At 37.3% G+C, this 72,089-nt stretch overlaps 3 protein-coding genes across 14 annotated transcripts in view; 2 read left to right on the top strand and 1 right to left on the bottom strand.

Moving 5' to 3' along the window:
- The first annotated feature begins 33,173 nt into the window (after positions 1-33,173).
- On the top strand, positions 33,174-40,545 carry LOC104228043 (DNA polymerase zeta processivity subunit). 12 transcript variants are annotated; one of them, XM_070162029.1, is made up of 7 exons: positions 33,174-33,290; positions 33,637-33,699; positions 38,020-38,084; positions 38,188-38,268; positions 38,356-38,468; positions 38,781-38,970; positions 39,684-40,545. In XM_070162029.1, the coding sequence occupies exons 3-7, from the start codon at positions 38,060-38,062 to the stop codon at positions 39,881-39,883; spliced, it is 609 nt and encodes a 202-aa protein (XP_070018130.1). In that variant the 5' UTR covers positions 33,174-33,290; positions 33,637-33,699; positions 38,020-38,059; the 3' UTR covers positions 39,884-40,545. The 12 variants fall into 12 exon arrangements, with proteins under 12 accessions (XP_070018130.1, XP_070018141.1, XP_070018127.1 ...); XM_070162040.1 differs by having other exon boundaries at positions 39,674-39,866; XM_070162032.1 differs by lacking the exons at positions 33,174-33,290; positions 33,637-33,699 and adding exons at positions 36,788-36,905; positions 37,009-37,173.
- A 2,481-nt stretch (positions 40,546-43,026) lies between these two features.
- Positions 43,027-59,886, bottom strand: LOC104228040 (ATP-dependent DNA helicase 2 subunit KU70). The gene is made up of 19 exons (XM_009780427.2): positions 59,686-59,886; positions 59,481-59,558; positions 57,283-57,399; positions 55,080-55,194; positions 53,550-53,655; positions 53,320-53,437; positions 53,043-53,126; positions 52,907-52,965; positions 50,799-50,932; positions 50,664-50,707; positions 49,115-49,191; positions 47,861-48,008; positions 47,282-47,343; positions 45,968-46,028; positions 45,060-45,152; positions 44,842-44,959; positions 43,946-44,048; positions 43,644-43,815; positions 43,027-43,330 (listed from the first exon to the last, which is right to left on the bottom strand). The coding sequence occupies exons 1-19, from the start codon at positions 59,755-59,757 to the stop codon at positions 43,217-43,219; spliced, it is 1,875 nt and encodes a 624-aa protein (XP_009778729.1). The 5' UTR covers positions 59,758-59,886; the 3' UTR covers positions 43,027-43,216.
- Positions 59,887-64,611: 4,725 nt separating this feature from the next.
- Positions 64,612-72,089, top strand: part of LOC138885608 (uncharacterized) — a 7,789-nt gene continuing 311 nt past the window's right edge. The window contains exons 1-5 of the mRNA XM_070166575.1: positions 64,612-64,796; positions 68,877-68,919; positions 70,204-70,588; positions 71,236-71,408; positions 71,942-72,089. The exon at positions 71,942-72,089 is cut by the window's right edge and continues 311 nt beyond it. Of these exons, the coding sequence (XP_070022676.1) occupies positions 64,612-64,796; positions 68,877-68,919; positions 70,204-70,588; positions 71,236-71,408; positions 71,942-72,089 (934 nt within the window). The remainder of the gene's footprint in view (positions 64,797-68,876; positions 68,920-70,203; positions 70,589-71,235; positions 71,409-71,941) is intronic.

The raw sequence follows: 72,089 nt of genomic DNA, 5'->3' as shown, positions 1-72,089 counted from the left end.
ATCATTAATCAGGAATGCAGTAAATCAGTAAACAATTTAAATGGGTAATTTGGATCTTATAGGCAGGCTTTCTAGTAATATTATTTAACGCAGTGTAAAGAAACGAGTAGGTTAGTTAATCTGATTCAAAACTTATAGGCGTGAGTCAAAGTTAAACTGATATTAAATCTAACTAAAACTGATTTTTTTAGATCCTATAGGCATGATTTCTGTAAACTGATTTTAGATCCTATAGGCATAATTTCTACTATTAAGTTGATTTCAGGCCCTATATGCATGGCTTCTAATTATGTAAAAAAAGTAAAGCAATCAGAACTTATTTAAACCAAAGCAGATCCTAGGCATATTATCTAACGAACACATTTGAATCGAAATAGAACCGATAGGCATGTTATCTAACAAATACATTTGAATCGAAATAGACCCTATAGGCATGTTATCTACCCAACTTTATCCACAGTATACAACTACCCTCCATTTTTACTAGTCACACCAATATGTATTTACAATTAATTATTACAGACCAATGATTGAAAAAAGGTTACATAAATAGAACAAAATTTAAGCTATAGGGAGCCTGAAGTAGGCCCAAAGTGATTTCCAAGCCTCCATTAGTCTCAAATGCCCAAAGTTCCCGGGCAGTGCTCACACCTAGACCTTTCTCAAATAATAACTGATTTATGTGCAGTGTGGAAGTACCAGCTCTGATATGCCAGAGTTCAGAGAGATCTCAAGGGTATCTAAGCAGTACACATACCAGAGGGGCAGGACTTAATAATCTAGGAGTAAGTGAAAGTGCATAATGGTTTGAAAGAGTTTAATAGACAGTATAAAGAAAGGTCTTAGGAGTGAAAAGAATTCCTGAAAACCTGTACTGATTTAGTGATAAAATAATTTGAAGAAAGTATGAAAAACAATATGCAATCAGAACACAAGTCATAGAACAAACGAGCTTTAGGAAGTACTTTGGCAAAGCTTTCACACAAGGAAAGAGGGGTTGGGAATACAGGGAATACTCCTTAATGGAGCACATAAAAACAGGATGCATAGAGTTCTTAAGGGGTTCTACAGAACTAGTAGGGTAGATAGAATGCAGGTCATGCAGCAAAGATCACAGCAGAAACATGTTGAGGACATCTAAACAACACAGCTAGAGCCACTATAGGGATATTAACTAACTTAGCAGGAGTGAGGCAGAACAGGAAAGGACTTAAATGGGCATGCTAGGCAAGTATTAACAAGTGAAGGCATGCTAATTGCACAAAAGCAGAGTTTAGGCATGCTAGATAAAAAGTAGACAGTCAAACAGGCTAGTTACATATGTAGACATGTTAAACAAGATAGTAAACAAGCAAATAAAGTGGAAACATGCTAATCACATATTTGAATAGGCAGTATTTGGCATGCTGGGTAAGGAGTAAACAGAAGCAAGAATGGACTCAAGCTATATGAACTAAGGCAGTAAATAAACACATAGGTTAGATTATTAAAATTAATCAGAAGCATACCTAGTTAAAGAAAGAAAACACAAGATGTGAGAAAGGTATTGTGTAATTTCCAGCCCTGGCTTGCAGCCGGCTAGAATAACAGAGATCACAAGTAGCAGAGAGAGCAGAGAGAGACTTTTTTTATAGTGTAAAAGTGGTAGTTTCTGAACTATTGTTCCGGTTTTGAAGTGAGAATATGTAAGGGCATATCTAGTAATCAAGAGTTAAACAAAATAAGGTAAAGAATCAATTATATAGCAATTAGGGAAATTTACAGAGTAGGTAATTAGGGGTGAATGAACATGAGTTCAATTAAGGAAACAATTAGTAAGAATCAGCAAGTAACATCGTTGATTCAAAAAAGGCAAGAGAAAACTAATTAAGGCAAGAAGTTCAATCAAACTGAGTGAAGAAGCAAGAATCAAAGGTTTTGTTAAGGAAAAGAGTTCTAATCAAACCAAAAATAAGAACTTCAAAATAGTTAAGGGTTTAAATAAGGAGAAAATCACGTAATGAGTCAGCAAGTATCGCAAACAAAATAAGGCAAGAAAGGAATAGTCAGGATTTGACACATAATTTTAACGAAACAAATTGGTAAATCAAGGAAACAACACTGATTTAAGGAGAAAAATATAAGTTTACCATGAATAGCCAAAATGAATATAGACATATAGAATCAGTAGAAAAGTCGAACCAAGAACCTTAGTAGAGGCATATCAGGATAAAAATCACAAGACATCTAATTAGGCTAAAGAAAAACCATAGGAACCAAAGCATAAGACAAAGTCAGTACACAAGTAACTCAGAAGCCAAACAAAATATTGAAAAAGAATTAGGGTTTTTAGCATAAACTAGTTAAGGTTAAAGCAAACCTGTACGAAATCGGTTAAACTACATAAGAAATAGAAGATTAAACATTCAAATCATCAAACGTTTTGGAGAAAGGAATTTTTGGGAAACCCTAGTTTTGAAAAAATGGAAAATCATTTGAAAATCAAACAGTTCTTATAAAACTCATGTGAAATAGGTCTAAACCATCTCAGATATGTATAGATATAAGAAGTTCAAAAGGAAGAAATTAGGGTTTCGAGAAGAACAACACAAAGATTAAGAAGTAGGCTTAGAAATCCCTAGATCTAAGGCGACATAGGAAGATCTTACTCGAAATCGAACTGAAATAGCCTGAAACGGGCGAGAAAGGGTCATAGATGCGAGTGGACTGACCCTGGTCCCTCGAGGACCTTAGGGATGGCAATACCAACATAAGGGAGGTCATTAGAGGCCTGATGGTGGTGGGGTAACACCATGAACGGCAGCAGATGAACGGTGATGAGGGTGAGCTAGGGTTAGGACTTGAGAGCTTTTGAGAGAAGAGGGGATCAGATATCGGTGTGAGAGAAGGGGAAATTAAAGGCTTGGGGGGTCATTAGGTTTAATTTAGGTTCAGATATCTGAACCGTTGATCAAAATGATCAACGGCCTGGATTTGGCCGGGTATTGGGTCGGGCAGATGGGTATTGGGTCGGACAGAGGGGTATTGGGCCTGGAGTTTTTGGGCTGGTTTATAAGGGGTTAAAATTGGGTTGGGCAATTAGGCTAAATTTGAAAATAGGGTCCATTTGTTAAATACCTTATTTAATTGATAGAACAATTTTAAAAATAACTAATTGGTTGTAAAAAATTATTTTTGTGCCTGGAAATATTTTACGTTAATTACTTAATATTTTAAAAATATAAAAGGCTATTTTCCGGTCAAATATATAATAATGCATGCATAGGCTATAGTTGTAAAGTAATTATAGTTGGATTCTAAAAATACAAATATGGATATTTGTGAAATAATTAAAACTTGGTACAAATTCAAATAATAGAATTAAGCCACATAAATTATTATAAACTATTTGTGATGCAATTTAGTGATTATTTTATAAAATAAATGCTGGGAGAAATTAGTTAATATATTTAAAAATGTAGAAATTATATGAAAAATACTAATTGATACCCAGGCATAGTTTTGAAATATTGTGGAAAAAATTAGGTATCAACAGCTGCCCCTCTTTAGCCGGGAAGGATGAAAAGATTTTTCGGGTAAAGAAATGATGGCCAATTTTGATCGGATAGGATGTTTTGAAAGACAAAGGCTAGACTCTAGTCTTTGAGCTGCCTACATATCCCTGGTTTTACATGAATCAGGTCACGTGTAGTTCTGTATTCATTGGCGGAATATACCGATGAAGTCATAACAAGAACGGACACGAGATTTTGGAATGGATGCAATAGTGGTTACGATGAATGGTCTAGGTTTGAGATAGTTGAAGGAACTGGAGCGAGGTCACTCCCACTAGGATAGCGTTTACTTGTTGGTCACCTGCAGATAAAGAGATGCTACGAACATGTATTTGTGCGAAAATTTAAACATGATGCACAATCCCTTCAGACCATGAAAGTTGTCTTCGGAAGGTTAAGGATGATGTCCTCAGACCATGATGTCCTGGGCCATGAATTATTTAGTGAGGGATTCGCAGGTCATGAAATGGTATTCTCGGGCCATGTGGGTGGTGCCTCCGAACCATGACGCCTTTGAATAATGATGCGCAAATTTGAGAGATCCTCAGGCCACGGCATGGTATATTCTGGCTACGAGGATGATGCCTTTTAGACTATGACGACTTTGGATAGATTGGCAATATTTCAGCCCATGAGATGCAATAATATGATGTTAACAAGATGAGGCTTAGTCTTGTGAAATGAAGGGCAGAGCTTAGCCTGATTGAAAAAGCAAATAGATAGTACTAGAATAGAGCAATATTTATGCAAGGAGGGATAATGCTTAGTCCCATGCAAATGTGGAGGCAAGGATTAGCCTCATGCAAATGTGGAGAAAGGGATTAGCCTCAGCAAATGTAGAGGTAGGGATTAGCCTCATGCAAGTGTGGAGGCAGGGATTATGGAGGCAAGGATTACCCTTATGCAAGTATGGAGGCAGGGATTAGCCTCATGCAAATATGGAGGCAAGGATTAGCCTCATGCAGGTACGGAGGCAAGGATTAGCCTCATGCAGGTACGGAGGCAAGGATTAGCCTTATGCAAATATGGAGGCAAGGATTAGCCGCATGCAAATAGGGAGGCAAGGATTAGCCTCATGTAGGTATGGAGGCAAGAATTAGCCTCATGCAGATAGGGAGGCAAGGATTAGCCTCATGCAGAGATGGAGGCAGGGATTAGCCTCATGTAGATATGGAGGCAGGGATTAGCCTCATGCAGACATGGAGGCAAGGATTAGCCTCATGCAGACAGAGAGGCAGGGATTAGTCTCATGCAGATATGGAGGCAGGGATTAGCCTCGTGTAGATATGGAGGTAGGGATTAGCCTGATGCAAGTATGGAGGTAAGGATTAGCCTCATGCAAGTATGGCGGCAAGGATTAGCCTCATGCAGATATAGAGGCAGGGATTAGCCTCATGCAGATATGGAGGCAGGGATTAGCCTCATGCAAGTATGGAGGCACGGATTAGTCTCATGCAAGTATGGAGGCAAGGATTAGCCTCATACAGATATGGAGACAGGGATTATCCTCATGCAAATATGGAGGCAAGGATTAGTCTCATGCAAGTATGGAGTCAAGGATTAGCCTCATACAGATATGGAGACAGGGATTAGCCTCATGCAAATATGGAGGCAAGAATTAGTCTCATGCAAGTATGGAGGCAAGGATTAGCCTCATGCAGACATGGAGGCAAGGATTAGCCTCATGCAAATATAAAGGTAAGGATTAGCCTCATGCAAGTATGCGAGACCGGGCTTAGTCCCATGCAAAGAGTGAGTAGCAAATAAGAGTAGTATATTTCTTAGCTGGAGATATATTCGGTGTCTGATGGTCGGATTGATAGTGAATTTGCTTTGTGTATATATGTTTGTGAATGTTATCGCTACGTCAAATGTGCCTGCGTTCAAAGAAAAATTGTAAGTTTGGTAAGGGGAGGTTGGTTCGTGATTCTGTTTGCTGGCCTTGCTTTGTTCTGTTCTGGAGGCCTTATTTGAGTTTACCTGGGTAACACTTGACTGTTATGAAAGTAGAGTTTTCAAAAATATGTAATTGTTGATAAAATAGAGTTGTTTTAGAAACGTATTGAAATATCGAGTAATTTTAGATGAACTAGTGAATGTAACGCATTTTAGAGACACTGCAGCTTCCTCTTGTTAGAATTTTGAGGGTCCTCCTCAAAATTCTAACCCATCTTGGTAGATGATCTTTCGGCCGTTTGCGAACTTTGTTGAACCTTCCTCAGAATTTTGAGAATCCTTCTCAAAATTCTGCCCTAGTTTCTAAATCGATTTCTGACCATCTAGTATATGTTGGCATTGGCTGGACTTGCTCCGGAATTTTGAGTGTCCTCCTCAAAATTCTGCCCCAGTTTCTAATCTTGGGGAAAATTGAAGTTTTATTATGGTATGACCGAACCCATAAGGCTGCCTATGTATCCCCTCTTAAATGGGAATCAGGTCAAGCGTAGTTCAATTATATCATATGAGTAAATGTAAATAGTCTAAGCATAGCATCTCTTGATTGCATCTGAATTGATATGTTTTGGCCAGATTTCTCCATCCATCTCTACAAGTATGAGTGCTCCTCCTGTTAGCACCCTATCAACCATGTAAGGACCCTGTCAGTTGGGAGAGAATTTCCCTTTGGCTTCATCTTGATGTGGGAAGATCTTTCTCAGTACCAGTTGTCCTGGTGCAAGTTGTCTTGGTTTGACCCTTTCGTTGAAAGCTCTAGACATTCTGTTCTGGTAAAGCTGACCGTGACATACTACGTTCATCCTTTTTCCGTCAATAAGGGCCAATTGCTCATAGCATCTCTTTATCCATTATGCATCGCTGAGTTCAGCTTCCTATATGATCCTTAAAGAAGGGATCTCTACCTCGACTGGGATGACAGCTTCGGTACCATAAACCAGCTAGAGAGTTGCCCCGGTTGATGTGCGAATCGTAGTGTGGTATCCTAACAAAGCGAAAGGTAGTTTCTCGTGCCATTGTTTGTGGTTTTCTACCATCTTCCTTAGTATCTTCTTGATATTTTTGTGGTCGGCTTCTACGGCTCCATTCATCTGAGGTCTATAGGTTGTAGAATACTTGTGCTTGATTTTGAAAGTCTCACACATGGCTCTCATCAGATCACTGTTGAAATTGGCGGCATTATCGGTAATAATGGACTTAGGTACTCCAAATAGGCAAACAATACGATCTTTGACAAAGTCTGCGACAACTTTCTTGGTTACGGCTTTGTATGACGCAGCCTCTACCCATTTTGTAAAGTAATTAATGCCTAATAGAATAAATGTGTGCCTATTTGAAGTTGTGGGCTCGATAGTACCGATAACATCCATTCCCTAGGCGGCAAATGGCCAAGTGAACGTGTGGCATTGAGCTCATTTGGCGGCACCTTTATCATATCGGCGTGCACTTGGCATTGGTAGCATTTGCGGACATACTGGACGCAATCTGTCTCTATGGTTATCCAAAAGTAACTGGCCCTAATTATCTTCTTTGCCAAGACAAAACCATTCATGTGCGGGCCACAGATCCCAGCATGTACGTCCTCAAGTAGTTTAGAAGCCTCTTTTACATCGACACATCTTAGCAATCCCAAATTGGGAGTTCTCCTATACAAGTTTCCTCCGTTATGGAAGAAGTGATTGGACAATCTCCGGAGCGTGCGTTTCTAAGTGTGGTTCGCATGCTCCGGATATTCCCCTTTCGCCAAATACTCCTTGATATCATGGAACCAAGGCTTTCCATCCGTCTCTTCCTCGACGTGAGTACAGTAAGCCGGTTACTTATGGATTCTCACTGGGATGGGATCAATGAAATTCTTATCTGGATGTTGTATCATGGATGACGAAGTGGACAAAGCATCGGCAAACTCATTATGAATTCTGGGCACATGTCGGAACTCTATCTTCGTGAACCTCTTTCTCAATTCCTACACATGGTGCAGATATGGCAATATCTTGGAATTTTTGGTGGCCCATTCTCCTTGTACCTGGTGCACGAGCAAATCTGAATCACCAATTACCAATAACTCTTGAATATTCATGTCGATTGCCATGTTGAGTACCAGTATGCAGGCTTCATATTCTGCCATGTTATTGGTGTAAGGAAATTTGATACCAAAACTATTCTAGTGCCCACTCCTTTGAAATTTGCAGCTCCGTCAAAGAACATCATCCAACCGTCGTATGCTTCGGTAATGTCCTCTCCTACGAATGATACCTCTTCATCAGGAAAATACGTTTTCAAAGGTTCATATTCTCCTCCCACCGGATTTTCAGCAAGATGATCTATCAATGCTTGCCCTTTGACTTCCTTTTGAGTTACGTAGGCGCTATCGAACTCACTCAACAGATTCTACAATTTGGCTAACTTTCCAGTTGGCATGGGTTTCTGAAATATGTACTTCAAAGGGTCCATCCTGGATATGAGGTATGTAGTATAGGCACAGAAGTAATGCCTCAACCTATGGGTCATCTAGGTCAAAGCACATCAAGTGCGTTCTAGCAGAGAGTACCGTGTTTTATAAGGTGTGAACTTCGTACTCAAGTAATATATGGCTTGCTCTTTTCTCCTTGTCTCATCATGTTGTCCCAGAACACATCCGAAGGTTCCATCTAATACAGATAGATAGAGTAGCAAAGGTCGTCCCGGTTTTGGCGGGACCAAGACTGGTGGTGTGGACAAATACTCCTTGATTTTGTCGAAATTTTTCTGACAATCTTCAGTCCAGCTTGTTTCGGCATCTTTCCTCAGCATCTTGAAGATGGGTTCATATATAACTATGGACTGTGCTATGAAGCGATTGATATAGTTAAGACGTCCTAGGAAGCTCATCACGTCCTTTTTGCCCCTAGGAGGCGGTAATTCCTAAATAGCCTTGACTTTAGATGGATCCAGCTCGATCCCTCGACGACTGACAATGAATCCCAGTAAATTTCCTGCAGGGAACCCGAATGCACACTTTGTGGGGTTCAGTTTCAAGTTGTACCTCCTTAACCTGTCAAAGAAATTTCTCAAGTTTGCTATGATCTGCGGCCCTCTTGGATTTGATAATGACATCATCCACATACACCTCCATTTCTTTGTGTATCATATCATGGAAGATGGTTTTCATGGCCCTCATGTAGGTAGCCCCAGCATTCTTTAGACCAAATGGCATCATCTTGTAGCAGTATACTCCCCATGGTGTAATAAAAGCGGTTTTCTACGTGTCTTCTTTATCCATCCAGATCTGGTGATAACCCGTGAAGCAATCTACAAAAAATTGTAGTTCATGCTTGGCGCAATTATCAATCAGGATATGTATGTTTGGCAGTGGGAAGTCATCCTTGGGACTTGCTTTGTTTAAATCCCGATAGTCAACACATACTCTGACTTTCCCATCTTTCTTCGGTACTAGCACAAGTTAGCTAACCAGGTTGGGTACTCAACAACCCTGAGAACTTTGGCTTTGATCTGCTTGGTAAATTCCTCCTTGATCTTCAGGCTCATATTTGGTTAAAATTTCTGGGTTTCTGCTTTACTGGCGGTCGCATGGGATTAGTAGGCAACTTATGAGCTACTATAGACGTGCTCAAACCGGTCATGTCATCATATGACCATGCGAAAATGTCCTCATATTCTTTTAGAAAATGGATGTATTCCTCTTTCTCTGTTGGAGATAAGTGAATGCTGATGCGATCTCCTTGACGGTCTCGGTGTCCCCCAAATTTACTGCTTCGGTTTCGTCCAGTTTGGACTTCGGCTTATTCTCAGAGTTTTCAACTTCCCTGACAACTTCCTCAGGTATCTCGTATTCTTCATCTGAATCACTATTCTTATGTTGTGTTGCCTCATTGTATGTCACGGTCACTGGTTCATGAGGAAAAGTAACAATAACGTTGTAGAAAGAAAAATATGAAAGATCATAATAAATAATAAAGAGCAATGCATTTGATTAATCCAAAAGAGTAGGCTCGATGAATTGAGCATTTATTTTGAAACAAGTGAATCTTAAAAACAAATTACTGAAAATCTTAAATGCCTAGAATGGCTATAGGAATAAAATCTGCAAAGCTACCCAGGGACTCAGCGGGCCCGGGATGGTGTGGCGGTCTAGTTCCTGAGAACATCTCCCTTCTCCACAATCTAAATAGTGAGGCCTTCTTTCTTCCTGCTCCTCAATTATTGCATTGTAGTCCATGTCTTCATCCTCCAAGAACAGATTCCTCAGCCCCGCTAATGCTTCTTCTTCTGCAGTTTCCCATATTGTGTCAGCTTGGTGAAAAGTCTGATCCAGATGTGGCACCAGTTGCTCGAGAGGATAATAAGATCCGCGCCATGGAGGCGACCAATCATCATACTTCTGCCATGTATACTGATATCCTAGCCTGAAGGTAGTACCGTGACGCTTCAGCTGTATCGGCTTAGTAATACCCTGGAGATTCTTTCCAAGCCCTTTGCCGGGTTCATACCTGGACCATGCTAGTATGTTTTTTATTTTGCTACTCCACCATTTGTCCATTTCAACGGCATTGACACATTCGATGTGATGATAGGTTTCTCCTCCTAACCTTCCTTTGTTTCCAATAACCAGGATGGTTTGACTGGTGTAAATAGGGTTACTCCCATCTTCGTGAATGATCACTTCCTGATGGTTCTATTCGAATTTCACAGCTTGATGTAGTGTGGAAACCATGGCCCTGGAATCATGTATCCATGGTCGGCCTACTTGAAGATTGTATGAGGCTGATATGTCGAGCACCTGAAATTCAATGTCGAACAAAGTTGGCCCCATCTGTAGACAAAGATTAATTTCCCCAATCGTGGCCCTTTGGGACCCATCAAAAGCTTTCATATTCATGCTCCCTACCCGTATTTCGTGGAATCCTTTGCCCAGTTTTTTCAGAGTATCCAACGGACAAATATTGAGGCTTGAACCTCCATCAATCAAGACCCTGGCAATGAACTTGTCTTCAATTTCACTGTGATATGTAATGCTCTGTTGTGATTCAACCCCTCAAGCAGCAACTCATATTCGTGGTTATCTTATGACTTTCCATTACCTACCCTACCATATTGGCCATCTCTCCGCAGGTGATATTGTTGGGCACGTAGGCTTCACTCAACACCTTCATCAAAGCATTCTTATGTGCCTCTGAATTTTGCAACAGTGACAATATGGATATCTGAGCTGGGGTTTTGTTCAAATGATCAATGACGGAATATTCCCTTGCTTGCACTTTCCTCCAAAGGTCATCTAGTCCTATTTCAATTACAGGCTGCTTGGTAGCAGCATCCTTACTTGGTCTTCCCAAGTGTTCAGGTGTATAGATTCTCCCGGTCCTGGTCATTCCTTGTGCAGCATCGGATTCCTCCATCTTTGTCTTCCCTTTTTGCCTAGCCTCGTCAACAAAATCCTAGGGTATTACTTTTAGTCGAAAGGAGGTGTGGTTGATATTGTCACCGTGAAAGGTGTGGCCACTTTCATTTCAAATGGAACAGGGGTGGCCGCAGGCGGAGCTACCTCTACCTCAAATGGAACTAATGCAGTTATCTCAACTTCGAGTGGCGACTGAGTCTGTACTACAATGGGAATAAGTGTGACTACAAGCTTAAAGTCATCGGCTTCTCGAATAAGCCCAATTGACCCCTCAGGATCCCATTCCTCATCCATTTTTATCACATGTATCCCGCCACCCTTATGATTGGGGAGGGGGTTGACATTAGATGCAGCTTCTTTGGCCTATATAACCTTGTTGTCAATCAGAGTCTAGATCTTATCCTTCAAGGTTCGACACTCATCAATGGTGTTCCCTTTCATACCAGAATGGTATGCACAGGTTTTGTTTGGGTTAACCCATTGGAACGGATTTTCTAATGCCACAATGGGAATACGGGTAATGTAACCAGCGGCTTTCAACTTTTCATACAGCTGGTTGATGGGTTTAGCAATAGCAGTGTACTGTCTAGGTGGCTTGCAGTCAAAGTTTGGTCATGGTCTTGGAAAGTTTTGGCGAGTTGGAGGTGATTGGAAATTAGATGGTTGGGAATTATAAGTATGATAGGCAGTAGTTGGTTGGGAATATCTGGAAGATGAGGGTTGATATGTGGGTGGTGGTGCATGGTATATGGGTGGAGGTGTCTGATATGTGGGTGGAGGTGTTTGATATGTAAGTGGAGATGCCTTGAGCCACCATTACCGCCCCAACGTCTCATTTCTTTGATATGCCGCATGATTGTAACGCCTTGTTTGTGACCTATAATGCCTCAAAGTTTGTCACCATCCCGCTCTTGATTCCTTCTTCGATTCTTTCTTCAATTTTGATGATATCAGAGAATTTATGATTTTCAATAACCATCAACCTTTCATGATATTGTGGATCATGTGCTCTGACGAAGAAGTTGTTCACATGTTCCTTGTCCAAAGATGGCCTGACTTTGGTCGCTTCCGACCTCCAACGAGTAGCATACTCGCGGAAAGTCTCGGTGGGCTTCTTATTAAGGTTCTGGATGTAGAAAATATCTGGTGCATTTTCTATATTAAACCTGAATCGATCCATGAAATCAGACGCCATACTCACCAAGTTGGGCCATTTCTTAGGATCATAGCTGATGTACCAGGACAAAGCATCTCCCATAAGACTTCTCATAAAGAGCTTCATCGGAATCCTTTCATCCTTTCTGACCCCAACAAGGTTGTCACAATAGGTCCTCAGATGAACCCTGGGATCACTCGTACTGTCAAACATTTCGAATTGAGGAGGTTTGTAATCCTCTGTATGTTCTACATCTTGCTGTATGCATAGGTCTTCATAATTCAAACCTTTTATTCCTTTGCCGCCTTCGACAACCTAAACTCGACTTGTCAACTTATTGAGTTCTTCAGCCATGTTTTTTTATGAGCAGGTCCTTCTGGAGGATTATGGTATATAGGAGATTGGTTGGATAGAGTGAGGGACAGTTTCGACGTATATGGGGTTGTTTTGGTGAGTGTCAGGTGCCTGGTGTAGTGGTGGTCATTGGTTGAGTTTTGAGGGTCAGGAATGGGTTTCGGTGTGTTTTGGGGAGTGTGATAAGTGTTGCTTGGTGGGTACTGAATTGGTTGATGGTGATGTTGTGGCAGAGTTGGTATTGGTAGGGGATTGAGATTTTAGGGTGGGGTTGCGTATTGATGCGGTGCATGGGGGTTTTGCGGATGTTGGTTTGGTGTGTTTTAGGGAGGTGCTGGGTTCTTTGCGTTTTGTTGGTTGATGTCGGGGACATTTAGGGTGAGTGATAAGTTTGCCAAGTTGCGGACCTGCTCAAGCTTTCCTTGTAGCTCCAATATCTTTTGTTCCAACCAAGACTAGATCATTTGGTGTCGGAGTACTCCGACCGTCTGAAGTTTCTGCGTTCTCAGCATTATCCTTTCGAATACCACTTAAGTCGTCCATTTTTATTTTTCCTTTGCCTTTTGTATTACTTGGAGGAGGAGGAGGTTGAGGGCCTCTAGATTTGGTGTGATATGCTGACAATGCCAGTATGAGCGAACCAACCTTAGAGGATGGGAATATGAAATAAAGAAAAACAAAAGGTAAACAAGTCAGTAAGGATTCTGAAATGTGAATTCGCGTCCTAATTTGGAAACCCCGTTGTGCCCAAGGTAGGCCTAGCAACAAATAAATTTGGAGAAATTTAGTGTCAATAATTGCCTCATTTCATTAATGTAAAAGTAAATGAACCAAAACGAAACTAAATAAGATAATGTCACTAATGGCTTTTGGCCTTATTAAATTTGAAAAGCAAGTAAATCTAATCTATTTGGTCTTAGAAGGACCCTCTCCAGACTGGATGCTCTTGTCGATCAACTCTCTCAACTCGTGCAGGTTCAACAGCAGGAATGCCCTTGTAAGATGCCCTCCTTCGTTTCCTTCAGCGTTTTCGCAGTCAGTGACCTTTTTTCTCGTCTTCCCTTCCAACTCCATTAAACTGTACTCCAGATATTCTAGCCTTTTGCTGGAGTTAACAGCTCTTTCTTTCCACTCGTTAATCATCTCCATATCAGCCTTATACAGTGCCATATGCTCGGCTTCAAACTCTCGGACTCTTTTTCGCAGCTTGTTGTACTTCACCCCAGCCTCAACAACCTCGTCTATGACTCTGTTTCTTGGCCCAACCCTTGGATCAACAACCTCAGTTATGTTGTCCTCCAACCACGAAGGGTAAGTGTATGAGTGGCCCGCATGATATCGGTCTGGCTCAATAGTATCCTTCTCTACAATAATCTTCAAGGTCCACATGTGTTGCGCTTCATTCTTATACGGGATGGCATCACCTTGGAAATTGGCTCTGAAGTGAAACATTTTAGCGACCCGTGGTATGATTTGTCTCCTGCCTGCTTGTCTCACAACCCTAAGAAGAGCGTAAGGGTATATGCCCCTCAACACAGTCAACACCAAGTGCAGAAAATCCCTGGATCTAATGATGAATTCATCGGTAGGGAACCACTCAAACATCCACTGGACTTGATCCTTGGTCAAATTTTCGAAAAGCTATACCTATCCCACAGCGTCCTCTGGCTGAGCAAACATGTATGGAATATAGTTCATTCTTTTGGGATGAAGGAAGTCTATGTGATCATTCCATGGCCTTCGCAGAAATTCATGACGATATTGTCCCTTTTGGAGATGTTCCAATAACCAGAACTGTAGCAGCAAGTTGCAACCCTCGAAGAACCTGAACCCCTTCTGACATCGCTCCAAAGCCCGGTACATGTCTGCAACGATCATAGGGATGATAGTGTATGTCTCACCCTCGATCCCGTCCATCAGAGTTTTGGTCACCATGGCTAGCCTAGTATAGATCATATCCCCTTGGATTGGGAATACCATCATGCCCAAGAACCACATAATAAACACGAAGACCCTACGATGAATCCAACCTAAAGAAGTGACTGAGAACTCATCATCAAAAATACGGTAGGAGCTGTTGTGACTGTATCTTTCATAAAGGAACTCAAAAGGTATGTAGGAGTCCTTTAGGGATTTCAAGTTGTCATTTTTCTTCAGCCCCATAATTTTCCATTGTTCCCAAAATGGAACACAGCCCTTTCCTTGTCCCAAAACATAGTTGCAACCTTGATCAGCATTTTGTTGGGCTGAAGGTCCAACAGAGAAGGCAAGTTTTCTAAGACTCGTTTCATATGATTTTGGTCACATAAAGGAAGATCCCTCTACCAATCTAGCAAAAGTGAGGGTATACTACTGACCATACCAAATATGGGGATTTCGTGCCTCATTTTCTACAAAATAAAGAGAGTTAAGCCCTTTCCCCCTCCAGGTTCGTATATTTATACAGTAATGATTAGCATATTGGCACTAATTTCTCCAAATTAATGCACATAATCGTGGTTACGTTCGTTGGGATTATGGAAAATCCGATGGATTTTTGGACAAGGCTTGTCTTAAAGGGTTATTATGTGGATAACAAATTAACCCGGCTAGGTTTGACCATGATGCATGTACAATTAACCAGAGTAAGGCTGCTATAGAGGACTAGACTAGAACCTCAAGTGGACAACTCGAAGGGGAAAGGCATGGAACCGTCGAACGTATCGCTGATCGACTAGTTTTACCGCAAATATGCCTTTCCGCAGTTAAAGGGTGATATATAGGAAGAGCGCAAATACTCATCAAGCGTTGCTATAGGATTAATTACGCACGAGTGCAGTATGATGTTGAGCATGATTTATGCAATAATAAATAGCATGTTGTCAAGTATTTGCACGTAAGAAATGATAAATACGGTATTTAAATAATTGAAAGATGGTTACAGAAAGGAAAACAAAGAGACAAGTCAATTTCAGGAATAAAAGAATCATAAATGCTTGAAAATAGACAGTTAAATTCAAATAAGGGGAAAGGGTACATGGGATAGAGCATGCTTGGACTAATTCACAAAAGATAAGTTCATTATGGTAAGAGCCTAAAAATATCCCCAGCAGAGTTGCCATGTTGTCGCGCCCGCTTTTTCCCTCGTGGGAGTCCGGGTTTCGACGTTCATGGGGTAATAACTCGTTTCCTTTTGGTAATTTGGGTATTTGGAGAGTCGCCACCTAACGGATTATGGTATGTTAGGGCACCTAGAGCGATTAACTCATGTAACTAGTTTGCATTACCAGAGATTAGGGTAAGGGCTCGAAATAACCTTGAGGGGAAGGTATTAGGCACTCTCCACGGTCCACAACGGTGGGTGCCGACCGAACTTAAACTACGTGAATTAGTCATTTTAACAAATAAACAGTTTTAACACATACTTGCAAATAAATGCATGTTTTGACATTCTAAGTACATGTATGATTCAAGTAATGAAAACAAGAGAAAAGGCTTGAACAATTTGCACATATGTAAAGAAAAGTAAATTCATTTAAACAACGGGAGTTCGGAAAGAGGGGTCCTAAGTTGGTTAGCCTACAGGACCATACCCATAGAATGCCCGGTAATCACTCTCAATGAGGGGCTACACGTGATATTAGCGCGTAGTCATCATATCCTTACTACCCAATTCCTTCCCCTTGGTCATTGCCAAAAGCGTTCTAGCAACCTTGAAAGATATCCTATGCGTGCATTACCTGTCCCTTCCTTATGGCCCTGGAGGTATTTAGGACCTCTAATTTAGGTAGTTCTAGACCATCCTAAGGTACTTAAAGGAGAAAATCTAGGCGTCAACCAAAACAATTAGGATTGCATAAAAGAAGGAACAATTAAAGGCTCACATTTTACCTCCACAAATAGAACAAGTAAGTGCACGTCTCATACAATAGTTTTCAGATATTTAAGAGGAACTATAGAATAGGATATCTAGGTGAGCAGAGAATATGCAATATTAAGTTTGGACCAAAGTGTCAAAGACCTATTCAGGTTGCCTACTAATTTTAGACTTGTTGAATATAAGCAGTCACAGATAACAGAACATAGCTTTACAGTTGCTGAATTTTTAATCGCCCTATAGGCTTTCCTAGGCGTATAATAGTGATATCCTATGAGCATAGTATCTAATCATTAATCAAGAATGCAGTAAATCAGTAAACAATTTTAAACGGGTATTTTGGATCCTATAGGCATGCTTTCTAGTAATATTATTTAACGTAGTGTAAAGAAATGAGTAGGTTAGTTAATCTGATTCAGAACATACAGGCTCGAGTCAAAGTTAAGCTGATTTTAGATCTAACTAAAACTGATTTTTTTTAGATCCTATAGGCATGATTTCTATAAACTGATTTTAGATCCTATAGGCATAATTTCTACGGTTAACCTGATTTCAGACCCTATAGGCATGGCTTCTAATTATGTAAAAAAAGTAAAGCAATCAGAACTTATTTAAACCAAAGCATATCCTATAGGAATATTATCTAACGAACACATTTGAATCGAAATGGACCCTATTGGCATGTTATCTAACAAATACATTTGAATCGAAATGGACCCTATAGGCATGTTATCTACCCAACTTTATCCACAGTATACAACTACCATCCCTTTTCACTAGTCACCCTAATATTTATTTATAATTAATTATTACAGACCGATAATTGAATAAAAATTACATAAATAGAACAGAAATTAAGCTATAGGGAGCCTCAAGTAGGCCCAACGTGATTTCCATGCCTCCAGTAGTCTCAAATGCCCAAAGTTCCATACTCAATTTCATGTCTAGGTTTGTCAGAGTTCCCTAAGGACCTCAAGGATCCCGGGCAGTGCTCACACCTAGACCTTTCTCAAATAATAACTGATTTATGTGCAGTGTTGAAGTGCCAGCCCTGATATGCCGGAGTTCATAGAGATCTCAAGGGTCTCTAAGTAGTACACATACCAGAGGGGCAGGACTTAATAATTTAGGAGTAAGTGAAAGTGCATAATGGTTTGAAAGAGTTTAATAGACAGTATAAAGAAAGGTCTTAGGAGTGAAAAGGATTTCTGAAAACCAGTACTAATTTAGTGATAAAACAGTTTGAGGAAAGTATGAAAAATAATTTGCAATCAGAACACAAGTCATAGAACAAACAGGCTTTAGGAAATACTTTCGCAAACAGCTTTCACACAAGGAAAGAAGGGTTGGGAATACATAGAATACTCCTTAATGGAGCACATAAACAACATGATGCATAGAGTTCTTAAGGGGTTCTACAGAACTAGTAGGTTAGATAGAATGCAGGTCATGCAGCAAAGATCACAGCAGAAACATGTTGAGGACATCTAAACAACACAGTTAGATCACTCTAGGGAGATTAACTAACTTAGCAGGAGTGAGGCAGAACATGCAAGGACTTAAATGGGCATGCTAGGCAAGTATTAACAAGTGAAGGGTTGCTAATTACACAAAAGCAGAGTTTAGGCATGCTAGATAAACAGTAGTCAGTCAAACAGACTAGCTACATATGTACACATGTTAAACAAGATAGCAAACAAGCAAGTAAAGTGGAAATATGCTAATCACATATTTGAATAGACAGTATTTGGCATGTTGGGTAAGCAGTAAATAGAAGCAAGAATGGACTCAGGCCATATGAACTAAGATAGTAAATAAACACATAGGTTTAGATTCTTAAAATTAATCAGAAGCATACCTAGTTAAAGAAAGAAAACACAAGATGTGAGAAAGTTATTGTGCAATTTCCAGCCTTGGCTTGCAGCCGGCTAGAATAACAGAGATCATAAGTAGCATAGAGAGCAGAGAGAGCCTTTTTTAGAGTGTAAAAGTGGTAGTTTCTGAACTATTATTCCTGTTTTGAAGTGAGAATAGGTAAGGGAATATATAGTAATCAAGAGTTAAACAAAATAAGGTAAATAATCAATTATGTAGCAATTAGGAAAATTTACAGAATCAATTACACACATGAAATCAGTAAAGTCTTCCCCTTAATCAAGGGATAATCAATCATCGGTAAAAGTAAGACATATATTTAAGGAAAGAAATCAAGTAGGGTTTAGGTACAGAGTAGGTAATTAGGGGTGAATGAACAAGAGTTTAATTAAGGAAACAATTAGTAAGAATCAGCAAGTAACATCGTTGATTCAAATAAGGCAAGAGAAAACTAATTAAGGCAAGAAGTTCAATCAAACTGAGTGAAGAAGTAAGAATCAAAGGTTTTGTTAAGGAAAAGAGTTCAAATCAAACCAAAAATAAGAACTTCAAAATAGTCAAGGGTTTAATTAAGGAGAAAATCATGTAAAGAGTCAGCAAGTATCACAGACAAAATAAGGCAAGAAAGGATTAGTCAAGATTCGACACATAAGTTTTAACGAAACAAATTGGTAAATCAAGAAAACAACACTAATTTAAGGAGAAAAATATAGGTTTACCATGAATAGCCAAAATGAATATAGACATATAGAATCAGTAGAAAAGTCGAACCAAGAACCTTAGTAGAGGCATATTAGGATAAAAATCACAAGACATCTAATTAGGCTAAAGAAAAATCATAGGAACCAAAGCATAAGACAAAGTCGGTACACAAGTAACTCAGAAGCCAAACAAAATGTTAAAAAAAATAGGGTTTTTAGCATAAACTAATTAGGGTTAAAGCAAACCTATACGAAATCGGTTAAAATACATAAGAAATAGAAGATTAAACATTCAAATCATCAAACATTTTGGAGAAAGAAATTTTTGGGAAACCCTTGTTTAGAAAAAATGGAAAATCATTCGAAAATCAGACGGTTATTATAAAACTCATGTGAAATAGGTCCAAACCATATCAGATCTGTACAAATCTAAGAAGTTCAGAAGGAAGAAATTAGGGTTTCGAGAAAAACAACACAGAGATGAAGAAGTAGGCTTAGAAATCCCTATATCTAAGGCAACATAGGAAGATCTTACTCGAAATCGAACCGGAACAGCCTGAAACTGACGAGAAAGGGCCATAGATGCGAGTGGACTAACCCCGGTCCCCCGAGGACCTTAGGGATGGCAATACCAACATAACGGAGGCCATTAGAGGCTTGATGGTGGTGGGGAAACAACATTAACGGTAGCAGATGAACGGCGATGAGGGTGAGCTAGGCTTAGGACTTGAGAGCTTTTAAGAGAAGAGAAGAGAAGATGTCGACGTGAGAGGAGGGGAAATGAGAGGCTTGGGGGGTCATTAGGTTTAATTTAGGTAAGGGTGAATCTGGACTGTTGATCAAAATGATCAACGGCCAGGATTTGGCCAGGTATTGGGTCGGGCAGGTGGGTATTGGCCTGGGGTTTCTGGGTTGGTTTATAAGGGGTTAAAATTGGGTTGGGAAATTAGGCTAAATTTGAAAATAGGGGTCATTTGTTAAATACCTTATTTAATTGATAGAACAATTTTAAAAATAACTAATAAGCTGTAAAAAATGATTTTTGTGCCTGGAAATATTTTACAATAATTATTTAATATTTTAAAAATATAAAAGGCTATTTTCCGGTCAAATAATGTAATAATGCATGCATAGGCTATAGTTGCAAAGTAATTACAGTTGCATTCTAAAAATACAAATGTGGATATTTGTGCAATAATTGAAACTTGGTACAAATGCAAATAATATAATTAAGCCAAAAAAATTATTATAAAATTATTTGTGATGCAATTTAGTGATTATTTTATAAAAAATGCTGAGAGAAATTAGTTAAAATATTTAAAAATGCAGAAATTGTATGAAAAATACTAATTGATGTCCATGCATAGTTTTGAAATATTATGGAAAAAATTGGGTATCAACACCATCTGCATGCATTCGGATGACCCGACCCGAATAGTCTAAAAAAATTTCGGCCCATCAAAAGCGACCTAAGGAACAATATTCATTGCTTTGCCATGACCGTTCTTCTTTTTTGGCATTTAACGGCCATAAAAATTGAATTCTACCCGATTTCTAGATTTTCATATTATAGCCCACACCATCTGCATGCATCCAAGGGACCAAACTCGAATCGCCTAAAATTTTGCCGGCCCATCAAAAATGACCTAAGGAACAATAGTCATCACTTTGCCATGATTGTTCCTTGTTTTTTTGGCGTTTTAGAGACATAAAACTTGAATTCTGCTTGTTTTCGTGTGTTATAGCCCACGTCATCTGCATGCACCGAGTGATTGGACCCGAAGCACCTAAAATTTTGTCGGCCCATAAAAATGACCTAAGGAACAATAGTCACCGCTTCACCATGCCCATTCATCATTTTTGGCGTTTTAGGGCCATAAAAGTTAAATTCCACCCGATTCCCACTTCGAGTCCTATAGCCCACACCTTCTGCATGCATCCGAAAGACTGGATCCGAATTGCCTAAAATTTTGTTGACCAATCAAAAACGACCTAAGGAAGAATAATCATTGTTTCGTCATGATCGTTCCTTGTTATTAGGCTTTTTGGGCCACAAAACTAGAATTCTGCCTGATTCTCATATTTTCGTGTCATATAGGTCTTCTGCATGCATCCGGAAGACCTCATCTTAAGCGCCTAAAATTTTGCATGTTCATCAAAAATGACCTAAGGAATAATAGTCATCACTTCGGCATGATCGTTCTTGATTTTTTGGCATTTTAGGACCATAAAACTGAAATTATGCCAGATTCCCAAATTTTCGTATGCATAGCCCACGCCATTTGCATGCATCCGAGCGACAGGACCCAAATCACCTAAAATTTTACCGCCCCATCAAAAATGACCTAAGAAACAATAGTCATCGCTTCTCCATGTCGGTCCTGATTTTTTGGTGATTCGGGTTCATTAAAAAGGAATTTACAATGATTCCATGATTTTCGTGTGTTATAGTCCATGCCATCTGCATAAATTCAGGCGGCCGGCCCCAAATATTCTAAAAACTTTCAGGACCATAAAAAATAACTTAATGAACAATAGTCATCGCTTCGCAATGATCGTTCCTCGATTTTTGGCATTTTAGGTCTATGAAACACGAATTCAAGACGATTCCTAGATTTTCGTGTGCTATAGTTCACACAATCTGAATGAATTCGGGCGGTGGGCCCCAAATCTTCTATAATTTTGTGGGCCCATAAAAATTAATCTAATAAACAATAGTTAATGCTTCAACATGATCATTCCTCATTTTTTGGTGATTTAGGGCCATAAAATCAAAATTCAAAATGATTCTAAGATTTTCGTGTGCTATAGTCCATGCTATCTGCATGAATTCGGGTGGCCGGTCCCAGATCTCCTAAAATTTGGCAGGCCCATAAAAATGACCTAATGAACAATAGTCATCGCTTAGCCATGATCGTTCCTCATTTTTTGGCATTTTAAGGTCATAGAATAGGAATTCAAGACGATTCTCATATTTTCGTGTGCTATAATCCACGCCATCTACATGAATACAGGCGACCGACCCCGAATCTCCTACAATTTTGCGGTACCAATCAAAAATGACCAAATGAACAATAGTCATCGTTTCGCCATGACCGTTCCTCTTTTTTAGCATTTTAGGGACATAAGACATGAATTTAGGACAATTCCCAAATTTTCATGTACTATAGTCCACGCCGTCTTCATGAATTTACGCAAGTGGCCGCGAAACTCCTAAAATTTTGTCGTCCCATCAAAAACGAATTAATGAAAAATAATCATCACTTGGCCATGATCATTCCTCATTTTTGGTGTTTTAGGGCCATAAAACAGGAATTCATGATGATTCCCAGATTGTCATGTGCTATAGTCCACGCCATCTGTATGAATTCGGGCGACCAGCCCTAAATTTCCTAAAAAATTTCGGGCCCATCAAAAATGACCTAATTAATAGTAGTCATCACTTTTCTATGATCGTTCCTTATTTTTTGGCATTTTAGGGCCATAAAATAGGAATCCAAGATGATTCCCATATTTTCATGTGTTATTCCACATCATCTTCATGAATTCGGGAAGTCGGCCTCGAATCTCCTAAAATTTTACCATAAAATCAAAAATGACTTAATGAGAAATAGCCATTGCTATGCCATGAAGCTTTCTCATTTTTTAGCATATTAGGGTCATAAAACAGGAATTCAGGACGATTCCCAAATTTCATGTGCTATAGTCCACGCCATCTGCATGAATTCGGGCAACCGGCCCCGAATCTTCTAAAAATTTCAGGCCAATCAAAAATGACCTAATTAATAATAGTCATCGCTTCTCCATAACTATTTCTTATTTTTGGTGTTTAAGGACCATAAAACAGGAATACAAGATGATTCCCAGATTTTGGTGTGCTATTATCTACATCATCTACATGAATTCAGGCGGCCGGTCCCGAATCTCCTAAAATTTACGGGCCTTTAAAAAATTACCTAATGGATAATAATCATCACTTTGCTATGACCGCTCTTTGTTTTTTAGTGTTTTAGGGCCATAAAGCAGGAATTCAAGATGATTCCCAGATTTTCGTGTGCTATAATCTACGACATATGCATAAATTCGGGTGGCCGGTCTCGAATCTCCTAAGATTTTGCTGGCCCATAAAAAGGACCTAATGAACAATAGTCATTGCTTTTCCATGAATAATCCTCATTTTTAATGTTTTAGAGCCATAAAATAGGATTCAGGACGATTCCCTAATTTTCATGTGATATAGTCCACGCCATCTGCATGAATTCGGTAGACCGGCTCCGAATCTCCTAAAATTTTGTGGGCCTATATAAAATGACCTAATTAACAATAGTAATTGCTTCGCCATGGCTGATCCACAATTTTTTTTTGTTTTAGGGCCGTAAAATAGGAATTCAGGACGATTCCAAGATTTTCATGTGCTATAGTTCACGCCATCTACATGAATACGAGTGGCCGACCCCGAATCTTGTAAAAAATTCAAGCCCATAAAAAATTACCAAATGAACAATATTCATCACTTCACCATGATCATTCCTCATTTTTTGGCGTTTTAGGGTCATAAAATAGGGGTTTAGGACGATTCCCAGAATTTCATGCGCTATAGTCCACGCCATCTGCATGAATTCGGGCGGGCGGCCCCGAATCTCCTAAAATTTTGCAGGCCTATAAAAAATTACCTAATTAACAATAATCATCACTTTTCCATGATCATTCCTATTTTCTTGGAATTTTAGGGCCATAAAATAGGAATTCAAGACGATTCTCAGATTTTCATGTGCTATAATCCATGTCATCTTCATGAATTCGGGCGGGCGACCCTAAAACTTCTTAAATTTTACCGGCCCATCAAAAATTACTTAATAACAAAATAGTCATGGCTTCTCCATGATCGTTCCTCATTTTTTGGAATTTTAGGATGATAAAACAGGAACTCAGGACGACTCCCAAATTTTCATATGCTATAGTCCACGCCATCTGCATGAATTCAGGCAACCGGCCCTTCTTAAATTTTGCGGGCCCATCAAAAATGATCTAATTAACTATATGCATCGCTTCTCCATGATTGTTCCTCATGTTTTGGAATTTTAGGGCCATAACACAGGAATACAAGACTATTCTCATATTTTGGTGTGCTATAATCCACGCCATATGCATCAATATGGGCAGGCGGCCCTGAATCTCCTAAAACTTTGCATGCCCATAAAAAATTACCTAATGAACAATAATCATCGCTTCTCCATGACCGCTCTTCATTTTTAGTGCATAAAATAAGAATTCAGGATGATTCCCATATTTTCGTGTGCTACACTCCACGCCATCTGCATGAATTCGAGCGGCTAGCCCCGAATCTCCTAAGATTTTGATGTCCCTTCAAAAACTACCTAATAAACAATAGTCATCATTCTGCCATAATCATTCCTCATTTTTCGCATTTTAGGGCCATAAAACATGAATTCATAAAGATTCCCTTATTTTCATATGTTATATTCCACGCCATCTACATGAATTCGGGTGACCGACCCTGAATCTCCTAAATTTTGTGGGTCCATACAAAATGACCTAATTAACAATAGTCATTACTATGCCATGGTCGGTCCTTATTTTTCGGTTAGGGACGTAAAATAGGAATTCATGACGATTCCAAAAATTTTATGTGCTATAGTTCAAACCATCTTCATGAATTCGGGCGGGCGGTTCCGAATCTTGTAAAAGTTTGCGAGCCCATAAAAATGATCTAATGAACAATAATCATGGCTTCTCCATGACCGCTCCTCTTTTTTCCACCTTTTAAGGCCATATCAGGAATTCAGAACGATTCTCATATTTTTGTGTGTTATGTCCACGTCATTTTCATGAAGTCAGGTGACCGGACCCAAATCTTCTAAAATTTTGTGAGCCCATGATAATGACCTAATGAACAATTGTCATTGCTTGGCCATGACCGTTTCTCGTTTTTTGGCGTTTTAGGGCCATAAAACAGGAATTCAGGATGATTCCCAAATTTTCATCTGCTATAGCCCATGCTATCTATATAAATTCGAGTTGCCTGCTCCGAATATCCTAAAATTTTACAAGCCCATCAAAAATGACCTAATAACAATAGTCATTGTTTTGCCATGGCGGTTCCTCATTTTTTGGAATTTTAGAGCCTTAAAACAGGGACAATTCTCAAATTCTCGTGTGCTATAGTCTTTGCTATCTACAAGAATTCGGGCGGTCTATCCCGAATCCCCTAAAATTTTGCGGGCCCATAAAAAATAACCTAATGAATAATAGTTATCACTTCGCCATAACTGTTCCTCCTTTTTGGTGATTTAGGGGACATAAGATAAGAATTTATGACAATTCCCAGATCTTTGTGTGATGTAGTCCACGCCATCTGCATGAATTTGGACGGGCGGCCCTGAATCTCCTAAAATTTGGCGAGGCCATAAAAACGACCTAATGAATGATAGTCATTGCTTCGCCATGACCATTCCTCGTTTTTAGCGTTTTAGGGCCATAAAACATAAATGTAGGGCGATTCTCAGATTTTCGGGTACTATAGACTACAGTCCACGCCATCTAAATGAATTCGGGCGACGGCCTCGAATCTTCTAAAAAGTATCGTGCCCTTCAAAAATGACAACAATAGTCATCGTTTTGCCAAGATCGTTTTTTGTTTTTGGCGTTTTAGGGCCATAAAACAGGAATTCATGACGATTCCCAAATTTTCATGTGCTAGTTCATGTCGTCTGCATGAATTCAGGCGGCCCGCCCCGAATCTCCTAAAATTTTGAGGTTCATCAAAAATGACCTAATGAACAATAGTCATCTCTTCTCCATGTCTGTTTCCTATTTTTTGGCATTTTAAGGCCATAAATAAGAATTCACGACGATTCCTATATTTTCTTGTGCTATAGTCCATGCCATTTGCATGAATTCGGGCGACTAGTGTAGTTTTTCTATCTTTTGTGTTTTATTTTGTGTTTTCTTTGGTGTTTAGTATAGCTTTTGTGTTGTATTTTTTAGTATTTGATGGGAATTTTCTGGTGCTAACAATTTTTTTCTTAAAAATCACAATTTTAACGAACTTAAATTGTTAAAAATTTGATGAAAATTGGAGTGGTAGAACTTTTGCAAGCTTAAAATGCAAAATGGCCTTTTGGCCACTTAAACTTGCACCGAATTACCAACCCGACAAACGAACTTATAAGTTTTCCAATTTAGCATCTCTACTTCATAGAATGAGGAGTAATAAACACACATGTCTGGGCATGTTCCTCAATTGCTACAACACAAATGACATGTCATATGCTTAACCTTTTACAATTTGACAAGTGTAATTTGTAGGTCTCACTTTTTTAATTTTAATTTGTCAAATTTTAACCTTATTTTTTCTATTATCTTCTCCTTCACCACAAAAACTCATAAACCAGCAATAAACTCCAAAAAGAAATACTCCAAACACTTAAATGTGAAGAAGAGAGTCTTTTTTCGCCAGAACTTCATCACAAAATCATCCATCACCATCGGAGTAATGATCAAATCGGAGAAATCGATGCGATTTTCTTCTGCCAAAAATCAAGTTGTGGGTTACCTTCTTCTCTCTAAAACTTTATACTCAATTAAAGAAAAAAAAACCCTTATTCCTTTTCAACTAAAAAGTAATATCGGAAAGAATGAAGAGACCGAGGGGAAAGGCTGGGGTGAGGGATCACTAGAATTTTTTTTCCCACGTGGTTTTTCCTAGTGAGGTTTTAATGAGACACATTATCTTTTAATGAACATCCAAGGGGGAGTGTTATAAATATATTATATTATGGATGTTCATTTAGTACTCTGTTGTAAATAAGCTTCCTGAAGAAGCTTATCCATATGGGACTCCACCGTAAATATGTTTATCTATTTAAGTACTCTATTGGAAATAAGCTTCCTGAAGAAGCTTATCACTTCGATACCCGGTTATGGATAAACATTACCCCCGGTAGAAGATTATCCATACCGGGTATAATAAGCTTATCCTTTCAGTACCCAGTTATGGATAAATATTATCCCCGGTAGAAGATTATCCATACCGGGTATAATAAGCTTATCCTTTCAGTACCCAGTTATGGATAAACATTACCCCCGGTAGAAGATTATCCATATCGGGTATAATAAGCTTATCCTTTCAGTACTCCGTTATGGATAAACATTGCTCTCAGTAGAAGATTATCCATATCTGGTATAGTAGCAGCTTACACAGCAGCTTCCTTTCTTCTATAAATAGAAGAGATTTCAGTTCATTATGTACATCAGTTTGAATTCGAATAATATATCAGTTTCTCTCTATACTTGTCTTTACTTTATAGTCTTTATTTTATAACACGTTATCAGCACGAGACTCTGCCATCTCGAGCAAATATTTTGAAAGTATCTGAGGTAAGAACTTTCTTTTCCTAAATAATGTCAAATCTTTCTAAACTTGAATTTGTAGCCCTGGATATATCGGGCAAAAGCTACATGTCTTGGGTGCTTGATGCTGAAATTCATCTTGATGCGATGGGTCTGGCAGACACCATCAAAGACAAAAATCAGGCATCAAACCAAGACCGTGCCAAAGCAATGATATTCCTACGCCATCACCTTGATGAGGGCCTGAAAATGGAATATCTTACTGTTAAAGATCCAGTCATACTGTGGAATAATTTGAAAGATAGATATGACCACCTGAAGATGGTCGTTCTTCCACAGGCACGATATGATTGGACTCATCTAAGGCTACAAGATTTTAAATCTATCAGTGAGTATAATTCTGCTATGTTCAGAATTATTTCCCAATTGAAGTTATGTGGTGATAATATTACTGATCATGATATGTTGGAGAAAACTTTCACCACTTTTCATGCCTCGAATATGCTCCTGCAGCAGCAATATCGAGAGATGGGATTTAAAAAGTATTCTGAACTTATCTCACATCTTCTTATAGCCGAGCAACATAATGGGCTATTAATGAAAAATCATGAAAGCCGACCTACTGGTTCTTGTCCATTCCCTGAAGTGAATGAGACGAACTTCCACCAGGCTAAACGTGGAAAAGGTCGTGTCCCCAGTCGTGGTCATGGTCGTGGTCGGGAAAGAAACTCTAATCATGGTAATAATAATGTACCAAAGAACACTCCTCACCACCAGCAGTGAAAAAGGAAGGAACAAAAGCATGAAGCGGTGCAAGCACCAAATGCAAAAAATGCATGTTATAGATGTGGAGAAAAGGGGCACTGGTCACGTACCTGTCGTACGCCAAAGCACCTGATTGAGCTGTATCAAGCCTCCCTAAAGAAGACAGAGAAAAATGTTGAAGCAAATTTTATTTCTGAAGATAATTTAGACTTCATGCATTTGGATGTAACTGATTACCTTGCACTCCCAGAAGGAGAAACAAGTCATGTAATCGGTGGTGAATCTGTAGAAATGTAAATATTTTAATTTTTGTTATTTGTAATAGATAGTATGGTTATGTAATTGTTGTACATAAAGAAAAATTATGATTTGATAATGATGTTTACTATAATATATCTTGTTTATGTCATTTTGAAGAATATGGATAACATTATTAGATCAACTTAAACTCTAGCAGAGTTTGCAAGAAATATACAACCACAAGAAGTGGTTATATTTCGTATATCTCATTGTAATTATATTTTGTTAACTACCAGAAGTGGTATATGCCTATGATCACCAGAAGTGATAATTTAGGCTTTCTATGGTTACAATTGAAGATAAGCTACATAAATATTCTCTATATTAAATGCACGCCTCGATTTGCTCCTGAAGTAGTAAATATTTTAAAAGAAGTTGAGGCATCACAATTTGATGTGATTAATGCGCATTCAGATAATTATGTTCGATTTCCTGAAGGATGAGAACTTTTGATAATATTAATCCATTCCCTGAAGTGAATGTGACAATACTAATAAGTCGGGTAAATATGAACGCGCTCTTGATGTGAATACATTACAATTCACCTCCAGAAGAGTTAATATAATTGAGAGAATATATACTCAATATTTCGTATTTTAAATTTGCTCCTGAAGAAGTAACACAATTGAAATTGCCTCCTGAAGTGGAAAAATATTATGAAGAGGAGTTTTCGTGTGCTTAAACAATTGTTTTACATTGTTTATTTGATTGTGATTTTCTCTCATGACACCAGCAGTGTCTGAGCAATATTTGATAGTACAAAATGTATCAACAACTCCTGAAGAGCTAAATGTTTGCCTAAAGAATACATGACACCAGTAGTGCCAGATAAATATTAGATTGTGGATAATAAATGAAGGCTCTCGAAGAGCTTATATACAAATATGTCATTCATATTATATGATTATGGTCAAAACATATGTTGTAGTAAACCTGAAGTTTACTAATACAAATGGCTATCATATTGAGACTACAAATGATTGGAAGATTGATAATCTTCATGTTTCCACAATCATAGGGGGTAAAATAATATGTATGTGAGAAGTTACCCGCCTTATTCTTTAATTTGTACTATATCATGTATCACAGTAAACCAGAAGTTTACTAAAGCAAAAGTTTATGCCATAGTAAACCAGAAGTTTACTAAGAGATAGCACATGACATGATAAACTTGAAGTTTTCATTTGCCATTTTTAAATGAGCTATTTGAGAATTCAGATAAGCATATACTAAAGAACTAGAAGATTCTTCAGGAATTCTCATGTGTTGCTTGTTCTCATAATGAATTGATTATACCAGCTAAAGTTGGGACTAAGACCCCTGATTCTGAAATATATAAAAGGTGAATATGGGCCCGTTCACCTATCATGTGAACCATTTATAGGTGCATATATGAGATGGTTACATGTGTAATTATTGTCAACCTGCAGTTTGGCATTTGGAATTGCTTTTCTCGATTAAGAGCATAATTTTCAGATTATGAAATCAAGACAGTTCATCTTGATAATGCTGGTTTATATCCAAGCTGGTTTAGCATTGAATACCTCCTATTAATGGCTAAACCATTGCTTATGAGAACAAAGCTTCATGTGTTGGTCTAAGATTTTCTAAATTGCATATAGCAACACTTGTATGCATCAGATCAACAATATATGATAAGTCCTCCCTTCACAATTGGTTTAGGATCAGAAACCAAATATTTTTACTATCTTTTGTTGCGTGGTATATGATTAATTTCTCTACCATATTACACAAAGATATGTTTTCCAAAGATGATTGGGGATATATGTTAGTTTTTCTAACATTTGGGGGATGGAATAAACAGTTGAAAAATATGCTATATGAATCGATTATCATGATCCTCACTTAGAAGATAATTCAAGTCGAATGCCAGAAGCATTTGCTGATCCAAAATTAAATATCATATTTTAGCTACAAATGCTCCTATTAAAATTAAAGTCCCTGAAGGATAGAGTTTACTGTACGCATGAAGCGTGGTAGACCAATCGGTTCCAAAGGTAACAATCCTTGAAAAATAGTAGGAGCTAATGATCAAAATGATCATAATGAGGAGGAAATAAGCTCTAGAAGAGCCCACGACATAACATTTCATGAAACTCCCGAAAAAGTTCAGGTACCTGAAAATAAAGAAAGTGATGAGATCTCCACAAGTTATGTCGCTTCGGAACTGACACAAAATGATCGTCGACGATATATTTAATACAATATAGTGCACAATATTGTAAAAGATTGTGAGGATCGGACTAGCAGTCCAGACACTTGAAGATGTCATACCATTTAGATACAAGTCTTAACCTATATGACTTATTTGGCTAAATCTATATGAAGATCCTTGAAGGATTGAAAATGCCCGAAGCATATAATTCAAAGTCTTGAGAAATGTACTCGATCAAATTATAAAGATCTTTGTACGGTTTAAAGCAATCTGTGCGCGTGTGGTATAATCGCCTCAGTAAATATTTGCTGAAAGAAAGTTACATAAATTATGTTATTTGTCCATGTATTTTTATAAAGAAAATGTCATCAAAATTTGTTACACTTGCTGTTTATGTTGGTGACATAAATCTTATTGGAACTCCAGAAGAGCTCCAAGAGGGTCTTAAAAATACTTTTACATGGACAAAGTGTACCTATTAAGTACACCAATAAATATTCAATCACTTGAAGTGAATAAGGATCCGTTCCAACCTCTAGAAGAGGATGAGGAGCTCCTTGATCCTGAAATACTCTATCTCGGTGTAGACGGTGCACTTATTTATCTTGCTAATGCTAACAAAAGTGGTGCAGATCGTATTGGTAATGCAGATGCAGGTTATTTATCCGATACCCATAAAGCTCGATTTCAAACCGGCAAGCAGGAAGTGCATATGATTGAGATCAGTGATTCATTCGAGAAACATGTGGGTTGGAATGTGATAAAAGACCCACAATATTATACGGAGACAATGTTTCATGCATAGCACTATTAAAGGAAGGATTTATAAAAAGAGATAGAACGAAGAACATTTCACCAGAATTATCTACATACATGATCTTCAGGAAAATTGTGACATTGATGTGCATCAAATTAAGTTCAAGTGACAATCCAACAGATTGTCTTTACCAACATCAATTTTTGAGAATATGGTATACAAGATTGGAATGTGGAGACTCAAATATTTGAAATAAGGTTTTCTTCAGTGGGAGTAAAATGCGCGTTGTACTCCTTTTCCCTTACTAAGGTTTTTCCCACAGGGTTTTCCTTATAAGGTTTTTAATGAGGCAGCCAGCAATGCGTATTACTAAATATGTGTACTCTTTTTCCTTCACTAGGATTTTTTCCCACGTGATTTTTCCTAGTAAGGTTTTAATGAGGCACATTATCTTTTAATGAACATCCAAGGGGAGTGTTATAAATATATTATATTATGGATGTTCATTTAGTACTCCGTTGTAAATAAGCTTCCTGAAGAAGCTTATCCATATGGGACTTCACCGTAAATATGTTTATCTATTTAAGTACTCTATTGGAAATAAGCTTCCTGAAGAAGCTTATCACTTCGATACCCAGTTATGGATAAACATTACCCCCGGTAGAAGATTATCCATACCGGGTATAATAAGCTTATCCTTTCAGTACCCAGTTATGGATAAATATTATCTCTGGTAGAAGATTATCCATACCGGGTATAATAAGCTTATCCTTTAAGTACCTAGTTATGGATAAACATTACCCCCGGTAGAAGATTATCCATATCGGGTATAATAAGCTTATCCTTTTAGTACTCCGTTATGGATAAACATTGCTCTCAGTAGAAGATTATCCATATCTGGTATAGTAGCAGCTTACACAACAGCTTCCTTTCTCCTATAAATAGAAGAGATTTCAATTCATTATGTACATCAGTCTGAATTCGAATAATATATTAGTTTCTCTCTATACTTGTCTTTACTTTATAGTCTTTATTTTATAACACTTCTGTATTTATATATTTTTGTTCATTTTAATTTGTTTTATTAAAACTATTACATTCAGGCGTCATTTAGGTGTGATTTGCACGTAGTTTGGCCATGTCAGCAATATTTCTTTCACGTATGCAGTCACAGCTAAGGGTGTTCATGATTCGGTTTGGGTCGATTTTTTCCTAAAAAGAAACCAAATCAATTAAGTCAGTTTTTTAAATATTAGAACTAAACCAAACCAATTAAGTTGGTTCTTTCTCGATTCGATTTATGTCGGTTTTTCGGTTTTTTCGGTTATTTGTCGGTTTTTTCTTAAATATAAGACATACACTACCAAACACATATTTCGGCGACCACATTTTTAACGTAACACTATCAAATCAATTGCCCTTTGAGAAATCTATTATTTACCATGATATATTGATGATAATTGAATCAAATAGTGATGAATAATTTAAGGACTCAAATAAAAATATATTATTTTTAACATGAAATAGATTCTTACACTTAACAAAAGAAAACTACCAATTAAACTAGAATGTAAAGGTAAAGAACTGTAGTAAAAGTACAAACGATTAATATTTAGTATAAAAGTATACATATATATTGGTGTAATAATAAATTTAAAATAGCTACTCATATATTCGGTTTGGTTCGTTTTTTTTTAATTAAAAACTAAACCAAACCAAATTTGATCGGTTTTTAAATTTCAAAATCAAAACCAAACCAAACCAAAAAGTATGAATTTTTTTGATCGGTTTGGTTTGGTTTTCGGTTTGGTTCGATTTTCTGATTTTTATGAACACCCCTAATCACAGCCAGAGACGTTTATTACTCCTCCTTATGTAAAGAGAGGTGCTAAATTGAAAAACTTATAAGTTTGTTTATCGGATTGATAATCCGGTATAAGCTTAAGCGGTCAGTAGGCTATTTTGCGAACTTAAAAATATCCCATTTTTTATCATTTTCTCAACTAAGCGGTGTCCAACTTAGTTCCCCTCCTTCCTTTTTGCAGCGAACTCCACACTGACGGAATCAAATTGTATGTTCCTCTTTTTCACTTCATTTCTATCTTTAATTAGACCAAAACTGTTATATCCCTTTTATTAATGAATATATTATAGTAAACCGCGAATTCTACTGAATTTGATTTTGATTTGCTCTGTTTTCTCCTATTTTTCAATGAGCTTTGATTTACCACATTAATCTGCGATTAAAGTAGTACTAATAACTATCAAAAAGAATTTGTCCAGTGTTTATTTGGTCCTATAGCCCAAGCCCCGGAGACGTGATAAAATCAAATATATAGTTCGTTTTTATTTTTGTTGATTTTATATTAATTTATTTTTTATTCTTGTATTTACGGCCAATTCTCACTCCACGAACAGAGAAAAAACTTAGAAGCCATTTCCTCAAATTTCAAGCCCAACTTCATCTTCTAACAAGTACAGGTAAATTTCTATTTTTTTTTAGTCTTCTCCATCTGTAAGGTTTTTACTTAAATGGGAATTATGTAATTTCCACGGAGAAATTAAATAGAGAAGCAAATGATTGGAGACAAGCAATCGGGATTTGAGACAATGTACCAGCTTTTGTAGCTTATTAATCATGAATAAATAATGAAAATACAAGAAAATTCAGAAATTTATAGCTATATTTCCATTAATATATATATTTATACTTATTTTAGAAAGGAAATTTTGTGGAATGGCTCTGCGTTGTACTATTTTTGACAGTTTTTAGAATATGAAAGTGCATTGAGGTCGAGTATAAAAGGATAATATATTTATTATATTATTATTAAATTAATGATATTTGATCATTTTAAAGTTTATACTTTGCTCATTATAACACATCTATCTTTAAATTTTAAGAGAGTTGAACGCCAAATTATATTAAAGATAGTGGTGCCCCGTCGTCTCCAAATTCTGGGTCCGCCTTTGGTCATATATATGTGAAGTTCTGATAATGAGCTATCATTATTTTTAGAGAATTTTAACACATTTGGCTGCTCGGTCAAAATTAGTATATTATATACATCTACCAACTATTTTCTGGGCGGGCGGTTATCTAAGTTAATTTCCATTATTTATTTTTTGGTGAGAAGCACTCAACATATTTCAGTTCATTGTTGAGAAAGCTTGATATTTACTGATACTTTTTTAAAAAGTGAGATATGTTGAATAATGAATGAGGGCAGCTCGCCAGTCCGGTACACTAAGCTATGTCTTTGGGGGGGGGGGGGGGGGTTGTCCAGGGAAGCGCCGGACCCCATTGGGTCCTATATATGCAGTCTTACCTTGCATTTCTGTAGGAGGCTATTTTCGCGGCTTGAACCCGTGAGTCACGGGTCGTGACTTCATGGCCACACAACGATAACTTTTACCGTTGCGGCAAGACTCCGCTTCATATACAAATAATGAATAAGAACATAGATGTCTTAGGAAAGTAAAAGCATTGAAATTAATAGCGAGCATACTGGATATGCACTCACAATTTTGTGTTAAGGACACCAAAGAACATTTCATGTATCTTTGTTTCGAGTTTGAATGTATTTTTGCTTAATCGAAAGGGTGTAAAATCTATGTGATATTAACATGTAGTTTAAGTTTATGTACATTAATTCATAGATAGGGCGGAAAGTTAGTAATTCTATTACTTGAACTTCTTATAATGATAGAAGTGTGTCTTATTAACTTTTCAGGAAATGTTAGATGTTATTGGTTTCTGCCATGTAGGATTTACTTGTCGTGTTGCTAGCTGGATGTTCTAAACTTTTTACTAACGAAGGTATCTAGGCTAGCTTGTGCACACCTCAGGTGTTTCACCGCATACTTGTTATATCCTGCCAGTACAGATCTAGCGTAACTCTGCCCACCAAGGAGGAAGATGGAAAAAATCACTTAGGGGTTTGAACTTTTGTGTCCAAGGTTTGATCTCACTTGTTGGACCACAGGGCCACACCCTTGGGTGCAGTTGGATGTTAGAAATTTACCCTGAAGTCGACAGAAAAAATAAATAAATAAATAAATAAACAAACAAACTCAATAACTTTCGCGGATCCCATGTTTGTAATATATTGAAGGATGATAAAACAATAGCACATCATAGATGTTTTGGTTATCATGTGATATGGGAGTATCCTCACGTGGATCAGACACACATTTTGTTTATCTTGAATTCATAATTCCTTGCATGCCAATCAGTTAACCTCACAAATTTTGATGGTTGGCCCTACACTTTTCGAGCAAAAATTTAGTTAAGTAATGTGGGGAAACATTGTGGTTTTCATATTGGCCTCTGAAGGAAAAAAAAAAAAAAAATCGCAGTTTGGACCGTGGTGGTTTGATTATCCGAGCCTCACAAGATCCACTGGATTCCGAATTTTAGGAACTACCATGGTCTTGAACCATGGGAGAAAACCTCCAGTCGACAACCTTAGATTTTTATGGGAAACATAAAAAAGAGCCATAGGAAAAAATTGCTGGAATCTTTCCTTTTGTAGTTTTTATTTACGGAAAACAGCTCTTTCTCCAAATCTTGTTTACGCTTCAAATATTCAAGCGGAATTGCATTCCAACAATTTGACCTGATGCCTTGATGCACGTCTCTATTCTTTTCCAGATGCATAAATGTATGAGGATCTTCTCACTAATTGAGTCTCAAAAATGGTTTACATTCGATGGAAGGCAAAGATTATGCCATCCACTGCCATCCGTGAGAGTTGGACATATGTGGGTGCAAATCATGTTCAAAACCAGTGGAGGAAGGAGGCCTAAGAAGAAAACATATTATAGAGTAAATGAACTAGACAGAGTCATGGAGCTTCAGAAGAAACCATCATTGATTTTACGCCTAAAATCCATCATTCAATCACAGAAAAACCAATGCCTCCTTCTTAGAGACCTTGAGAAGGAAGTTGGATTTGTGCAAAAGTGGAATTTTATGGGTATAATTGAGAAATATCCTTCGATATTCCGTGTCACTGGTGGTAATAGAACTCCACCGATGGTTATGCTCGCCGAAAAAGCTGATAAAGTTGCATTAGAAGAAAGTGAAGCAAGAGCGCAAATGGAACCCATTTTAGTCAAGACTCTAAGGAAGTTGTTAATGTTGTCGGTTGATTGCATGCTGCCACTGGAAACCATTCAACTGATTGAGAATGAATTGGGCTTGCCTAGTGACTTCGAGCAGTCGCTTGTTCCAAAATACCCACAATTTTTCTCAGTGAAAGATGTCAACGGAAGAACTTTCCTTCAATTGGAGAATTGGGATTCTTCACTAGCAGTCACTGCCCGGGAGGAAAGGTTGGTGCATGAAGGGGTCCTGACTTCGAAAGTGCAGGCTAGAATATTGAAGGATGGAAACTATGTTGGCCCTTTTGCGTTTCAATTACGTTATCCTGCTGGCTTCAGGCCAAACGTGAACTACCTCAAGGAAGTGCAGAAGTGGCAGAAGATGGAGTTCCCTTCTCCATACTTGAATGCCAGAAGATTTGAACTTGCTGATCCCAAAGCTCAAAAAAGAGTGGTAGCTGTGCTTCATGAGTTCCTCAGTTTGACTATGGAAAAGAGGTTGACATCTGGTCAAATAGATGCATTTCATTCCGAGTTTCGGTTACCAGCTAGACTTCTGCTTTGCTTAATCAAACATCAGGGTATATTCTACATTACTAATAAAGGTGCCAGGAGTACTGTGATACTTAAAGAGGCTTATGATGGGTCCACTTTAATTTGTAAATGCCCTCTTTTATTGTTTAGGGATAAATTTGTAGAACTCACAGGCAGAAGAGGCATTGATTCATGTATCGGTCTTCCTTCATCGTAGGATAATACGAATATTGGTGGATAAGACAAAATCATGGTTTTCTTACAGTTCCTGAAGAATTATTACAGTGGTGCAGTTGAGGCTTATCGCTGTTGTAGGTTGTTTTCTGTTTCCCTTTTTGCATTCTGGCATCTTCTGCCTTCTGGTGCCTAGTTATCACAACGCATTTAAAGTGTCATCCCTGTTGGTATCAGCTGGTAGTTGTTTCGATACATATTTGGTACTAAGATTGATTGATACTGTATCTTGTCTTTTTCCCCTGTTTCTCGTAGGTCTTGATCAGTATTGACTGTTAATTAGTGATACCGATGATTAAGATATTGGCAGCTGTAAAGTTTGTGAAATTTGAGTAAAGCTTTTGTATCAGTTCTAAGTTGGAAAGGACAAAGCTTCCCTGATATTAAAAATTGAATCAATCATATTATTTTGACTTTTAGCTAATTTGAGGCTGTGTATTACTGATACTTATGGATAATTTTCCTAACAGATGAAATATATAGGTAAGAATGTTTAGAATTAGGAGGTAGAAATTTGGAACATGAGAAAGCCGGGAAGAGAGACACAGGGGCATGTAGGAACAAAATCTTCTTTCTAAAGGTCATAAAGTATCAGGACTGTTTATACTAAGGATATCTTAGTTATTAAGTGGTTCTTTGATCCAAACTATTATAATTTACATTGTTTTAATTTTTTTAACTTGGTTGATTTTATATTTTGTAAAGATGATAACATAGTGTGATCTTATTGAGACCTTACCAAATAATTCCTCCTATATGGTTGTATCTATAACTAGTAAACTGAGGTTAGCCAATTTGAGGTGATACAATTTACTATGATAGAATCGAAACTTAAAAAGGAAAGCCTCGTAGGTTAAGATCAAATTCCTTCTTTGTGTATGGGCTGAGGGAAAACTCATTGTGCAACTGCTTCGCATGTTTGAGCAGAATTCAGAGTTACACAAATCAAAGGATTTGGGGAAAGTAGATGGATCGCAATCAAAGTCCACAAGGTTAGTGTTTACTTATCAAAACTCTAGTTTGGTGATTTGAAGATTTCTTTCCTCTTTATTTTTAGCAGGAGGAGAATAGCTGATGTTCATTGTGAAATTGCAGGTGAAACCGCCCAGATTCTCGTAGAGTTCTTAGAAGTTGCCATTACGTCAGTTGTATTCCTCAAAGGAGTTTATCCAAGTGGTAAAAGAAAAATTGGCAGAAATTCATAGCACTAGTTTTTTTGCTCAAGCTAGATAATCTCTGAATTAGTGATCTTGTTCTCTGAAGGGGCATTTGAAAGGCGGCGTTACATGAATGTTGTGGTTCAAAAAGCTAGACACCCGGAGCTTCAACAGTATATCCATTCTACTGTCAATGGACTTCTTCCTTTCATACAAAAGGTTTATTCCATTCCCCTTCAACAGGCCCATAAAAGTCATTGATTAATTGCTCATCTTGGTTACTGGAGATGGCTAAATGTGTAAATAGATATTTCCAACTTCCCCCCTCCTCTCCCGACCTTGCCCCATGTTTTCGCTCAGGTGTCTGTAACAGAGGAACATTTTGTTGTGTGCTTGAACTTATAACAATTGTTTGATCTTGTTTGTTGGAAAAATCTTATTGCTTTTACAAGGGAAGTGAGAGATTGGTCTATAAGCTGTTATTCTTGTGCCGTCTTCGTTGTACAGAAGTAATCATGCTTTTCTACACAGGGATTGGTTGAGAGAGTGGCTGTGATTTTTTCTGATAGCAACAACGTACCTCTTGAGAGATTTGTTTTCAAGATAAATGTGAACCAGTCATATGGTTTGAAGTTGGAGGAAGCTGATCTGGAGTTCTCTCTTAAATCATTTTTGATCAAGCTTCCTTTGTCACAATCAATGATGAAAGTTCTTCCACCAGGTAACCTCTATTAGAAACTTCATTTAAAACGTCACTTCAGATCTTCTTCTAATCACATTAAATTAGTGTGTTTGTATTTACTAGATGTGCTCAAGACTAAGTATCCAAGGGAAAGGGAGGTTAAAGCTATAGAACCTTTGTGCTGAATTGATCATTTTAGGTGACATATTATCCCTGTGACATCCAACTCTAGCAACCTTATGAATTATTTTAGCAAAATAGAGTAGACAAGTGAAAAGGAGCTTATAAGGTAAATGAAAAATGTTAACGGAGAGCAACCCCTTATACATATGATATCCCACTTAAGCGAACTTAATTGAATTTCTTTAGCCGGATAGTATGCAAGAATCATACACTATGCTAGCATCTACAGCAATGTGAATCTGATGGCCGAATCTGATTCTATATCATGTCTTATGTACAAATTGATTTCTACTGTACCAACACTTTGAATTGACAAAACACTATTTCAAAGACCCCTACATGATGGACTTCATGGCCAACGAATATTTTGTTGAACAGGGGTGTGTGTGGCAAATGGTTTTGTATTGTAGCAAATATTTCGTAGTTAATCTCATCATAGGACAATACATGATTGAAAAGATGAAAAAATCTTTTTGTTTATCCATGAATAGATATATCGTCCTTTGGCTTTTGCGATTTGCCTTTGTGGGAATTAGAAGTGGGTTCCTCAACTTGTCAGCTTTTGACAGATTGCAGCTGGGAGATAACAGCTTACTTTCGGACTATCCCGCAGATTAGTACAAGCAAAGACGCCGAAATTTGGGTCCCAACAGATACCCAGCAGTGGCAGCAAGCACCTCTTATAACTCCCATTAAGTCCATGAGTAGTGAACCTCTAGGCATCCAGCTATATCTTGAACATCCAAGTCTCTCTGAACCAAAGTCTTAGAGAGACGCCATCTCAGAGGCATTTGTCGTGGAGCTTGTCCAACATCTTAAGATATTCCGTGTTAAAACCTTGACTCCGAGCTTATAGATTGCATGTGCCAACGTCGTATCTGGTGTGGTTCCATACATCTTTCTCACTTTGCCTACAGTTTTTACTACATATATTAGGTAGATTAGACATACTGAATTGTGGAGAGGGCCATTAAATTTAAGTGTGAGAACACTTGGTGCCCCAAAGGAGATATGTAAGTTATGTCCAGCAAATTATCTCTGAAGCTCCTGATATTCCTGTAGTGAACATGAAAATCCTTTTAAACTCCTTTTTTTGGCGGACATCGTTTTACACATACTAAATTGTCACTTCTGCAGCTAGCTCTGAGCTCTGAAAGAAGATTTGGCAATTGGTGTGGGGGGGAGGGGGGAGGGGTAGGTGTGGGTGGGGTGTGTGTGTGTGTGTGAGAGAGAGAGAGAGAGAGACAGAGAGAGAGAGAGATACTATTCAGTAAGGTTTTGGGTAAGAAGAAAATAAACCGTTATGCAAGTAAATTACAGGTGATAAGTTGGTTTACCATAATTTAGTGTTAAGTATCATGTGAAAGAAATTTATTCAATCTTATTGTAATGAATAATATAATTAATGGCTATCGTAAACCTTTTTTCTTATATGTAGCGTTATACTTGTACCACTGAGCACGGGCATTGCATATCCTTTAAAAATAAGGATTTTGTAAGATTTGATAAAATTGTTTGAAACCACCAAAATACCGACTAGGAAAAATCAAAATCCCCAAAATAAACAACTATTACTATACTTTGTTTGTGCAAGATGGATTTGCATTTTTCGGGAAATGACACTGTATAGCTGTTTTGAAAATAATAGTCGAAAAAATATATATTTTATATGTATATATACATTCGGTATGTTATTTACAAATATTATACACTTTTACTACCGAATATAAATAGTTTCAGACCGCCACCGACAACTGAGGTTAATGGATATGAACCTATCATAAAAGGATGTGCGTATTCCAATCTTAAGAAGCACTAAACTATGTATCAAATTACTCTAAAATTTTCAGACTGCGTGACATAACAGAGGAAAAATGCATATGCGTGTATTTTGATGATCTCATTAACCTACCTTAGTTATCTGAAATTTCCCAAGTATTTTATCTTGATAAAAGAACACTATATTTTTCATAGGCTGTATGAACAGGAGGGTTAAAGACAAGCTTAATTGAACTTGGCACGAGATGTCATGACGTAAAAATAGCACGGTATAGCTATTTTTCGGACTAGTTATTCAAAAATAGCCAGCGTTTATGAAGTCAATGAAAAATAACCACTATTTTGCTGCAACAGAGACCGGTCCAGCATAATATACTGGAGTTCGGTGCACCTGTGTATGAACTCCAGCATATTATGCTGGACCGGTATACTTTGCTAACTCCAGTATAATATACTGGAACTCCAGTATATTATGCTGGAGTTCTAGTGTACTTATGTTGGAACTCCATCATATTATGCTGGAGTTCCAGCATACTTATCCTGGAACTCCAGTATAATATGTTGGAGTTCAAGCATACTTATGCTGTAACTCCAGTATAATATACTGGCGTATTTTCCGGATTTTGAACAGTATTTTTGCTCAGATTTATCTTTATATGAAAAGTGGCTAAATTTCGATTACTTTTGAAACTGGACTATTTTTAAACGACCAGTTGTAAATCTCGCTATTTTTTAATTTCTACCTGTTATGACTTATGAATTAGTGGTTGGTCCACTGATAATGAAATCAGGGGTAACGTACGAGGGACAGTCATAATAAAAATTATAAGTATTTTTTAATATAACTAAAGGCGAAGAGGGAAGATTTGATGAGATTCTGCTTGTGAAATCCATGACTCAAGTTTTGGATCAAATCTAAGATGAAACTTTTCTCCAAATATGTGACGAAATTATTCAATTGAGTTGACATTTGTCAATTAATACTTTTAATATTTATCAATAACATTGTTATTGATGTTATTATGACACTAAATTATTGGGCTTGTTCATAGGTCAATACTCTAATACGTTTTATGTGTGTGAATTTATCCTCATATTTTTATTATACTTAAAGTAACTTTATATTTGCATGGCTTTAATATAAGTCATCACCTATCAATTTCTTTTTTCGTGAAAGGCCTACGATTTAATTATAATTGTTACAACTTAGATACTCTTGGATAATCAGCTTGAGTCCGGGTGGGATTGCCGTGACTGGAAATGATTGATAGGAATAAAACGAGTTGAATTCACTTTGAAATAGAACTTGTTGATAATCATTTTAAAATGAAATTTATGTTGGCATTGGATGTGTTCGATTACCCAGTTTGGTTTTGGACCTCTACACGGTCAAAATAGCACGGTATAGCCAGTTTTCGGATTGGTCAATCAAAAATAGCCACCGTTTACGAAGTCAATGAAAAATAGCCACTATTTTGCTGCAACAGAGACCGGTCCCGTATAATATACGGGAGTTCGGTACATTTGTGTACGAACTCCAGCATATTATGTTGGACCAGTATACTTTGCTGACTCATGTATAATATACGAGAGACTGGAGCACCGGTGCTCCAAACTCCAGCATATTATACTGGACATTTATACTTGCTGGAACTTCCGTATATTATGCTGGAGTTCTAGTGTACTTATGCTGGAACTCCAGCACATAGTTATCCTGGAACTCCCGTATAATATGCTGGATTTTAAGCATACTTATGCTGGAACTCCAATATAATATACGGGCGTATTTTTCGAGTTTTGAACAGTGTTTTCGCTCAGATTTATCTTTACATGAAAAGTGGCTAAATTTCGATTAATTTTGAAACTATGGTTATTTTTGAATGACTAGTTGTAAATCTGGCTATTTTTAAACTTCTCCCGTCCACACGTGATGAGAGGAGGGGATAAGTTACACATTTAGCCTCTCGGCTAAAAATATTTACAGCTCCTAGACGATATACATAAACTATACATATGTTATACATCTGCCGGCTATTTTTTGGATGAGAGGCTATTTAAGTTAATTTTTCTAAGGAGTATTGGCAAAGCTGGTCAGGTATACTTAACTCCATTCGTACCCCATTGACATCCATATTTGATCAATGTCACCACAATTTTTCATATACATGCAACAACAGATGACAATAACACTTAATTTCCAAAACAATGCCAGAGGTACAAGTCTCATACTGAAAGAAAGATTAACTACTTAACAAGCTACAAAAAAGAGTGTATACTGTACAAACTTATGGCAAACAGCCAAAAGATCTGAAATAGTTACAACTCACTTACCCATATGAGTTAAGATCCTACTAATCAAGGCTTCTTTCTTTCCGGTGACCGGAATGTTATGTGCAGCTAGGTAATACTTCAGCTCTACAACTGTTAAATCCTTTAACTGCAAGATGGCAAACGAAAAAAAGTGAAACTCAATATATATACTACTGAAAACTAATGGAATTCTATGATGTGCATTCTGAAAAAGAGTCAGGTTTTGATAACAGTCTAGGCCAAAGTATTTCTGAAAAAGAGTCGGGTGTTGATAAAAATTCCTTGCATACTTGAATAACTAACAGACTTCTGTGTTGCAACTAACTTAGCTAGCACAAACCATCCCTAAAATTATAGTTTGATAACATTTTGAATCTGTTGTTAAGCCCAGAACTAAGGCAAGAATCTATAGCGTAACATCATAAGCTTGAAAATGTTACCTTCCCATTATCTGCAAGGTCAGACCAGTCATAGTTGGAATATTCTTTCATAGCATTTGCTTTCCGTTTCCTAGAGGGTTCAGCTTTTCCATCAGTTTTTGCATCGTCCTCCTCATAGTTCTCTCCATATACAGAGAGCTTAAATTCTTCCAATGCTTTGACAATACCAGGCCTAGCACCCAAACGATATACAAAAGAAATGTCAGAATAACAAGTTTTCTGAACATAGAGCCAAGTTGAAAACTAAAAGAAACCAAAACCACAGAATAAAGGGACCTAAGATGGTGGAAATCCGTCACTACCTGGCCATCCCTTCTTCATCGGGAAGAGTCTCGTCTTTAATTTCAGGCATCTCGTCTTCATCAAGTGCAAGAGCTTGTAATACTGCATAATGTCTCTGCAATGCTGCAAGAAATGCTCTTGTAAGAATACAAACGGAATTTCTATATGACCCAAAATATAAACTACAATTCTTAGGAAGGAGGTGATGCATATAGAAGGGGCACTCCACTTCATACTGTTCTGTAGAAATTAAGAATGCTTGTTAATTGGAGAGGGTCTCCTATGAATTAGGTGTCCTACTTCACACTAGCATTCTTTCACGGTGATTTAATAAGAAACAGAAAATACAAAATATCCTACATGGTCTACTGTGCAATCTAAGATCAGCCTGATACATCAACTTTGCAAGCAGAACATGAATCTATATCATGAATGAATTACAAATAGTTCATTAATGTAAAGGTCATATTGTTGAACTTTTTTATACATTTTTCGTTTTCTTAATATTCTGCAGATGCAGATATATGGATTAACAGAATTTACAGACCTCTTTAAATAGCAAGAGTTTTAAAAGTTCTATTTTATTTAAAGTTTATGAGCAGATTCAGCAATTTACACCACCTCAAAATGTTTAACAAATTATATGAGGAACTTCTCTTCTTTTGGATGTCCACCTCATAATTTTACACTTATTAATTTCCATTTAATCAACTAATAGATGGATCGGATAGATCGGTCCAACCATAACATCAAGCTCCAAAAAAGGTTCCACGCCATAAAAAATTATCAGCCCACTCTTCCAATTCTAATAACAGCAAAGAGCCTTGTAAAAGCTTCCATTTGGAATAGAAAGTAGAAACTACATATAGTGGCAGCATAGAATTTTGATCAGCTTCCCCAAGTTATGAGATCTTACCAGGATTGGCAAATTGGCACACAGAAAAATCTTTGAGGTCAATCCGTCTCACTAAAGCAGAGGCCTTCTTTATCTGGTCGTCAGTCGCATGAGGTACGGAATTTGGATCAGTATGAAGCTGCAGGTATAACCACATCCGTTAGATGTAGACTTCATTATTTTTCACAAAAGAAAAAAAAATTATGACTAATCATTGAGATAAAAAACATTCTGCCTGCCTCTTCAACATGTCTGATATCGTCAGAATATGGAAGATAAATGAGATGCATCCCTGGTGGCTCGACTTGACCACTAGGAGTCGTTATTTCATCCTGCAATTATCAAAAACCAAGAAAATATATGATAAACAGTTAGAAGTTTTTGCCGATATTCACAGACAAAAGATACACCAAAAAGGGCTACTTCCTCCACCCCATTTCCACTGAGAAGTTCGAACGCGCTCAAAGTTTTACAAGGTGTCTTGACTTGCATATTATTATATTACTAAAGATAGAAAAGAATACTAATGTTACAGTCATAAGTTAGTGGGACCAGGAAAAGATCATTATTTTAAAGTAGGTGTTTTAAAAAATCTAGAAGTATTTATCAAAAAGAGAAGTGGTGTCGCCAAAACAGCCCACAAAAAAAGGCTTAGTCTAGCCACAATGATCGCGAAAGAGGTGCAGAAAGAGACCGGAATGTTGAACTCTGAAAATAAAAAGAAGAAAAACTTTCGCCTAGCATGAGGTGCCAGTAAGAATAACTACTTAAGTTTCTATCAAAATCGTAGAGGCTCCAATACCATTTGAAAGAGAACAAAAGAAGATAGGCTCTTATTGAAATTGGTAATTAAAACACAAGAGAGCTACATGCTGAGCCACATGAAGGAAAGTTCTTTTATTCTTGGAATCTGAAATTACTTTCACATAATGGTTAAGAAATCTTCGATTTAAATTCTTAAAACTCTCTTGAATTGCAAGAACAATATGATTCTTGACCTGGAAAAGTGCCAGATTACTCTTCATATCCTTCAATGCATGTCAGAGGCGATTGCTGATCCCAGCATCAGCAATCATGGGTGCATCAATGGCAGAATTATCTTACATTATAAGCTAAAAATATTTAGAGAGGGAAAAAGATATCTTACTTGTGCAACAAGAGCAACCAATTGAGGATGACTTGAATTCCCATAGAAAGCAACTGCAAAGCTGCGATGATAGTTAAAAGTCAAACACAAGAATAGCAACACGCTTCAGAAGCATAGCAACAAAAAGATGATGGATTTATTTCTAGGGTAGGGTACATATAAAATAATTAAAACTGGTATTAATGAGGAAAACGCAAGCAGAAAAATGCCCAAAAGTCAGCAAAAAGTGCCACTTAAGTAATGGTTGAGATCAACACAAACTAGTTGCAGCCTGTTTTAACACATGGCTTCAAACAAAATTCAGCACAGCATTAGAGCACAGCAGCATGCTGATAGACTTGCTTAAACTACCTAAAATAGGGTGAAATGTGAGGGAGATGAAGAAAACAAAACAGTTGCCTGAATCTACTTTAAGAAAAAGGCTGCCCAGACACACATTTTCAGATTTTAATTTTAAAAACAATCATTGACAGAAATGAAAATGAAAAACCAGTTCAAAGTACAGTGCATGAACCTTTACTGAAGAAAGAGGGCATCTAGCAACTTCTAAAATTAGATACAACAACAACAACAACAAAAAACCCAGTGAAATCCCATGCGGTCTGGGGAGGGTAAGTGTATGCAGACCTTACCCCTACCTTACCCCTACCTTATGGAGGTAGAGAGATTGTTTCCGAAAGACCTTCGGCTCAAGAACGGTGAAAATGAAGCAATAAACAAACAATAGCGACAAGAAGGTAATAAGACACGAAGCAAATGGTGCAATGTGTAATAACAAAGATCCAAGAATATGACACTACAAGAATAGAGTCAATCCTACTGGAAATAATGACACACCGTGAAATACCAAGTTTCTAGGAATAGGAAAATACAAGAGTAGTACTAATACTACTTGTAAGACTAGGCGAAACTCTAGACTGTTTTTCAACCCACAACCCTAATTCTCGACCTCCACACCTTCCTATCGAGCGCCACTTGTAGAATTAGATAATAGGTCAAGATATGCATAACTGGCACTTATCACTCCCTACTATTAACTTAAACGTATTTTTGTTCTTTTGATAACCGTGGTGTCCAGCTTGCGCGCACCTCGACTAATTCCACGGAATATTTGTCACCTCCTACCAGCAACAGGTACCAGGTAACTCTACCCACCAAGGCTTGGATAGATGAGAAGTAAATTTTTGCCTCCGCTGGGATTTGAACCTTAGACCTCATGGTTCTCACCCACATAATTGACCACTAGGTCACACCCTCGGGTGCAACTTAAACGTATTTTCTAATTCAATAAACAACATATTCAGGCATACTAACCGCTTAAGCCGCACCATTGATCTGTGGAGTGCAACGAAAAGACAAGTGCTTCCAATCATTTCCTGCCAGGGACCAAGGAGAAGCAACAGAATTGATCATCATGGAAATGACATATTCTACGAGATGGTGAGAGGCATAATTCATAATTGGTGGTTTCGAAGCGGAAAAAACGTTATGGGTTAAAACTACTAGTACCGCATAGTGCAAGTTGTTAAAGCTAAGTTTGATTAACTATGCCATATGGACATGAAGATAGGTATAGAAATGTTGAAATAAAGCATAACGTTCCAGATCAATCATCAGACTCGTTTGTTTATTACTGAGAGATTCACATGACATGCACTTTTGTCAGCTAGATGTAGTTTTAAAAGGTGAAATAATCCAATCCACTATCCCTTCTGTCAACAAGATAAACTGGCAAAAGTGTCATATGCTTTATATAAAAACTCTTACCAATAATGGTTAGACTAACATCAACCAGCATAGACAATCAACAATGAAGACTGTGAATAGCCTTTAACAATGATCATATCCCGAAACAAAAGAAGCAAAATGTAGGTGGCTTATTGAAGAAACTACCTCATCACTGGGAAAGGCAAAAGTTGCTGGCTTCAGGTTATGATAATCCTTTAAACAGCTCAAAGGCTTGAAGCCCAGAAGACGAAGATGTCCAGTTGAAACTCTCTTGACTTCTGAAAGCTCATCCACAGAAAACATGACGTTCTCGCTGAAACAAAAAAGCGAACAAGACATCAGTGAATGGTTGAAGAAGTACACCAGGGTCAAGTTGGGCTGGTCATTAGATCATTAAATAAAGCAAATGATAGCATATCATGGAAACAAAATTTGAAATTTTTCCACGATTACTAAGTTCACTACACAATCTTTTCAATATTCAAATAGTGGAGATTTATCACCCTGTTTCCAATTAAAATAGCACTGCTGGGTGCTGAAAATTTGTATAGTCTGTGGCGAGGCTTGTTGGTAATATTTGGCTTCTCTTTGGATAATCTGCATAGATATTATGCTACCTTAAATTTTTTCTCCTTTTTAGTATGTTCTGGTATTATGAGCTAATCTTTAGTGGTTAAATTTTTGAAGTTTTGTCAAAGAAACAAATTATCATTCAGACATTCACTCTAACTGTTGAAACTGAATTTTTTTTAACTGAAATTGATTGCTGACAACATACATGAATGCACTCTATATGAGTTTGCGATATCGGAAAACTCTCCTAAATTTTTTGGATCCCGAAATATGATAACACAATTATTAACAATAAAATAATATTCTACAGTGTTTATATGACAAAATGCAAAAGTCGACAAAGTCAACGGAGCATTAAGCAAAAAGAGAAGAGAGCTCACACTATTTCAAAATGAAGAGCACAATCTTCAAAACTCAGAAGTTTAACTAACATGTATGCATTCAGTACTTCTAACATCAAATTGGAACTAAAGTTATTAATTTGAGCATCCAATATAAAATAATGACAATCTTAATCGACCACTCAAAGTGGTCATCAATAAAATATACTCTCAACAGGCCATAGAAGGATAACATCAATTGCAAATTGATTTTCGATTCCCGATTTATCTACCATTATAAAAAAACTAATTTGCAGCATCCAATTTCAGATTTAAATGCATTAATAATTTTATTTTATAATAGAAAGGTTTGGCAGAAACATGTAAACTTTTCCCTCCTAAACAGATATCCTAAAATAAGGATAATAGAAGAAAGAAGCAAAAGAGAAGCGTAGAATCATAGTAGCAGAAGAAGAAAACTAGCGTACTAGAGGAAGGAGTCATTTTTTAAGAAACAGATACCAACTTCTTGTAAGATTGAAAGCGCTTTACAGGCTCCTGAATTATAGCAGCAGTATCAGCACATATGAAGGATCTCTCTGTCTGTAAACAAGAAAGAACACAGCAGAGGTTTAAAGACGTACTCTATATCAAAATCCTATCAGAAGAGCAGAACAGACATTTCATTAAATTTTCTACCAACTTCAATGACAATTGACAACTTGAAGTTATCAGAAAAATAGCCCTAGAAAGAAGGGACTTGGAGACAAGCTGACACAAAATTCCTCAATACCTTACCAAATACTGATATGACATGGCAAAAAATTGTTGTCGTTACATGCACGAACAAATATATGAAGAAAGCATTTAAGGCAATGGACAAAATAGTTCAACACCTTTAGAAATTTCTTATCCGAAATTGAGTCTTCTTCTTTTCGGAAAAAATGTCCAATATGCAACATTATGCCGTTCCACCCACTTGCAACACCATCTCAACATGCAGCCCACACCGTCTATAACTACAAATACTTCTCATCTAGTGAACCTTGTGTGAGTACGGCCCTTCCCCGAACCCTGCGTGAATGCGGGATGCTTCGTGCACCGGGCTACCCTTTTTTTCCTAGTGAAACTTGTGTGCTAGATCTAACACACCAATTAGATTCTCCAAAGACACTACTAATCCGAAGTAGAGAGTAATAACTTTTCCAATGAACTCCATAAACTCTACGAGCTTATTTGATTTCCCGTATAATAAATAGTAAGTTCAGTATAAAACCCAACATTACTAATACAACACTTGGTTGTGGTACAAAAGTTTGGATTAGTAGAACTAGTCTAACAATGTAACACAACGTTAGTATAAAAGTTGCACAAATAATACCTATATAACATATGCAGGATTCTATGTATTATTTTTTCAAGATAGAATGTGGAACAAGAAACTAGAAATACTTAGATAAGAGCACCTAAAGTGCTTTGGAAGGAGTCAGTTTAATAAATAACATCAGATAAACTAAAAAAAATCATGATCATTTTATTTAATAAAGTTGCTTGTTCGTTTTGCAATGGACTCATAGCAAGATCTCCACACGATATTCATTAATGAAGGGTAGCAGATAATATTCATTACCTGGATCTCAACATGATTGGCCCGCAAGGAAACCAAAAAAAAAATAGTTGTATGCTTGGGATGTACAGAGAAGTGAAACCAAAAACTTATCCTGATAGTTCTTTCCATAAAAATGTATAGATGCAATCACCCAACTGAATGCTGACAGAATATATAGGAAGATCGAAGGTCAAATAAGATTTTGCTTAGGACGAAATGGTCGGTGTTCTAAAGAAAGGAAACAGCAACTAATCCTCAACGAATAAGCAAAAGATAGCTGCAAATCTGTTACAGTCAGAACTTATAAAGAATCCCCAAAAAGTACAAAGGTTAGTTATGATCAATCATTCCATGAAGCTCCCTTCCACCAAAAAAGAGATGCACATGAATTCAGCAACTGAAAGAAAACTGCAAGAGAAAAAAAAAAGATTAAAAAGCAAAGCATGATGATGAAGCTAATAAGTACCGTTAAAGGAAGATTGGTCATCGAGTCAAGCCAAGTTATTGTCCCTGCAGAAAGTTAAAAAGAGGTCTGAAGATTACTTCATAGTCACCTAACAGTAATCATTACATAGTGAAAGATAGGGCAACAAAGGCAGACCAGGATTAGTTGGACGGATCAAAGCATAGGTGTTAAGTTCAATAGATAATCCATTAAAAATCACAAATCTAAGTCTTCGAACTCTGCGCTTCTTAAACATGCGTTTTCTTAGCTGGTCTTTCAGATCTTCAAACCTGATATAGCAAACATAGGGAAGGAACATGGCCAACACATTACTAGTAAATTTAGGCTCTAAAAGGATAATAAAAACTAACAGGCTCTAAGTGCATTCAACTCCTTAACACCTTGCAAACTGGCATTTATATCCAGACATCTCGATCATAAGAGAATAAAACCACAGATTTCGGAAATGGAGGAATTTTCTTTTTATAAGGAAAGGGAGGAAATTCTAAAAATGCATAAACCAGTAACATAGGCACAAGACCCGCCACCAGTCAGATTCCCAGATAAATAAAAAGCGTGTACAAAATTGAGCTGTTTAGCAACGTAGGAAGCACAGACACCAAATCTTGAGCGTCTACCCAAGTTGCATTCAACCCCCCCCCCCAAACCACCAAACACCAATCTGGTCATCCCATCTTCATGTTCTTTGGTTTTCCACATTTGAGTATTCATTTCATCAATCAAGAAAATAAATAAATAAATGAAACTAACAAGTAATATGTTGACCATTCATATCACCCATCTGGACCACTCATTTCTCTCTACAGGCACAAAATGGATGTTATTTCCCTTCTGTTCTCCTTCCAGTAAAAGACCTCTTCCTATTGCTCAAGACGACTGTTCAAATAACAAAGAAGTACATTGTACAGTAAACAACACCTATTGAAAAAGATGAAACCTGTCCTTCTTCAGTGAAGCCTGAAATTGGAAGTAGAGGAGCTTTGCTGATAGTCTGAACATTCTTCATTCTCTCTTTAGTAGTATGCTCTTTTTTACTTGCGTTATACACAAGTTGGTGAATTTTATGCCCTTTTCATGGTCAATTCCTCTAATTTTCAAAGTTTTATCTCTGTATCTATTCATGTCTGCTAAATGCTACTCAACGGAACAACCACATGGTAACTATACTTTCATATTTCATTTACCAGACTTGTGATGTCCCTACCTAATTATATTGGACGATAATCTTGTCTGTCTTATATATCTATGTCTGTCTCTCAGCAATTATTTTTCTTACATGATAGTAGCTTTCTATCAGGATTAAATCTATCTGCATCGTGGTCTAGTGATACAACAAATTCAAAGATTTTCTAATCTTTAGAAACTTCAATGGTATTATATGATTACATTGTGTTACTTATCAAAAAATATGATTATATTATGTTAAACTACATAGAAAAATACATGCATGCTTTTATAAATGCCTAGACATAAGGAGAAATGCATCTTGAAGGGACAGACAGAAAACCCTGAACGTTAATAATCTGATTCTATATCTATATATAACAAATAGGAGAGTAGTTTGCATTGAGGTTAAGCCAAGTGACAAGCTAATAAAAATCCACTAAGCAATTTTAAAACAATATCTATTATCTATATCTTTCTATATATATAAAATAGGAGAGTAGTTTGCATTGAGGTTAAGCCAAGTGGTAAGCTAATAAAAAGCTACTTGGCAGTTTTAAGACAATATCTATTAGACTACGTAATAAAAATAAATTTGAATTAAAGGATAAATCTTTTAATCTATAGATAAAGTTAGGGAATTTGATTCTTTAAAGGAAAGTTTTCAATTAATCAACTTAACGTTCTTCTAACATGAACACCCCTATGACTATTCTAAGAAGTTGCAGAAAAGAAAACTTAAGTGATTTGTTCTTCATGAACATAAGATCACTTAGAGAAATATTTTTACAACAAACAACCACCTCACTTCAGTCACCGAAAGAAAGCACGACTATTATGAAACAACCTCTTCTACTTTTGGGCTCCTTTAATGAATAATCATTAAGCATATTACAGTAGGTTGTGTTAATAACTATCAAGTCCTTCAGAAAGAGTTTTAATTTTACATGGAGATTCATCATTTGACTAGTGCTAAAATATGAGATAGCCATACATATACCAAGCATATTAACAAACTTGAATAGCTCACAACTATCCATGAGGAATTCTCAACAGTTGAAGATTTTTGTAAGGTATACCTCTCTCCTACAAGAGCCTTGAACTGAGCAAGGTCATCACCCTCCAAACCAAGTAAATCCTGAAGCCCAAGATCTTGAATTAGATAACAACGACGTGCAACTTTTAAAGGATCTAAAACATAAACAATGACCATACAGTATAGAAAAGGGAAACATTGAACTCATCATCTGGTCGACTTAGTGGAAGAAGCTCAATTGCAATACCAAGATCTTGAGCATCCTGCAACCATTAGCGATATGAGTAGAATGGTAGTATAATAGTTATTCAAAAACTATTTGACAAGCAAAGTTACAAAACAATCTAAATTTTTATTCACTCAGAGTTATCTTTACATAAATTTACTTTTTCCCATAGGATTTGTTTTCAACTGACTAAAATATTGATATATCAATATGTGGCATAGATACTATACTTTGGCACGCTGCAGTGTTGTCCTCATCATATCCACTTTTATGACACCTTTGAGATTTCCAAAAGGATCATCTTCATTTGTAAACAAGAGCATGCGTTTGTCAGCAATTTTTGCAGATCTGAAAATGGTTTTAAAGACAAGTAAAATAGGGGCCGCACAGCATTTCAGGGGAAAACAAAGAGAAATGAAAAGGAAATGGCTAGTAAACTGGAGAATAGAACAAATCTTACCCTTTACGGAGAAGGGCTTGTGCAACCCAGAGAGCATTGTAAAGAGAATTCTCACGAGAGCCAGGCACAATTCCATACTTACTGCCTATTTCTTTATCAAATCTTTCTGCAAACATTTAAAACAGGTGATTGCAGCATTACTCTAGAAAACCAAAGAAAAAAGTCACACCGTGTTAAGTCCATCCATTGACGAGGCAGCAGATGTAACTGATAGCATAGAGGATGAAGCTTTGTCAGTCCTTTGACATAGCAGAAAATTCTCTGCATTATTACTAATTATGAAATAAACATCATTTTAGGATATTCCAGTTTTCTGGTCAAATAAGGACTATTAAAGCACTTCATACAACAATTGTGAAGAGTCGGTCAAAGTGATTGCTTCAACATATATTCGCGAGACTTGTTCCATTTGGAAGATCTGACAAGCCAGAATTCTCAAAACTGAAAAGTATAGAAAAGCGTTAAGGTCCCCTTTTAAGCGCAATAACTAAAGTGTGGGCTTTAACGAAGAAAGGTGTAGAAAAAATTAAGAATGATATACAAATAAAATATATTTACATATATGTGTGTGATGCAAGAGAAAATCAGAACAGAGACAAATAATTTTTGGGATAAGAGATTGAAAAATCTGTAATTAATCGACGAAAAAGAATTAGGCAAATCCAGTTCAAAAACGATTTTAAATTTTTAACTTAGATGGAAAGATGTCATTTTTAGTTTTTAGTAACAAGTTATCTTTTCTAACTTCTTATTCCTATGACTAGAAAATGCATGCATAACATTTTTCAAACAATGAATGTATGTTAAGACTGAAGTGATGATACAATTCATAGGTCTATCAGCCCACTGATTACACAGAAAGGGAAAAAGAAAACAATTGATGCTATCACTTGCCAAATTAATATTATCACTTGCCAACAAAATTGATTGTCTAGTGATGTCCTCTTAAATAGGGAGTCCATGGGTGATTAAGTGCACAACTTAGTACCTTGGTGCCAACACTAAAGAGCTAGCTAAGCAAGGCCAAGTGTAAAAACCGAGATTCCCCGAGCTTGCCTTTTATACACACTGTCATCCCTAGTGTATGCAGGTACGCCAGTGCTTTAACAATATAAGTGCTAACTATAGATCACGAGGGCTCATCAGAAAGGAGAGCAAACTAATACAAGGTTTCAAAAATGGTCATTACACCTGAAGAGATAAGTCAGCTGGTCTATAATCAACTAAAGCACAATTTGTTTCTCATCTTCCTTTTTTTATTTTCTTCTCTTCTTTTATTTTGGGAGGGGGGGGGGAGGGGGGGTTGGAGATGGATGGGTTTTCCTAAATATTAGAAATAAGTCACATTTACAAGAAAAAATAAAAGAAAACAAAAAAAGATGATTTATTATGTGAGTTTGACTGCAATGATGTAACATATGGCTAGGCTTTTGACGACCAATTTAGAATCTTGTCTAAACAGAGATAGTTGCATAACCATACACCCACCAAAAACTTGCACCGAAATTAGAGACCAATATGAACATTTACCTTCTATTCGATCAAATTCTTTAATTAGCCTGGCCGTTGGTCTATCCAGATCCTCTCTTTCTGGAACATTAAATACATAAACGCCACTTAAGTCCTGTAAATTCTTTTTTTCCCGCTGAAATTACAAATAAAGGTGAACATAAACAAATCATCATTAAACAGACATTTGGAGATACTAATAAGAAACAAAACAGGAAACAGGGTGTTAAATAGGGAGAAATAGCAAAAAGCTAGTTTGCGTTGAAAGAAGAGTGGTTGTTTACTCACGTTGTCTGCTGCACTATATAGAACTAGATCACATATACATATATATATCACCTACCCAAATAATATTTAATCAAACTTATATAGTACAAGGAAGATCTGGATCCCCACAAGGAAATGAAAATCTAAATTTACATTCTTTTGTGATAAAGGAAAATAAATTCACACAGAAATGTTTCTCGCCCACATCATTCCTAATACCCTCCTAGGACTCCTTAAATGGAATGACAAAAAGTTGGCTAAGGCCTTCACACAAGCCCCATTACTTCATCTTGTTTCTGTATTTGTTGTAATAATTCTATCTTCTGCTACCGCACTCTTTCTATCCTTTCTTCTACTCTTGCCTCTTACTACAAGAGGTTCGCGATTTTTTGTAAAGAAAGTGGACCTTGGGTCAAACTCAACCTAAAAAGCTATTTTGTAAAGAAAGTGATCTTTGGGTCTAACTCAGGTGAAGATAGATTTCCCAGAACCATATAAATAGACACCCCACCCCCCACCCCAAGCCCTGGACATCTTGAGCGTGGATATCATAACATAGTGGCCCAACATTAGGGGGGGTAGGGAGCGCTTCCCCCCGAATGGGGCCTTACGCGGCGCGAATCCGGATATAGTCGAGCTCCAATGCGGGTACCGGACACCGGGTGGGAAACCAAAAAAAAAAAAAAAAGATAAACCAAGAGTAGAGGTGGGTCTAGCTCTAATACCATATAAAAAAACTGGACCTTGGGCCTAACCGTACCTTCAAAAGCTAGCTTATGAGTTATGAGGTGAGTATTGCCGAAGACAATATAAGCAAACAACAGCCATTTCCCCACCAATGTGGGATGCTAACGATTTTCATCAAAGAGATTCAAGAAAGACAACGAACTGATGGTAATGGAATAAGATAGACCAGCCACTGATTACTAGGTGCAGCTAGCTCCTTGCAACTCTTCTTTCCTGTGAGGTCCTGAGCCTCCATACCATTCTCAGAGTTTCAAGCAGAAAGTTCTCTAGAACAACAGAAGGACACAACTCACAAGGAAAAGCTAGTCTACTTACCAGGGATTTTGGTACAACTGAAACTCAGATGCAGATAACTATACCAGTTTCATACCATTCTTCAGAAATATAGTAATTTTACTTTATTCTTTGATTTTACTCTATATAAGGGACAAGAATTTATTAAAGACTGCATTTGTACGACTTGGAGCAAACACAAACTAACAAAGTGCAAAACAAGAATTATACGCATATGGATCCACATTAGATTTTAATCAGATAGCTAATGAATAGAGACTGTCATCCCCTAATTAGCTGAGAATATAGACCGATCCACTAGAACGCCAAAGAATGATGAGGTAAAATTATAAAGTTTAAATTACTTAGCAACAGTTAGCCCATGTTTGTTCAAACCAAAGTATGACATATACCACACATAACCCGTTTATCCCCTAAGTCACAGTATACAGTCTGTACAACTATCTTTTATGAGACATTTTTTATACAACTTCTGCTTCATTCCTTGTCTGAAGTTCTTTCATGTCAGGAGAAAGAGACAAGAACCACTAAAGACATCACTTTCCACACGGCAACCTAACACATATTTATCAAGTAAGTTTACTTAGAAACTAGGCTGAACAGCCAGACTTTTTGTTAGCAACATATTTCCATCCATAATATGAAAGCTTCCTCTCACACTATAAAGTAACAGAATTCTCAAGTTACAAACAAGCTGGAAAAGAAGGTCCAGTAAAGGCTAGTTCAGGATTCAGCTTTTTTTATATAATAAATAGGATCCTACAAATATTAGGTAGCACTAGATTTTAGCATGACTAACATAAAATCTGAAATGTTTTTAGATAAGAAAAAAAAAAAGCAGCGACTAAGGATATTATATAATAGAAGTCGAAGGCACATCTTGTGATGTACAGTTTATAAGGAACAAAAAGCTTACAGTGTTAAAGAAGCATATAGCAACTTCATCGTAAGACCTATTAATAATCTGAGTTCTGAGAGATTGTGCAATGCAATTGATGGAAAGTTGAAAATGAGTAGCGGTCTTTTCATCATCCTGCAAAAATCGAAATATTTAGTGGGATTCCACAGTTTTACACTCAAAGGGTCAAAAATGCTAAAGAATTATGACAAAAATGTTTTCAAGAGAAATATTGCTCGTAATAACTGTACAACTACATGCACAAACTCAATCAAAATAAAAAAATTACAAGAAACTGAAATGCATTAGCACTCCAATCTCAAGGAGGTGCCTCCCAACCACCACTGCTACTCCTTGAAAAACTAGTCCTAAGCTGAACAAAATATGCCTCCGGAGATACCCTAAATTTTTCGGAAATAAAAGAAAAAAGGAGTTTCCAAAAACCTTTTGTTTCTCAAGAATCCAGCCAAAAGTTCAAAACACACCAAACAAGACAGCAGGAATTAGGTCCTAACTTATCTTCCTCTCTTTCTCTTTTTCTTCCTTTTATATCAATGGTATATGGGTTAGCTTCCGCACTCCAAGAATATTCTACTGGGTACCTGCTACTAGACTCCACTACCCTTCCCAGACTCCACTAGTGGGATTATACCGGTTTGTTGTTCTATTGACTTTTTGCCTTACTTCACTTCAGAAATTATTACTCCCTCGTTCCAATTTATGTGACATAGTTTGACTGGGCGTTGTTTAAGAAAAAAAGAAAAACATGTGGTCCAAAACAAATTTGTGTGGCATTAAGGATAAAATGAGAAATTTAAAGTTAAATTTTGTCTAAATATAAAAATGTATCATTATTTTAGGTACAAACTAAAAGCAAAGTGCATCATTTAAATTAGGCTAGAGGAAGTGATAAAACCGTGCCTTCATGGCGTCCGGGCTAGCTAGCGTGTTCATCAACTCGATTATTCCACTGAGTACCTACTACCTCCCAGTAGCATTTATAATGAATAACTCTGCCTACCAAGGCTTAAGCAGATGGAAATAGATTACCTAATGTTGTTTTTGCCTCCACCGGAAAACTGAAAAAAATAGAATGTGCCTTTTAAACTATATGATTAGAAGATTAGTTCATTCAGTAGAGGTGAATGGAGATACTTGATGTTAGGTTAAGCTGATAAAGATGACTGTTTCATTGTGAAGTTCTTTTAGAAGCTAAGTTATAATCTGATTGAAAGGCATTTATTGTTAAGCATAATTGTGAATACGGTTCTTGTGACATCCTCTTGATGAAAAATAAGGGAGGAAGATAAGTCGTATCTGTGGAGTGCTGGGTTTAGGCCATAGGAGAGACTAAAAACACTAGGGAGAAAGATAAGTCATATCTGCCTAAGCCTTGGTTGATAGAATTACCTGATGCATGCGCTGGTTGGAGGCAAGTATCTCCATTCACCTCTACTGAATGAACTAATCTTCTAATCATATAGTTTAAAAGGCACATTCTATTTTTTCCAGTTTTCCGGTGGAGGCAAAAACAACATTAGGTAATCTATTTCCATCTGCTTAAGCCTTGGTAGGCAGAGTTATCCATTATAGATGCTACTGGGAGGTAGTAGGTACTCAGTGGAATAATCGAGTTGATGAACACGCTAGGTAGCCCGGACGCCATGAAGGCACGGTTTTATCACTTCCTCTAGCCTAATTTAAGTGATTCACTTTGCTTTTAGTTTGTACCTAAAATAATGATACATTTTTATATTTAGACAAAATTTAACTTTAAATTTCTCATTTTACCCTTAATGCCACACAAATTTGTTTTGGACCACATGTTTTTCTTTTTTTCTTAAACAATGCCCAGTCAAACTATGTCACATAAATTGGAACGAGGGAGTAATAATTTCTGAAGTGAAGTAAGGCAAAAAGTCAATAGAACAACAAACCAGTATAATCCCACTAGTGGAGTCTGGGAAGGATAGTGTGTACGCAGGCTTTACCCCTACCCTGGAGTAGAGAGGTTGTTTCCGATAGACCCTCGACATCCCTCCCTCCAAAAACTCTCCACCTTGCTCTTGGGGTGACTCGAACTCACAACCTCTTGGTTGTAAGTGGAGGGTGCTCACCACTAGCGCAACCCACTCTTGTCAATAGAACAATGGAACCAAAATCAAGTAAAAAAATTAAACAAAATGAGAAACAGTAACTGATAATTAAGGACTAACCGTAGGGCAAGTAGTGGAAAACATTTTGGGCGAAGCATCCACAAGGTATACCAATAATTCCTTAGTAGCATCTCTTTCCTGGATGTTTAATTTGATTGCACATTTTAGATATAATTATACAAAATAATTTAATTTTCAATTTTAACACAAACAAATAAGTGAATAAAAAATTATTACTATTGATAATAATAATAATAATAGGGACCTTATAAAATTCACTTTCTGGATCATCTTCATCGTCACGAAAGACTTCATCTGGGTCTAGGTCCATTGACATATTGAAGTAATTCTAAAGATTTTTAACAATAAAATGAAGCAGAAGAAGATGAGGCTTTAGGTTTTAGAGGGGTTTTATTTTTTTAAAAAGTGCTACTTTTTCTCTGAAGGGGCTGCTTGTTCGAGAAGGAGACGAAGTTTTGGCCTCCCGCCTTCTTTTAGACTCTTCGTTAATTTTTCACAAAGCACCATCTTTTAGTCCTAATTAGTCATTTATACATACCTTTGGCTATATTACGCTCTATAGATATCTTTTATATTTTTATACAATGTATTTCATGTATTTAAACGGTTGTATTCATTAATAAAAGAAAAAAAATGAGCATAAAAATGGGAAATCCAGCTAAGTATTATCTGTATTTAACTGTATTCAAGCGAAATTTCAGCTGTATTTAACTGTATTCAAGCAAAATTTCAGTGAAATACAGTAACTTTTTTGCGCAAATTCTGGGAACTTAAACTTGTTAAAAACGGAAGAAAATCAAATCACATGATAGTCTCCTAATTTAACTCAAAGAACTAAAACGAGTACACACTAATTTGTATTTTGCTCAAAGAAAGCAACTCAAAAACGTGAAAAGAAGGAAAAACCAGAGCAACACATCTGATCGAACTTCTCGATTCTCTTCTCCTTTTTTTCTATTGAATACAACAAAATACAATTGAATACAGCTGAATAAAATTCTTGAATGCAACAAAATACAACTAACTTCTGCTGAATAAAATAGTTGAATATAACTAACTACAACTGAATACAGTTGTATAAAACACTTGAATACAACTAACTATTGCTGAATAAAATTTAATTACAACTGATTAAAACTGAATACAAGAGAATAATCACAACTTTTTAATACATCTAAAATATATAAACGAATGTTGCTGAATACATGTGAATACAGCTTCACCTCTTTCATCTGTAAACATGGCTTTTAACAAAATCAAGGTTGAAAACTCTATCGTTGAGATGGACGGTTAGATCTCTTTCTCCTTTACTTTCTCTATCTCTATATTTTTTCCGTTTTTCTTGCTGAATTTATTGTTTTATAGATCTGTTTTTGTATGCCAAATAATAATAAAGATTGATTATGCTGTGAAAATACAGAGAGGACAAAGAATTTGAGTAATGTGGGTATGTGGGAGAAGAGAGTAGAGGTGACAATGGCGGAGAAATAGAGATTTAGGGTGGGAGAAGATTTATGAAACGTAGGTTTGTGGGAGAAGAGGGTAAAGTGTATGGAAAAAGAGAGAGAAAAGCTAGTCAGAGAAGATATACGCTAATTAGGTGAGAGAAAATATAAAAAATGAGAGAAAAATATTTTGTAGCATATATGGTGCCTTAATTGTAGGATGGAACTATATTTAGATTTTTTGCTATAAACTATAAAAGGTATTTATAGGATGTAATATTTTAAAATGGTATTTATTTAATATAAATAGGGTACTAACCTATTCTATAGGTGGTAAAATTTCCTTTTTTCAATTGAGGTAATTGTACTGCCAATACATTTTCATTTACAGCTTTTGTTAGGGATTGTATTGTATGTTATTTTAATTAAAATATTTATTTTGATTGGTACTTATATTTTGTACGGAAAAGGACCAAAAATGCCTCTGAAATATTAAATTTGGTACAATAATGCCCTCCTACCACCTTTTCGAACAAAAATGCACTTATTGTTTAACTTTTGGCTCAGTCATGCCCCTACTTCTAACGGCCTTTTTTTAAATATATATATATATATTTAATTCACATGTAATATTTTTATTGGCTAAATTTAAAGGCCAGCCCTAATACGCTAACCCACTTGTAACCCGCTCCGTTAACGACCCGCTTTTCTTTAATTCATTTTAACTCAAACACCCAATTTTTTAAAGACGCAACTGCTCATCAAATTCTCCATCTCTCATCTCCTACCTTCCAATTTTATATCTTCTTCTGAAATTTACATTAATAACGATTCTTCCTTTAGCTTCAAATATTTTACTCTTTTCTGTTTCTTCTCTTAGCCAAGGTGATTTCCTTATATGTTATTGGATAATTGCCAACCATTTTACTGCTACAACACCTATGAATAGCGGTAGTAGATTCTACAAATGTTGTTATTCTGAGAAGAATGGTTGCCCGTTATTGTGAATGGCGCGATGAACAATTTCTACTTCATGTGTTAATGTTTATCGTTAATCAAAAATTTTCATTGGATGTCCTTCGTCAAGAAAGGAACAAGTTGAAAAAGACTGAATGATATGGTTCATAACAAAGTTGCAGATTTGAACAAAGTATCTGCCTTGGAGGAGAAAGGTTCCAATTTGGAATTAAAAGTGAATCGAATGAGAAAATTATTGTTATGGTCATGTGCTAATTTGGTATTTTTTGCCACCGTCAAGATGATGAATTGAGAAGTTGGTGGCAAATGTCGATGAAGTATTTTAAGATTCTGTATATTTCTACTTTCTCTATGTCGAGTAATTGTTGTTTTGGTCATTTGTGTCGATGTCGGATGAGTTATTAAGGGAATGAGCAGATTAATGTTTTGATAGCAGCGATAGCAGTGTTTGTTTTGGTTATTAGCGTTGGTGGATCTAGTGTTAATTGTTCCTAATCAAAGAGGTGCGGGTCGATAATAGGGCGAGTTACGGGTGGATTAGTGTATTAGGGCTGGCCTTTAAGTCCAGCCAATAAAAACATTACACATGGATTAAAAAAAAATTAAATGAAAGGCTGTTAGAAATAGGGGCATGATTGAGCCAAAAGTTAAATGGTAGGTGCATTTTTATTCGAAAAGGTGGAAGGATACTATTATTGTATCAAATTCGATACTTCATGGGCACTTTAGGTCCTTTTCTGAATTTTGAATTGTATGTTAAATTCATCACTACGTAACGCCAAAAAGTATCATTTTATGGAATGGCATATAATGTGGTGGCATCGTTCCCTTCTTTTTTTTCTCTCATTTTGCCCTTTCTTATTATTAACTAATCATATTTTATCCGTTGTCCTATTTTTTATATAATAATTCTACCCTGTGTCCTATTTTTTCTTAGTAATTTTACAAGTTTATTCTTCATATTATTGATGCGTGACATCATGAAACTGTTTGGCCAAAAAGTGTTAGGCCTTTTTGTTAAACTAATTAAATAAAATGATCATGGGTAAATTCTAATTGGTTTTCGTGAGTGTCTGAACAAATTGGTTTTGGGGTTTTATTCTAATTGGTGTCGAGAAGTTGTGGCTGAAGCTTGGGTTCATTTATTTGAGGATTGCTCGACAATCGAATTTCTGGTGCTGAAGCTCGAAGAACAGCTTCAATTTTCTGGAGTTGAGTGCCTGAAGCTGTTGCGTAGCCTATGCACTCCTCGACGCATCAGATCTCTCCTCAGATTGACTGCTGCAGCTAGCAAGAAAACTCTCTCACAAACTCCCTGTAAATCTCTCCCCAGATTTACCTCAGTTAAGCTTTCATATCTTTCCAATCGAGTTGGGTTCCAATTCGAATTTGCCAGAATCATTCGCATTCCACGAATTCAGTGGTAGCGGTGATAGCTCCTTCTGGTTTTTGGGTCGTGGTATTTTCTGTGTTTTCAGGAATTCTCGGAGTATTTGGAGACAAGTTGGGCGCACGAGCACTGGCAAAGGAAAGCAACCTGGGCGAGTGTCAGCAAAGGGCGGTAGGAAGTGGTGCGTGAGCATACAACTGCATCGAGTACAACAAATCAGCCACAGGTTTTGTTATCGGGAGTTGGTACCTCCTGTTTTACTGTTTCCCTTTTGGTGTTAGCGAAATTACTGTTACTTTACTTCGCAATAGTTAAACCTTTCAACTAGGATACTAGTTACCACTTGTTTCCTTCTTGTTTGATTTGCGTACGTTGTGCACTAGCGAGTCTTCTCTAGATTGTTGTAGGTGTAGTGGCTGCAGTCTGGGATGATAGAATAAGGGCATGTCCTCGGGTGGGGCAGAGTGGGGGGCTGGGGTTAGGGGGTGGGTCGGGTAGCAGGGGAGGTAGAGGGGGCAAGGGAGCCTATAGGTTGAGAATCGAGTCATGGAACATAGGTTCACTGACGAGTAAATCCATAGAGTTGGCGAAAATCTTGCAGAAGAGGAAGATTAATATAGCGTGTGTCCAGAAGACTAGGTGGGCCGGATCGAGGGCGAAAAACGTGGATGGGTATAAGTTGTGGTACTCTGGTATCCTGAGAGGTAAGAATGAAGTGGGTATCCTGGTAGATAGTCATCTTAGAGAGTCCGTGGTAGAGGTCAGGCGGGTGAATGATAGACTAATGATTATTAAGTTGGTGGTAGGTGAGGGTACTTTAAATGTTGTTAGCGCGTACGCACCGCAAGCAGGCTTGGATGAGGATATTAAGAGGCGCTTTTGGGAGGGGTTGGATGAGATTGTTCGTAGTATACCGCCTTCTGAGAGGTTATTCATAGGAGGAGATTTCAATGGTCATATTGGGTCATCTGCAGGTGGGTACACTGAGGTGCATAGCGGCTTTGGTTTCGGAGAGCGGAACGGAGGGGGAATTGCGCTGTTGGACTTTGCCAAGGCTTTCGATCTAGTCATTGCGAACTCGAGTTTTGCAAAGCGGGATGAACATTTGGTTACTTACCAAAGTTCGGTGGCGAAGACTCAGATTGACTACCTCCTCCTCAGGAGATGCGACAGAAGGTTGTGCGAGGACTGCAAGGTTATCCCAGGTGAGACCCTCTCAACGCAGCATAGGTTTTTGGTGATGGACATTTGTATTAGGATAAGGAGGAAGAAGAGGTCAGTACAAGGACGCCCCAGGATTAGGTGGGGCGCCTTAACTGAGGATAAAGCTAAGGAGTTGGAAGGAAGGTTATCGGCAATGGGAGCTTGGAGAAGTGGTGGGGACGCGAACACAATGTGGTCGACGACGGCGGACTGTATAAGAAAGGCGGCGAGAGAGGTGTTAGGGATATCTACGGGCCGCAATGGTGGTCACAAAGGAGATTGGTGGTGGAATACAGTTGTCCAAGGTAAAGTGGAAGCGAAGAAGGCAGCTTACCTGCGGTTAGTAGGGAGCACTAACGAGGAGGAGAAGAGAGAGAGCAGTCAAAGGTATAAGGTAGCTAGGAAGGAGGAAAAGATGGCAGTGACGGAGGCTAAGACGACAACTTTTGCTCGTCTGTATGAGGAACTAAGGAACAAAGGTCGGGAGAAGAAGTTATTCCGACTCGCTAAGGCGAGAGAGAGGATAACTCGAGATCTAGACCAGGTGAGGTGCATAAAAGATGACGACGGCAAAGTTTTGATGGGAGATGACCAGATTAAGAGGAGGTGGCAGACCTACTTTCATAAACTTCTAAGTGAAGAAGGAGATCAAGATATTAGACCTAGCGAATCGAGGAATGCCGACAGTCACCATGAATTAAGTAATTGTAGGGACATTGAGATCGATGAAGTCATGGAGGCAATGCGTAAGATGAGAAGGGGCAAAGCTACCGGGCCAGACTAAATTCCGGTTGAACTGTGGAGGTGTGTGGGTAGAGCAGGCTTGGAATGGCTTACTGCATTGTTTAGTGTTATATTCAAGACTAATAGGATGCCTGAAGAGTGGAGGTGGAGTACAATGGTCCCGTTGTATAAGAACAAAGGTGATGTCCAGAGCTGTAACAACTATAGGGGCATCAAATTACTAAGTCATACCATGAAAGTTTGGGAGAGAGTGGTAGAAATGAGAGTGCGAAGGACGGTGTCTATTTCAGACAACCAGTTCGGGTTCATGCCGGGGCGATCTACCACAGAAGCTATCCACCTTATTAGGAGGATGGTGGAACAGTACAGGGATAGGAAGAAGGATCTCCACATGGTGTTTATTGATCTGGAGAAAGCGTACGATAGGGTTCCTAGGGAGGTCTTATGGAGCTGCTTAGAGGATAAAGGGGTCCCGGTTGACTATATTAGGGTGATTAAAGACATGTATGCTGGAGCTAAGACTCGGGTTAGGACAGTAGGAGGCGACTCTGAACACTTTCCAGTTATTACGGGGTTGCACCAAGGGTCTGCGCTCAGCCCATTCCTATTTGCCCTGGTGATGGATGCACTGACTCATCATATTCAAGGGGAGGTGCCATGGTGCATGCTATTTGCTGATGACATTATTCTAATTGACGAGACACGAGGCGGCGTCAACGAGAGGCTAGAGATTTGGAGACATGCTCTTGAGTCTAAAGGTTTCAAGTTGAGCAGGACGAAGACGGAATACCTCGAGTGCAAATTTGGAGTTGAGCCGACGGAAGCGGGAGTTGAAGTGAGGCTTGACTCTCAAGTCATTCCCAAGAGGGGTAGTTTCAAGTACCTTGGATCGGTTATTCAGGGGATCGGGGAGATTGACGAGGATGTCACACACCGTATAGGGGTGGGGTGGATGAAGTGGAGGTTAGCGTCGGGAGTCTTGTGTGACAAGAAAGTGCCACCGTTACTAAAAGGTAAGTTTTATAGAGCAGTGGTTAGGCCTGCCATGTTATATGGAACTGAATGTTGGCCGGTAAAGAACTCACACATCCAGAAGATGAAAGTAGCAGAGATGAGGATGTTGAGGTGGATGTGCGGGCATACAAGAATGGATAAGATTAGGAATGAAGATATTCGAGAGAAGGTGGGCGTGGCCCCCATGGAGGACAAGATGTGGGAAGCAAGACTCAGATGGTTCGGGCACATTCAGAGGAGGAGCACTGATGCACCGGTGAGGAGGTGTGAGCGACTGGCTGTAGTGGGCACGCGGAGAGGTAGAGTACGACCTAAGAAGTATTGGGGAGAGGTGATCAGACAGGACATGGCGCGACTTAGGATTACTGAGGACATGGCCATTGACAGGGAAGTATGGAGGTCGAGTATTAAGGTTGTAGGTTAGGGGAGAGTTGTGAATATTTCTACAGCACAATAGAGTGAGACTAGCCAGTTAGGAGTTGGACTAAGAATGTCATTGGTCGTCTATTGATGCAGGGCTTTACCTGCTAGTTTTACTATACCAGCCATCGTTTTAGTATTTCGTATTCTGTATTTCATATCTATTGTATTGCTGGTATTTTATTATGCATTTTTATTATGCATTTTTATGGTACTAATATATCGGCTTCTGTTGCTTTTGAGCCGAGGGTCTCCTGGAAACAGCCTCTCTACCCTTCGGGGTAGGGGTAAGGTCTGCGTACATATTACCCTCCCCAGACCCCACTTGTGGGATTATATTGGGTTGTTGTTGTTGTTGATCATGGGTAAATTCTAGCTAAATGTAATAAGTCCTAGATCTAAGATTGATGGATAGCAATAGTATAAAAACCAAATTCAAAACTATTAAATATCAATGGGGAGTTTAATAATATTGTTATGAATAAATGAGGGGATACTTACAAGCAATAAATATGATAAATGACAATAAATTTAAATAGAGAAAATGATTCACCAAAATATTCAATAAGGTGGATGATTCTCCCTCTGACAGTGATGTAAGGCAGCCAACGTGGGAATATAGAAAACTTTGTCGAATCTCATGTGAAAAAGTTTGGGACAAACAACAAATCGAATCTTGTGTAAAGATAATGTTTGTAGTTACTTGATAGTGAACTTTTCTAGAGAGAGCTTATCATATAGAATATTACCTGCCCCTTTCTTTCTCTCTATCTTTCTACTTATATGGGACATATCCCTTACCTACTGAAAGTACGAGTGCATAGAATATTTGTAGACAATAAATTTGCGTCAAGAAAATAATCGAGACCGAAAATATTGCAACAATCGTAGTATTTGATGTCAGATAATATGAGTGTACAATCTCTATGAATCCTCTAATTCTTCTTTCCAATTGTTAAAGAATTCAAGGGCATTTGAGCTTGATCTTCAATCTATATTTGCCTCACGAACGATGATCTTTAATTCAACTAGCACGAACTTTGATTTGAACTTGTACTCCTAGAATGTTGATTTGTTCTTCGCTCTTGAGATTGAACTTAATTTGTTCTTCGTTCTTGAGCTTGAACTTGATTGCTTGAAGCTTGAAATTTGTGGAGGAATTTGCAGCGTTTGATCCACGAGCTCTTTCTTGTTTCTTGTTATAACTTCTGGTGTCTTTTCTGGGTTATAAAGACCCTTATTTATTGTGGGAGGGAAGAGTTACGATAAGAACAAACTCTTTCCGACCAATCAAATCAAAGTGTGACAATGCCGCATTTGATTGACCAGAATATGTCACTTGCACACGTGGCGCGATTTCATTAGCCTTTTAATGTGACTTGGCATGCCTTATCATTTTGACACATGTCATGATCTTATTGGCTCTTCTGTTTGACGTGGCATGCTACGTCACTTGACATGTGACACCAAACTGAGCCTCTATGAAGATGATATCTTGGGCTTAATGAAATAGGCTCATTACTTGCAGCCCAATTAAATAGGCTAGCCCAATAGATTTGGACTTCTTTATTTGACTCATATGTATTGAACTTATATAATTAATCCAATTATATTAACCTATCAATTTAGTTGGACTAACATATTTAATATATAGTTCAAATTATTTTATTGAATTTAAATCCAAAAAAAAATTTATGCTTACAAATGCGCCATACTTCAAGACTTGTTGAGGTATAAATTTATCTAGCTTTTAAGACGAGACTTGAAGTATGTAAAAAGTAATTATTACTTCATTTTTATTGACTTCTCACCAATATCTTTTCACGTTGCAATGTCACTTAAAGAAGATTTAGGATTTAAACGTGAGCCTTTCCGTGGAATTTCACGTGATCAACTCCATGTAGGACACTCCTTTGTATTTCACTTTAACTTTTAACAAATCTTACCAGAAAACAAATTGCTTTTGGCAGTCATTTACGTGGATAATAACTTGTACAATACCAAATGGGTTTTGAAAACTTTGCACTGCCTTTAAAATCGTTGTCCCACATCGATATTTAGCTCGCAATAGCCACCTTATGATATCTATAAATACCGCATACCCTTCATTCCATTAGTACTAATTCCAGTATCAATTTTAGCATTTGCAAATTGTTTTGAGTTTACTTTTAACAACTTGGATGCATTGACATGAAAGTAATTTTTTTTCCTTGTGTTTTTCTTCCCTTGTCTTTTTTGTAGGTCAAATGACAAGGATACGCTCTTGTTCAACGAGATGATCCATGTACGCAGAAGACAATCATAGGGTGTGAGGGGATGGGTACGTATCCCTGCTCGAATATCGGAGAGGTTACTCTCATGGTCCGACTATTGAAGAGATTACTCTCAATGTGGCTCGACTACTGGAGAGAGTACTCTCAATGTGGTCCGACTACCGAAGAGATTACTTTCAATGTGGCTCGACTACCGGAGAGATTTCTCTCAAAATAACCCAACTATCAGAGAGATTACTCTCAATGTGCCCCGACTACCAGAGAGATTACTCTCAATGTGGCCCGACTACTGGAGAGATTACTCTCATAATGACCCGACTACCGGAGAGATTACTCTCAAAATGACCCGACTATCGGAGAGTCCGACTTAAGGTGCAAAGGGATTCATATGTCCACCTTAAGATTGGAAAGTTATAGTTCCTTTTAAGGACAAACCCATGAAGAGGCCAACTTAAGGTGCAAAGGGACTTATATGTCCACCTTAAGATTGGAAGGTTATAGTTCGTTTTAACGACAAGCCCACAAAAATGCCAACTTAAGATTCAAAGGGACTTATACATCCACCTTAAGATTGGAAAGTTATAGTTTCAACTCAAAGACGGCATCGACTTGACGACATTGACTTGAACTCTTGGAAAACTTTGAAGATTTGGCGGACTTTGCAGACTTCAACTTGAAGAGCGGTTGACTTTTGAAATTTAACCTGAAAAATTAGCAGACTTGAAGACTTCAACTTAAAGATTTGGAGGGCTTAAACAAGTCTACTTTAAGACCGGCGAATTTGAAGACTGAAACTTGAAGACCGACAGACTTGAAGACTTCAACTTGGAAACTTGGAGGACTTAAATATTTCAACTTGAAGAGTGGCGAACGTGAAGACTTCAACTTGGATATTTGGAGGGTTTAAGTATTTCAATTTCTCTTTTGCTTTACATTGTTAGACTTTTATCTTAGTCGCATAATTTTCAGTTTTATGCGCTTGTAATAAAAGATTCATATCTTGTTGTGGGAAAGTCCAAATAACGAATTGTTTGATTTCTCGAAAATTAGACTTCAATATTTAAAATATATCCAAAACTTAGAACCAAACACCTTCATAATCACCCCATATACTACTTTGAAATCAACTTTAGATTCCATCATGTTGAAAGTTTCGAATTTGTGCAGTCGCACTACGATATTAAGAGAAAATGTTTCGTTGGATAAAATAAAAGTGGGATCAATATTTGACAAAAAAAAAGAGTGTAATTAACTATTTTTTGAATATAGCAATTAAAGGACATTTTGAATTCAAGGTTGTTAGATCAAGCTCAACAAGATATTCGTTGAAATGCAATGATGATAGGTGTGGGTGGTGTGTGGGTGCTTTCAAAGTTAAAGATTCAATATTGTTCAAGATAGTAAAGATTGAGAAAAATCATGACTGCTCAGTTAACACTATGAAAGCTGATCAAAGGCATGCAACTTCAAAGTTGATTAGTGGTTATATTATTGACAATCTTCGAGACCCAAGGTTTGAAGTTACACTAGCTTTTGTCATGGCAGAAATGCAAAAATTGCATGGACTAAACATTGGGTATCACAAGGCGTGGCGTGCTATTCAACGTGCTTCAGCTTTAATAAGAGGAACTCCTGAAGAGAATTATAAATTATTGTCTTCATACTTGTATATGATGAAAAGTAAAAACCCGGGAACATATACTAACATAAATATAGACTACAACAACATGTAAACAACCAAAAAGGAGATTATTAGTCTGTTTTATAAATTTTAGGACATGTTGTCCTTAACCAGTTTTTGATGTGTGCAGTCAAAAAGGTAAGGACACTTGGTCCTTAACTTTTGAACTCTAAGTTAGGACTGTCTGTCCTTAATTTTTGAACTTGTAACTCTAAGTTCAGGACTTCATGTCCTTAACTTTTGAGCTTGTAACTCTAAGTTAAGGAATGCATGTCCTTAACTTTTAAACTTGTAACTCTAAGTTAATAACTGCATGTCCTTAACTTTTAAACTTGTAACTCTAAGTTAAGGACCAAGAGTCCTTAACTTTTGACCTTGGAAGTCTAACTTCAGGACTACCTGTCCTAAACTTTTGGGCTTGTAACCTGAAGTTCAAGACTAACTGTCCGTAACTTTTGAACTTGTTAGTCTAAGTTAAGGACTACCTGTCCTTAACTTCTGTTAACCTTCAACTGTATTTTCAGGTTTCTTTATATGTTTTATGTATATGGATCATAAATAACTGGTTAAAATAATTGTAGACCAGTGATTGTTGTTGATGCAACTTTTTTGAAGTCAAAATTTCGTGGTGTTTTAATGATTTCAGTTTCAAAGGATGCAAATAACCAATTTTTCCCACTAGCCTTTAGAATTGCAGAATCTCAAAATAACAATTCCTATGAGTGGTACTTTAGTGAGCTTCGCAATGCAATTGGGAGCCGTAAGAATTTAATTTTTTTATCAGATAGGCATCAAGCTATTGCATATGGCATTGCAAAGGTATATCCTGAAAGCTATCATGGGATTTGTATCTATCATTTGGAGCAGAACCTAAAGTGAAGGAAAGTAAAAGTGAGGTCATAAAATTTTTCCAAAGTACTGCAAGAGTATGCAGACGCAAAGAATTTGATTTATGCGTGTCATATGTAGCAAAAGTAGATAAGAAGACTTATGACTACTTGATGGAAGAACCACCGGAAAGGTGGGCACGTTCTTGTAGTCCACGATGAAGATATGACATGCTCACAACAAACATAGTTGAGTCAATAAATTCTGTGTTATTAGAAGCAATGGAGCTGCCTATATTAAGAATGATGGATTTCATCCAAGTGAAGCTACAACGTTGGTTTTATGAAAGAAGAAATAAAGCAGAAGGAACTTTTTATGACGTTTCTTGTTGGGTAGAGGAGGAATTGAAGAAAAAGATAGATTTATCATTTACTTTGAATGCAAGTATTATGTTCTTTGTTTAGCTTATTATTTTAATGATAATTTAACATAATGTACTAACTTATAATTTTTTAACATTAAAGGTCTTCCCTGTTGATTCATGGCGTTCTAGAGTTGAGGAAGAAGGAATTACTTTCTTGGTGGACTTAAACAAAAGAACATGTAATTTTTTTCAGTTTCCATTTGATGAATTACCATGCATACATGCAATTGCAGCTATCGAGAAGAGAA

The sequence above is a fragment of the Nicotiana sylvestris genome, chromosome 1, assembly GCF_000393655.2.
Source record: "Nicotiana sylvestris chromosome 1, ASM39365v2, whole genome shotgun sequence".
Lineage (NCBI taxonomy): Eukaryota > Viridiplantae > Streptophyta > Magnoliopsida > Solanales > Solanaceae > Nicotiana > Nicotiana sylvestris.
Note: the sequence above shows the minus strand (reverse complement) of the source record. Positions and strands in the feature narration are given on the sequence as shown.

What these genes read in the sequence shown, in the direction of transcription:
- LOC104228043 (XM_009780430.2), top strand. Translation starts at nt 35,873, where the DNA reads ATGCATAAATGTATGAGGATCTTCTCACTAATTGAGTCTCAAAAATGG.
- LOC104228040 (XM_009780427.2), bottom strand. Translation starts at nt 59,757, where the DNA reads ATGTCAATGGACCTAGACCCAGATGAAGTCTTTCGTGACGATGAAGAT. An exon ending in CAACACTGCAGCGTGCCAAA is followed by an intron (nt 53,127 to 53,319) that starts GTATAGTATCTA and finishes TAATGGTTGCAG; the next exon opens with GATGCTCAAGATCTTGGTAT. An exon ending in ATATCAGACATGTTGAAGAG is followed by an intron (nt 44,960 to 45,059) that starts GCAGGCAGAATG and finishes TTATACCTGCAG; the next exon opens with CTTCATACTGATCCAAATTC.